General features: G+C 42.5%; 1 protein-coding gene across 1 annotated transcript; it reads left to right on the top strand.

Annotated features, from left to right (window-relative positions):
• Positions 1–34,688: 34,688 nt before the first annotated feature.
• Positions 34,689–60,450, top strand: LOC126483979 (uncharacterized). The gene is made up of 5 exons (XM_050107317.1): positions 34,689–34,700; positions 49,686–49,929; positions 58,946–59,311; positions 59,407–59,724; positions 59,846–60,450. The coding sequence occupies exons 1-5, from the start codon at positions 34,689–34,691 to the stop codon at positions 60,448–60,450; spliced, it is 1,545 nt and encodes a 514-aa protein (XP_049963274.1).
• Positions 60,451–72,089: the final 11,639 nt, after the last annotated feature.

Raw genomic sequence — 72,089 nt, 5'->3', positions numbered from 1 at the left:
CGCGCTAGCCATGCCGGCTCTTCAACAAACAGCGTCTCTTATTCGGCACAGGCCTACCGCTCGACTGTTCCGTCTCAACACTCTAAAACCATATCTCTCATAGAAAATAGACATACAGATATATTAAAACATTTATGTTCAGATCGATGGATTATTTTACTATATTGACGTTTACAACTAAATGTAATTAATGAAACAGAATAATAAAAGGTAAGTATTTTCATCGGTTCCCTAGAGGAATACCCTTACAACACCTCTTTCATTCCACGCGTGCGGACTTCACGTGTCTTGGCGATAGGGTATTCCACTGCATGTTCAGTAATACCGACCACGGTACGAGCCGTTCAGTCACATGCCAACAGGTGCTGTTCAGCCCTTGAGAGGATTTGACGTTGGATAACGCCCGAAGTGTGTGCAGGCTCCTATGCACCACGAAGTCATTCGCGAAAGATGTTACTGCATTAACTTAAACGTTAGTTCACTTCTCGCGTTAATTCTCTATAAAAATCATCCACTTGGTCAGGAAAGTGAGAAGTAGATGCACCGCAACGATATGCACCACAGACGATAAGAAGCTTCAAGTACAGCGGACGACGATGTTTTGGATCAACAGTCTTCTGACTGGTTTGATGAGGCCCGCCACGAATTCCTCTCCTGCGTCAACCTCTTCATCTCTTCTACAGAAAGTATAGTGATGACTCCCAGCATCACCTTGATCACGCAATCGCACAGGGGCCGGAATATGGTTTATTACAACACGGAAACCATTTGCATACGAATAAAACCAGTAAATACAGTTGGTGGTGTTACCCATAGGACATAGGAAAAAGGCAAATCTTGCCGAAAGCTCTGATTTTTATAATTAACGTGATCCTCCCATCGAGAACATTTAATACAAACTTCTATGCCGTTGCAGAACCGGCAACCGAATGCAATCAGTCATATTCTGAATGCATCCTGCAATGTTTATTGTTCCCCTCAACAAATGCGAAACGATAGAATTGTATGGGCATTGTAAACTTCTTCGCCCCCCCGCCCCTTCCCTCCCCCCCCCCCCCCCCCCCATAGCCGGACGAAGTGGCCGTGCGGTTAAAGGCGCTGCAGTCTGGAACCGCAAGACCGCTACGGTCCCAGGTTCGAATCCTGCCTCGGGCATGGATGTTTGTGATGTCTGTAGGTTAGTTGGTTTAACTAGTTCTAAGTTCTAGGGGACTAATGACCTCAGCAGTTGAGTCCCATAGTGCTCAGAGCCATTTGAACCGCCCTTTCCCTCGCCTCACACAAACACACCAAATAATATGCTCAGGAGCGGTCCTCCGATTCAGTGCCAGTTGGGCAGGGGACGTGTGAAAATATGGAAACCGCAAGAACACAACACGTGATACTGTGTAGGAAAACGGAAACTGCAAGGAGACAACGTATTACCACATGCAATACTGTGTATGCGAACCGTTAAATTCAAAACAGCTATCAGTCGTCTTGCAGTGTACAAATAGAGGTCTTGTGTGGTTTTCAATGGGACCATATACGATTCTTCCCGGAGAATAGTGGCAATTTCAGGAACGATGATGGAGATGGATAGCGACAACGCACAGTTCTGTCCAAATTACGCCACAAAGGCTCAACAGTATTGAGATCTGGTGTCTGGTGGCCAGGGAAGATGAGTCAGTTCATCCTCGACTTTACAAAACTAGTGCTGGACGACACGAGTTTGGTAAAAAGGGGCCTTGTCGTCTTGGTACATAGCATAACCACTGGGGAGCAAATATTGTATCTTCTAAAGCACCTGATCAATCAAAACGGTCAGGAACACGATCTTGGAAAGTAACTGTGGTGCCGGTGGAATACCACGATATAGCTGCCCCAATCATTACCCAATCCCCGTCATGTTTCACTCTTGTCAGTAAGCAGTCTGTGTTGTAGGCTTCGGATGGTGTATACCAAACGTAAAATAATCCAAAAGTTGGAAACTGTGTGAAATTATTCTCTTCCGTTGCTGAATAGTCCATGTTTATGACTTCGGCACCACATTTTCCTGTTACGGACATTTTCATCAGTGATATGTGGTTTTGTTAATCCATATTGCCCTGCAATTCCCACCCTACAGAGCTTTCTTCAGATTGGTTTGTTGCTGACAGAGCTCGCTAGTGCGAGATTCAGCTCCGCAATGACTTGCGCAGCTGTCGTCCTCTTATTTTTCGTCACAATCCTCTTCGTTGACCAGCTGTCACGATCGCGCACTAGGCACTTTCATGCGTTGTGACTTTGCGTACTAAGTTTTACCGCCTTCTCCGAATACATTGTGAATTTTCGATACGGTACCCCTCGAAACACGAAACACTTCCCCTATCTTGGTTATGGAAGCACTAATCATACGAAGACAAACAATTTGCCCAGCTACGAATTCAGTTAGCTCCGACATTATGCACTGGTAACTGCACATTATACTGTTCTGGCTACAAGTCTGGCGAATCGTACCTTTGCTGACACCACAACTTCCAGAAAACGGCTCCTGATGATGCTACCTAACGAGCACAGAGTGCTATGGTGCAACGATCAATTCACTTGCGAGAGCTGCCGCCAAATCCCTGCCCGGCCATCCAGATTTATGTTTTCCTTAAATCCTTTGAAATGAACAAAAGGAAATGGCCAATTACCTTCTCCAAGCCTCTAACGACCTCGTCACTGTCAGTATGTAAGGACTGCAGCCTTTCTCAACCCGGTGTGGATCTTGAAGGAACAGACCTCTTTTTCAGCTAGTCAAGTACAGTTATTATGGGCCTTTGATAACCCAGTGTGGATCTTGAAGGAACAGACCTCTTTTTCAGCTGGTCAAGTACGGTTATTATGGGCTCAACGATTTTGTGATTTATGTTTTCTGCTTCACCCCTACAGCAATCGTTTCAATATTTGCCACTGCCGCGCATTGGCAGGCCTTCTCGATGTCAAATGTGAAGTCAGAAACTGTAGCTAGTGTAGCGGCACCACCGGTTAGGACAGGGAAAGTTGGTATTGTGCGATATTCTGAGCACAAGTTACAGCCAGGTGCGGGCCAGATTGCAGTGGGTTACGCATACCAGCAGTTGCGAAAGCAAATAGAGGCCACAGGGGCATAGAACTGCTGGAGAGGGCACACACAGCAGTTTGCATGGCACAAGTTACAGGTAGAAGGGGGCCACTGGCCTACCTCACTGGTACGCTTGGTAAAACAGAGGCACACAGCCGAGTATAAATAGGTGCCGTTTTCTAACAAGATTCATTCAAGTGTGACAGCTCTTCTGGACAGCAGGGTGTGTCAAAATGGTTCAAAAGGCTCTGAGCACTATGGGATTTTACATCTTAGGTCATCAGTCTCCTAGAACTTAGAACTACTTAAACCTAACTAACCTAAGGACATCACACACATCCACGCCCGAGGCAGGATTCGAACCTGTGACCGTAGCAGTCCCATGGTTCCGAACTGCAGTGCCTAGAACTGCACGGCCGCCAGGGCCGGCAGGGTATGTCACACCACCAGCTACACGCAGCAGCAGATGGGGCGCCAGAGTTAAAGTCTACGGCAGGTTGCTGGTTCGAGCCCCTGAGGCCGACGTGGGGTCAGTAGCCAGCCAGCCACTCCACAGCTCGCTACCAAGAGCAGTCGTCCTGGCTTCCAACACACCCCGGAGGCATCCCGAGGCAAGGGCTGCAGATTCGCAAGCCAGATCATGGGCGCTTGTCGCCACGCCGGCGAGGAGAAGCAGCAGCTGGCCACCTGCAGCTCACAGAGTGGCGCCAAGTCAGCAGGGACGCAGACTGCTGAGTCGACTGCGGCGCATCCTGATGATGCCACAACTCCGCTGGTGTACAAGGCTGGCTCGACACAGCATTGCATTACACGGGCCGCTGGGGTGCTTCCTCTGTGTTGCGGGGCCCTGTGATGCAGAGCAAGAGGAACGAGGGCACTGTAGTGGAAACAAATCAATCATTTGGAAAGCTCGGATGAGTTTTAATATGGCACATTCTACATTCTGGCACCATCCATGACACTAGTGTAAACGGATCTATGGACAACAGACATGCTTACAACCCAGTCACCTGTCTCTTCAGCCAGTCTGGTAGTGGACCCCTCCCCCTCATTCCCCATCCTCTCCCCCCCCCCCCCCCCCACGCACAGTAAGTTCGTCCAGTGGATGATGTCTTGGCTCCGCCGAGCAGATCGGCTACATACAGTGCCTGAAACAATGGCTCCTCTGTAACGGAGACAGCCAATTCCATTTTCTGCCCTTCTCCAATGGGAGGCGTAGCTCTGCAGATAATAACTAGTTGTTGCGAGGACGTTAAAATCGTCTTCCTGCCTTCCTTAGGATTTTTCTTTTGTTTTTTATTGGGTTGCTGTACATACCATTCATCCAGTACCTTATTACGCACGTGAACCATCGATCAAATAATCTTGATCACACGTCAGACCTTTTAGATGATTTCTGGACAGAAGAAAAAGACCGGTACAAGTACTCTTGTTCTGGACTAGTGCTGCTTCATAATCTTCCGATTAGACGATTGTTATCTTGATGTAGAGGTCAAGCAATTCAAAGGTTTGGGTTATCGCCTGGAAATCAGTCCGTAGGTTGATACAGAAGCTCTCAGTTGGAACAGACACTCACGTCAGAAGCTCTTATAAAATCCGAGATGATTCTGTAACTTATTGTAGTTTTTGATATCAGAATAGTGGTGATGCTACTGAGAAACTGGCGTTACAAATTGCTTTGTCTTTTGTAATAAATGACTTGCTGGTAGTAAAATAGCTCAGTAGTAATTTAGTAGCGTAGTTGCCCTTTGTGTTTACCCTCTTTTTTCCCCGAGTGGTAACCATTTCGAGAATTTTCTCCGTTTTGTGAAAGCCAGTGAACGTCACAAATGATAGGTATTTTGCAATCTCCTGAGTGACGGAAAGTGTAGAACCTACGTGATGGACGTTCAACAGCTCACATTCCGTAATATTTTATGCTCAGTTAAGTCGTTACCCCAAGAAATATTGCCTAGTTTATCGGACGTGGACTCTTAACGGCGTTAGTAGCTCGACTTGACAGAAGTAAACACGTACCCCTGACGATAAAGGATTGCAAGTTAAAAGAAAAACATGTTGAGCGGATATGAGAGGTTTATGAAACGTGCTGCGATATCAGAGAATTCCGCAGAAAATATTATAAGCTACGTGTGATGTTTGAGTTTTTAAGGTTACAGTGGCCTTAGAACTGTTGTATGAGGCAGATCTGTAGAGGACAGCGAGCGAAATATATCGTAGTCTGTAGAGCGTAAACGGTGCAAGTGACCATGTGTCCTGTAGACATCAGGGCACACAATGTAATCAACTGATAGCTTGTAAAAGGTTAATGCTTTGTTCCTATGAAAGTGATCTGTCGCACAGGTCACCTACAGCGCGGGGCTATTGCCAGCTACGACAAAAATTCGCATGCGTTTGTCCTTTAACAACAGAATAATGAATGTACGGCAAACGTGGAAGAGAGGGAAACTACAGTGTGACGAAACGTGACGTCAACAGGGAATAGCATGCTTATTCCGAGCATACCAGTAACTGTTCAAAGAGCTTCATCTCTGACGGTGGAACACGGCTACAAGCAGCACAAAAGTTGGCCAGCACCTGTAGCTCCACGGGCTGCACACATTTATTACTTTAGACAGTATGTGTGTATCATACTAGATGATAGTATTAAGTGCCCTAAATTTCCTGAAATATTTCAGATGAACTGAATTTTGAGTACGTCAGCAGCATCTGTTTCATCCCAATAATAGGTTCGGTTGACACCATTTCAATCATACATGTAGTTCATCTGTAACCTGTAGGCACTCGCCTCGGGATCTTTGGCCGCCGGTCGTTTAGTGGCTTCCCGACGTTTCGTCAGCTCCATTATTGATGGTGGACAAACACTCGAGGGTGAACCATGGATAATGCTAGCCACTCGTGCTAGCGAAATATCACAGAAACAGCTAACCTGCCGGAAATCCCGATGCGACCGCCACCAGGCAACGCGGCAGGAAATGGCTGCAAGAGTCTAAACAACTTTTTTCGAGTTTTTATCACCATAACAACGCTATCCCACATATTAATGGAATGCAAGGAATTCTCTTAACTTATGGTCAACGTGACAGCCACCGTTCCTTTTTACCTACTCATTCATCCAATACGTCGCGTATTATACTTTTCTGAAAAAAACAGAGCGACTGATTATTCGAAACTAATGGTTCTCCAGTAGCCTAAACAGTTGTACTTGGCAATCTGACAGAAATTATCTCAAATGGCATTTGTCAAAACAGAGATATCTCGTTCCCTTTTCGATACCACCCGCTTCGTATGCTTTGGCATACGTGTTCTTTGAAATAGCTGTTACATTTAACCCTTTAAGGACGAGTTCAACAGATAGGTAACATTTTGAATACATTGCTGTGTCTGTAAAGCGAGAAGCATTACCTCGCAGTGGCTACACGTTTCAGATACGTATCGCCTCACATCACAAGTATAGGACGTGACGCCATGTTGTGACAATTTACTGAACCACTTGAGCAGTTGCACCTTCAGAGTTCTGTCTAGAGTAGATGTATTTGTTTCAGCTGCTTATACTTATCGTATTGATATTAAAAATGTATATGATTTGGATAATTTTGAGATATATCTGGACAAAAAATTATCATCGTTGAACTATTCAAACCATTTGTGAGAGATTTTTTCTAAAGTTACAAATTTCTCAACATAGGCATTCGCAAGAAAACTATTGTTTTTTATAGAAATTCAATCCTGCAACACTTTATGGATTAAAAGGTGTGCATGCACTCGTGTTCCAGGACGAACAGATGGAGAGAATGATGATAGTTACTTGTGTGCTTTCTTCACCGTTATTTAGAACTGTTTCTGCATTGGTACTTTTCATAAGATTCCAATCTCTGCTTTCCTGTAGCTTTCAGAACCAAGTTATCTCCAGATCAATGTTGGGAATAGCCAGTTGTGTATGAGAAGAGTGGCAGACGCAAGGGGAAATCCATCAATTTTCTGCAAGAACTGCAAAGTTCATTTGTACATCGAGAAGAAGGTGTTTTCTGGACTTCTACAAAGAACAAAAATACCACATTTTTATGTGTTTTCCCATGTCAGAAAAGTGTGTTTGTAATCATTCAGACGTCAAAATTTAAGTATACTTAAAACCCTACTGTAACAAAACACATTATATTACTCTAAAATATATTGTGTAAACATGACTTACTTGTACATAATATTTTCTCTTTATTGCTTAATAACTCTGTCCATAGAGGGTTAAATAATGTGCCAAACTAAGACTAAAACGCTTTCCGTGGCAACACTCTACCAACTGAACTGGACACGTCCTTATCTTGAAACTTCCTGGCAGATTAAAACTGTGTGCCCGACCGAGACTCGAACTCGTGACCTTTGCCTTTCGCGGGCAAGTGCTCTACCAACTGAGCTACCGAAGCACGACTCACGTCCGGTACTCACAGCTTTACTTCTGCCAGTACCTCGTCTCCTACCTTCCAAACTTTACAGAAGCTCTCCTGCGAACCTTGCAGAACTAGCACTCCTGAAAGAAAGGTTATTGCGGAGACATGGCTTAGCCACAGCCTGGGGGATGTTTCCAGAATGAGATTTTCACTCTGCAGCGGAGTGTGCGCTGATATGAAACTTCCTGGCAGATTAAAACTGTGTGCCCGACAGAGACTCGAACTCGGGACCTTTGCCTTTCGCGGGCAAGTGCTCTACCAACTGTCGGGCACACAGTTTTAATCTGCCAGGAACTTTCATATCAGCGCACACTCCGCTGCAGAGTGAAAATCTCATTCTGGACGTCCTTATCTTGTTCAGACGCTGTCGTGGAAACTGCAATACGAAGAGATGTCCCAGGCAATCTACTCCTCTAGTGTCATGGCTTCTTTACCATAGAGCTTTGACCCTTTTTGGCAGCTCACAGTCAACGATGTGGTGGCGTTCCACGACGTGCCTTACCAACTTACTGCTTGATGCATATGCCCCATTCTCGTTGGCCTCCCCAGTAACGTCCGACACCCCAGCGCTCTTCTATCACAATGTTTTTTTTTTCTGGGGCACATCAACCTTTCTTCCTCTTTGTCGTCTGAGCACTTGTTGTCAAGAAAGACGGTCCAAACACAGATGCAATTGGCCCGCGCCCCAAATGTGATGTACTCGCATTACAGATGACGCAATATATGGCGGTTGGTTAGCGTCCCCCTCTACGTGGTATATTACCGTCAATAGGAAATGACCAAATTGTTCTCGTCTCCACCAGGTTCACTTCGCTTACTCCCCGCTTTCAGTCGCGTGCGGAATGCTGGACCGGACGATCATCGTGTCTTTCGTGGCCCAGCAATAGACGTCTGGCGTCCAGCGAATTCTAGCATTCCTCGCACGAGCCACTTCTGACCGATTAACAACGCACACAGTGCCGTTCCCGGATGACGCGTACTAGCTGCAGATGAAGACTCACTCTACGAACTGGTTCGCGACCTTGAGTTCGATATTTCTTTATTCGCTTTCGAGAAGAGTATTTTCGGTTTTACGACTTGAGCGAAGGAACGACATTACGCTATTGTCAGTAATCTGAAATGCAGGCAATGTTTTTCCAACTTCCTTTACAGTGTTTCCTACGACCCGCCGCATAGTTGGAATGGCCCTGCAATGAACTGTTGATCTGATGCACTATTTTTGCTACAATGATCCCCAGCGGCATTCCCCTTTATTTCATGAAGACTTGCATGTACAATTAAACTATCGGTCGTGGCAATTCCATGAATGCAAAAAACTTTACAATTCCGTTTAGCACATTACAAGACTATTCGACGGTCAATCTCATGCACGTTCCGTATAAATTTACAACTTCTAGGCCCTTTGGACAAGCAATAACTATTGTGAAGCCTAGCCCTCGAGGACTTCGTTCTTGCAAGGTAATGTCTCAGTTGCACGTTTTACATTTCAGGTGTTGAGAAGTAACAGAGACAACGGAAAGAGCATTTATGATCCTATAGCTCAAGCCGTAATTCACATCAAAATTCTGGTCATTGTCTTTCAATTTTTTAGCTCAGGCGCTGACTCTTCCTAACTGTTTTCAGCCTCATATCTACGAGCCAGATAATACAAAGTAGCGATTTCGTTTAGCTTGGATCTAAGAGTCTGAAATCGTAACATTCGTTTGCATAATTTATCATGATCACGCATAAAATTAGTTATCTGAATAAACGTCTAAGATACCAGAAAATTAATACTGCCTGAACAAAGAGTTGAAAACAATTACAGATTACTATCAATCAAAAATCTGTCAAATGAAATTAAACGTTTGTCCGTTCCCTTGATATCTCAGGCTAGTTGAATATCATGAAATAAATACTTCAATTACTCTGATTTGTGTTTGGTTTCTGTAAATCCCTACAGGAGATTCCTTGAATGATATCCTCAACAATGGTATTGGCGGTTCTAACCTCAATCATTATCTAACTAAATGTGTGCTCGACTTGTGATAACCTGTGAGATACTGGGTCGCTACTGTCTATCATCTGGAATAAAAAATTTACAAACGAAACTCTTTCTTCTAACCGGGAGTGAAAACATGACTGGTCTTCCGAAGATGTATTACAGATCTAAAATAAAACTACAGTAGTTATATAGACACTCAAAATCTACATTTTTTTATACAATTCTTTTCATCTGTGTAACAAATAATACAAAAGCTTCAACGTGGGTTACGAAACTGTTTGTTCGCGACGCTCCAGAAAGAACAGGATACAGTGCATTCTAGTGTACAGAAACATGCTGAGAGATAGGGAGATGACGCGTCTCCCTGTTGTTCCTCTTTAGGCGGCGATGAACAGAGAATCATTTTTGGAGCCACACCTTTGCTGCTAATTAAAAGGAGGCACCAGGGGGCGGGTTGCAGGTCAAAGGCCGCCTCTCAAAAGGGGTCGGATAGGGTGAGCCGCCCACAGACGCCCAGCTTTTAGAAGGCCGTGGGCGGCTGCTAACTCTGCGAGAGCTCCGGGCAGTCCACGGTGCGCCGCCTGGGTATACTCGCCCGCGACATACGAGCGACTACCTGCTAACCGGCGCCTTGTGCTGTAACTGTAAGGTGAAAAAGATAAGCTTCTCTGCAGAAACAATAAAAACTAATTTTATTACTCCTATGTTTCTGATATGCTGTCCTGATTTAGAGCCACTTTCAGCTGAAACATCTCGAAAATTTCATCATATTACGATTTAACAGTTAATTTTATCTTTTAACACAGGCGTGTTAATGTTACTTGATTACTATATTGCCGTTCTCTCTTTCCTTATTTATTAATTTTAGTAAGAAATACTTGAGGGCGATGTCAAGCACACTTACTATACGTAGATTTGTACATAATTTATTGCAAAGTACCGGATGAGAATTTTACTCAGTTTGAATGTAAATGTGTATGACTAAACTTCTCTTTGGGGCAAACCGGTTTTTACAGCGACTTCTAGTAACTTCTTTACTTTTATTTTGTGCCCTATTTCGTTTGGCTACATGCTTTAAGTTGTGGTAATATGTTACTTTGTTCTATTATGCTTGACTTTTTTTATTTCCAATTAGTTTAAGATGATCTTTATGCAAGAATGAAACTGCTTAATAAAAATATTGTAGTGATCCAGATGACTCCTCAGAGATTCAGGAATCTACAATACTGAAATGGCGATGGGAAGGGCGTGTCTTGATAAGAACAGATGGCAAGTGGGGCAGTTTTATATCAGAAAGGACGCCCCTGAAGGAAATACGTGGATTTGATGTCAGAGAAGATGACTGTGAGTAAAACGAAAATGTCTGGAAATCATGGTGGCCAACGAAAGCTCAAAAACGAGATAAACACAGGAAAATGTAATGGATTTTCTGATAGGGTAATTATGGTACTAGAGTGTTTTATCATTTATATCACAGTAGTACAACTAATGTTAAAATCGAGATTACCAATGGTTTACTTTAGGTGTTCAGTGGAGTTGCTCAATCCACTTTTATACGCAACATTGCGACAACTGGCCCAGTTGTATGCATCAGGTGGTGCGATTTGTCCTGCTGTGCATACTCGCTGCCTGGAATCCGGTTAAATTGTGAAGTGTTATTGGTGTTGCGCCGCTATTTGTAGCCGACTCAAGACTCTTGGCGCACGCTAAGCTGTTTCACGCTCATTTGTTTTTCAGATCCTGCACTGTTATTCAAATGTTGTGTGAATTCCTAAGGGATCAAACTGCTTAGGTCATCGGTCCATAGACTTGCACACTACTTAAACTAACTTAAACTAACCTATACTAAGAGCAACACACACACACACACCCATGCCCGAGGGAGGCCTCGAACATCCGGCGGGAGGGGCCGCGTAGTCCGTGACTACACTTTTATTCCGTGGAGCGCACATTCCCTCAACGTTTTACAGTGTAGGTAGTAGGTTAGATGGCAGGCGAGCTGTTAATAGATTGAGTGCAATAACCCAAACCATGCTTACATTGAAACCTTCATCCTGGTTCAATAGGTTTTTCGACTTCTTTATTTCGATAGACTCCTCAATTACGCAATGCCATAAACTTGGCGTTTGCCCAAAAATATTAGCCTCACCGTATTACATCCACCAAAACATCGTATTAACACATCATGATTACGCGCTGCGTAAGCCTGTCTCTAGTACGAAATAGAATTAGTGACACACGACGAACGCTAGACATCACTTCAAAAGATCTTCATCATCTTCAGATGTAAATGTCAGTTACGCTCTCTTCAAATCCTCACCGTATTACATCCACCAAAACGTCGTATTAACAAATCATGATTACGCGCTGCGTAAGCCTGTCTCGAGTACGAAATAGAATTAGTAACACACGACGAACGCTAGACATCACTTCAAAAAAAATGGTTCAAATGGCTCTGAGCACCATGGGACTCAACATCTTAGGTCATAAGTCCCCTAGAACCTAACTAACACACCCATACCCGAGGCAGGATTCGAACCTGCGACCATAGCAGTCCCGCGGTTCCGGACTGCAGCGCCAGAACCGCACGGCCACCGCGGCCGGCTCACTTCAAAAGATCATCATCTTCAGATGTAAATGTCAGTTACGCTCTCTTCAAATTCTCGTGAATAGCTTGAGAATAAGATACAGTCGCAAGTCGAATATAGTTACTTGAACGTCTGCAAGCCAGAGACAGACTTCGACCGCTTACACTGAAAACCAAAGCAAAAAGCAGGGAGCCTTATAATAATTAATGTCACTTGTAAGCATTTGGACAAGGCTTACGATACGTCGTTATTAAGATCTCGTGGCCATCCCACTTACAAGAGCTGGAATACGTTGATAGGGTGCGTGCTCCACGGAATAACAGGACGGACTCTGGAAAACAAATGAACATCAAAGTGCGCAGAGATTCGAACTCGGCTGCAAAAAGCAGCGTGACACCAATAAACAATACTTCACAATTAAGTCACCGGCATGAGTAGCGTCTTCGTAAATTTTCACTCAATTTACTTTAGAACGCAAACTTCGAGGTAAGAACAAGAATCCACCTAAAACTACTGTCATACAGTGTGTTTTCTCCAAAGGATTGAATTGCTTTCCCCACTTCTATGATGAATGTCACCCGGCAGACTAAGGACTTACCACGACAAAGAATATTAAACGTAGGCCTTAGTTTGAAAAACAAAGTGCACAGATTGTATTCTACGGAAGTGAATAGTGACCTGGGGTAAACCGGAAAAGAAGTGAATCGAAGCTTTTGAGATGTGGTGCTATAGACGAATGTTGAAAATTAGGTGGACTGATAAGGTAAGGAATGAGTAGGTTCTACCCGGAATCGGAGAGGAAAGGAATATGTGGAAAACACTGATAAGGAGAAGGGACAGGATGATAGGACATCTGCTAAGACATGAGGGAATGACTTCCATGGTGCTAGAGGGAGCTGTAGAGGGCAAAAACTGTAGAGGAAGACAGAGATTGGAATACGTCAAGCAAATAATTGAGGACGTAGGTTGCAAGTGCTACTCTGAGATGAAGAGGTTAGCACAGGAAAGGAATTCGTGGCGGGCCGCATCAAACCAGTCAACAGACTGATGACAAAAAAAAAATTGCAATCGATAAAAACGGAAACATTATTGGATCAGTTTGTCCTTCTGCCTGTCTGTCCCTCTGTCTATCTGGCTGTTAGACCCATTTCCCTCAGGAACGGGTAGAGCTGTCAAGCTGAAATTCATGTCAAATACTAAGATCTATGGTTCCCTGTCGGTGTTCTATGTCAATGCAATCAGAAGATACGGCCATTGTTTGATACTCACACACACTCATCAAAAGCTATAGTATACTTCCCGCTGACCTAGAACCATGGGGTATTTGGAAAAAAGTAAGGTTTCATAGTACAAGTAAAGGAAAAAATACGAAAATTGTTAATTTTCAATTATAGACCATAAAAGCAATTTTTTACCGTTACAAACTGACATTTGCAGTCACAGTCCGTCAACATCTCAGAAAATACTGTAGGATTTTGATCTAGTTTTCAGTAATAGGTAGAGTGATTCGCGAGAAAGCTTTGTAGGTATGATTTCCAAATATTTCGTGCAAATTGGCTGAGCTAAGATGAAGTCTCCTTCCATTGTGAAAACGATGGCTTTCCATCTAGTGTGTTTAAAATTAGTTGCGACTTTCGACGTTTGGATAACCGGAGGGGATGTGACGCTGTTGCCCAGATAACGACGAACCGGCATTCGCTACCATGTCTCCAGAAGCTGGGTTGGTAAAGCGCCTCTGCTGCCAGAACGTGGACAAACAATACCACGTGTTGTTACGCATTAGATGCACCTACAGTCACCTCTTATTGCAAAGTGGTATTTTCTGGCATTGAAGTGTTCTGCAGTAGTCAGGTATTGTGAAAAAGTATGCTGTGTGCCGTTGTATTAATAATAACAATGCAGCACATCTGAACACGATATTCGCAGTAAAAGTTGTAGTCAAGAACACGTTCATCTGCTGTGAAGATACGTTCTGCTGCAAAATATTCCTCCAAATTCGACAAGAAGATATGTTCTGCTGCAAAATATTCCTCCAAATTCGACAATAGTAATGCACAGTGCGCCACACCGCTCCATTGTGATGGATAAAACTCCAATAAAGCAGTGGAGGAAAGTGCATATTTTGCTCTGGGTACAAAGAAATGTTCCATTAGATAAAGTTGAACCTTGCTTGTGTAAGGCAGAATTAATGGAACTTCTAATGCTGAACTAGCCAAAAACTTCACCCTACCAGTCGACGAACTGGCTAACGCTGAACGGCATAGTTTAATCAGCCGACCTCCGCATCATGCTCATTTAAATCCGACTGAGAATATATGGGCTCAGGTGAAAAAGAAATTTACGCACAGTGAGATTAAAATGCTAACAAAAGAAGCCACAGTTAACGTTACACCATAGAATTGGTCTCGAGTTGTCAGCCATACCAAGAAGGTAGTTGAAGAGATATGGATTCATGAAGGACTGTGACGAGTTTTGAGTAATACGTAACTTCTGTTGTTGCCACGCTAAAATCTGCTTCTTTTGCTTAAACATATCAGAGTTTACAAATTTTCATCTCTCTAACATTCTAATGCAGTTCAAACGGATAGAATCCTAAAACAGTATGTTATTAAACTAGCAACTGAGGGCAAGACAAGTCAGTAGTTATGAGAAAGCCTATTCTCAGTATAAAATAAAAGTGTAACTTCTTCACTTATATTGCTGAAAAATACACAGAAATTCTCATTTCAGCAGCTATTGATTGTTGTTGTGGTCTTCAGTCCTGAGACTGGTTTGATTGCAGCTCTCCAAGCTACTCTACCCTGTGCAAGCTTTTTCATCTCCCAGTACCTACTGCAACCTACATCCTTCTGAATCTGCTTAGTGTATTCATCTCTTGGTCTCCCTCTACGATTTTTACCCTCCACGCTGCCCTCCAATACTAAATTGGTGATCCCTTGATGCCTCAGAACATGTCCTACCAACCGATCCCTTCTTCTGGTCAAGTTGTGCCACAAACTTCTCTTCTCCCCAATCCTATTCAATACTTCCTCATTAGTTATGTGATCTACCCATCTAATCTTCAGCATTCTTCTGTAGCACCACATTTCGAAATCTTCTATTCTCTTCTTGTCCAAACTATTTATCGTCCATGTTTCACTTCCATACATGGCTACACTCCATACGAATACTTTCAGAAATGACTTTCTGACAAATCAATACTGGATGTTAACAAATTTCTCTTCTTCAGAAACGCTTTCCTTGCCATTGCCAGTCTACGTTTTATATCCTCTCTACTTCGACCATCATCAGTTATTTTGCTCCCCAAATAGCAAAACTCCTTTACTACTTTAAGTGCCTCATTTCCTAATCTAATTCCCTCAGCATCACCCGACTTAATTAGACTACTTTCCATTATCCTTGTTTTGCTTTTGTTGATGTTCATCTTATATCCTCCTTTCAAGAGACTGTCCATTCCATTCAACTGCTCTTCCAAGTCCTTTGCTGTCTCTGACAGATTACAATGTCATCGGCGAACCTCAGTTTTTATTTCTTCTCCATGAATTTTAATACCTACTCCGAATTTTTCTTTTGTTTCTTTTACTGCTTGCTCAATATACAGATTGAACAACATCGGGGAGAGGCTACAACCCTGTCTTACTCCCTTCCCAACCACTGCTTCCCTTTCATGTCCCTCGACTCTTATAACTGCCATCTGGTTTCTGTACAAATTGTAAATAGCCTTTCGCTCCCTGTATTTTACCCCTGCCACCTTTAGAATTTGAAAGAGAGTATTCCAGTCAACATTGTCAAAAGCTTTCTCTAAGTCTACAAATGCTAGAAACGTAGGTTTGCCTTTCCTTAATCTTTCTTCTAAGATAAGTCGTAAGGTCAGTATTGCCTCACGTGTTCCAGTGTTTCTACGGAATCCAAACTGATCTTCCCCGAGGTTGGCTTCTACTAGTCTTTCCATTCGTCTGTAAAGAATTCGTGTTAGTATTTTGCAGCTGTGACTTATTAAGCTGATAGTTCGGTAATTTTCACATCTGTCAACACCTGCTTTCTTTGGCATTGGAATTATTATATTCTTCTTGAAGTCTGAGGGTATTTCGCCTGTTTCATACATCTTGCTCACCAGATGGTAGAGTTTTGTCAGGACTGGCTCTTCCACGGCCGTCAGTAGTTCCAATGGAATATTGTCTACTCCGGGGGCCTTGTTTCGACTCAGGTCTTTCAGTACTCCGTCAAATTCTTCACGCAGTATCATATCTCCCATTTCATCTTCATCTACATCCTCTTCCATTTCCATAACATTGTCCTCAAGTACATCGCCCTTGTATAGACCCTCTATATAATTCTTCCACCTTTCTGCTTTCCCTTCTTTGCTTAGAACTGGGTTTCCATCTGAGCTCTTGATATTTATACAAGTCGTTCTCTTATCTCCAAACATCTCTTTAATTTTCCTGTAGGCGGTATCTATCTTACCCCTAGTGAGATAGGCCTCTACATCCTTACATTTGTCCTCTAGCCATCCCTGCTTAGCCATTTTGCACTTCCTGTCGATCTCATTTTTGAGACGTTTGTATTCCTTTTTGCCTGTTTCACTTACTGCATTTTTATATTTTCTCCTTTCATCAATTAAATTAAATATTTCTTCTGTTACCCAAGGATTTCTACTAGCCCTCGTCTTTTTACCTACTTGATCCTCTGCTGCCTTCACTACTTCATCCCTCAAAGCTACCCATTCTTCTTCTACTGTATTTATTTCCCCCATTCCTGTCAATTGCTCCCTTATGCTCTCCCTGAATCTCTGTACATCCTCTGGTTCTTTTAGTTTATCCAGGTCCCATCTCCTTAAATTCCCACCTTTTTGCAGTTTCTTCAGTTTTAATCTACAGGTCATAACCAATAGATTGTGGTCAGAGTCCACATCTGCCCCTGGAAATGTCTTACAATTTAAAACCTGGTTCCTAAATCTCTGTCTTACCATTATATAATCTATCTGATACCTTCTAGTATCTCCAGGGTTCTTCCATGTATACAACCTTCTTTCATGATTCTTAAACCAAGTGTTAGTTATGATTATGTTGTGCTCTGTGCAAAATTCTACCAGGCGGCTTCCTCTTTCATTTCTGTCCCCCAATCCATATTCACCTACTATGTTTCCTTCTCTCCCTTTTCCTACACTCGAATTCCAGTCACCCATGACTATTAAATTTTCGTCTCCCTTCACAATCTGAATAATTTCTTTTAATTCATCATACATTTCTTCAATTTCTTCGTCATCTGCAGAGCTAGTTGGCATATAAACTTGTACTACTGTAGTAGGTGTGGGCTTCGTATCTATCTTGGCCACAATAATGCGTTCACTATGCTGTTTGTAGTAGCTTACCCGCATTCCTATTTTCCTATTCATTATTAAACCTACTCCTGCATTACCCCTATTTGATTTTGTGTTTATAACCCTGTAGTCACCTGACCAGAAGTCTTGTTCCTCCTGCCACCGAACTTCACTAATTCCTACTATATCTAACTTCAACCTATCCATTTCCCTTTTTAAATTTTCTAACCTACCTGCCCGATTAAGGGATCTGACATTCCACGCTCCGATCCGCAGAACGCCAGTTTTCTTTCTCCTGATAACGACATCCTCCTGAGTAGTCCCCGCCCGGAGATCCGAATGGGGGACTATTTTACCTCCGGAATATTTTACCCAAGAGGACGCCATCATCATGTAATCATACAGTAAAGCTGCATGCCCTCGGGAAAAATTACGGCTGTAGTTTCCCCTTGCTTTCAGCCGTTCGCAGTACCAGCACAGCAAGGCCGTTTTGGTTATTGTTACAAGGCCAGATCAGTCAATCATCCAGACTGTTGCCCTTGCAACTACTGAAAAGGCTGCTGCCCCTCTTCAGGAACCACACGTTTGTCTGGCCTCTCAACAGATACCCCTCCGTTGTGGTTGCACCTACGGTACGGCTATCTGTATCGCTGAGGCACGCAAGCCTCCCCACCAACGGCAAGGTCCATGGTTCATGGGGGGGCAGCTATTGATAGCCCTTAAATTAAATTCTTTCATTTGAAAAAACTATAATAGCTTGAATTCGCAGTAGATAGCGAAGTTCTACACTTTACTAATAAGGTAAAATACTCTCCTCTTTGCGTGCTATCATTCGCCTTAAACTTGTTTTGACACCTAAGAACATTTGTGAGATAAGAGGGATTTATGAATATTTCATTCTGGCTTTTTCAACAGCGCTTGCGTTGATGACGGAGCCCTTTACATACATTCCGTTTTCTCAACATTGGAGACAGACAGTGATATACTTATTAGTTTAAAGAATAATTCAACATGTTATCTAAATGAAATACGTAGCAACGTATGACCTAACACGCATCAAACACAAATTCATAGCGACCCCTATTTTTCACTGAAATTTTAAGTAGTTTACCAAATATCGAAATATCACAACTATGACCATTAACGAAATGACAGGCAGTTCATCATGAAGTTGGCGAAGGAAGGTATAAGATGGGAGGGAATTAGAGTTTGTTGCCAAACAGTTTCTTTAAAACCGTTTGGGGAAAAATGCAGATCGGCCGGCTTGTGCGGCTTGCTGTTCACACAGTGAAGCGAATGTCCCAGGTTCCACGCCGAGTAAGCCTGGCACCTGCTGACACATTCAGCACAGACTTCCCTCCACTCGCTCCGTACTGACCTGTCAAAAGTCGCAATTAATTTTAAACGCACTGTAGCAATGACAGGCGTGCCACCTGACTACTGCCCGCGCTAACAGCGCAGGTCCCTTACGAACTGTTCGTTCTACTTACAAAGATTCCCTGACAGTCTATGCCTACGCTATATATAGCATCTGTACTGTTTAAGGGGGACAGGACGTCAAGCGGGCCGACTTGGAGCAGGAGAGGCACCACAGGACATTTTAATTTCCACTGTTTATCCTTTTACAAATAAACTCATAAAACTTTGTCAGCATGACCAGGAAGGATTCAGAATTCACACTCATAGCAGTGGAAGTTCGAAAACATAACGTAATAATTTTCTTTACATGTGAAATTTCATCATTTTTTCACTTACTAATGGCAGCATTTGTTGCTATGGGTACACTTTTCTTCAGAAGCAAGAGAGATTCTTCGATGAATTTTGCACAGCATACAAACTATACTTAAAGGTGTATGAAACTCTAGAATTTTCCAAATCTATTAAAAAAGTGGTAAAAATTGAGGCAATTAACTAAACAATTTGCGTTTTTTTTAAATATAACAGTTCATTCGTTTTTTTCATAAATTAAATAAATTCTAGAGTTTCATACACCTGTGAGTATGGTATGTATGCTGTGCAAAATTCATTGAAGAATCTCTCTAACTTATGAAGAAAAGTGGACATTTAGCAACAAATGCAGCCATTAGTAAGTGAAAAAATGATGAAATTTCGAACGTAAAAAAAAATTATTTTGTTAAGTTCTCGAACATCCACTGCAATGGGTGTGAATCCTGAATCCTTCCTGGTGATGCTGACAAAGTTTTATGAATTTATTTGTAAAAGTATAGACGCTGGAAATTAAAATGTCCTGAGATGCCTCTCCTGCTCTAAGTCGGCCCGTTTGACGTCCTACCCCACTTAAGGAAAAATGATATTTGTTATTGATGCAGGACTGCATTTCTGTTGTTCGGTATGAGGTACCGGTTACCCATAAAATATACATTGAAGCATTCCACTAAACAGATATTTCTGTAGCAAAACAGCCCTATGACCGACTGTATTGTTTACCTCTCTGTACTCTTTCGCCAGCCGGTGTGGCCGTGCGGTTCTAGGCGCTTCAGTCTGGAGCCGCGTGACCGCTACGGTCACAGGTTAGAATCCTGCCTCGGGCATGGATGTGTGTAATATCCTTAGGTTAGTTAGGTTTAAGTAGTTCTAAGTTCTAGGGGACTGATGACCACAGATGTTAAGTCCCATAGTGCTCAGAGCCATTTGAACCTTCGAGCACGAATCCGACTGGCACTTGCGCTTTTTTTCCTTTTAAAAAAGTGTGAGCTGATACTCAGTTCCGTAATAGGAGGTAGGTCATTCCAGAGTCGGATTCCTGCTGCTGAAAAGGACCGAGAATTCAGTTGAATGATGGATTAAGCTGGGAAACACTGACAAGAAGAAGGGACAGAGTGAATGGACATATCTCAAGACGCGTACGGTACTAGAGTGAGCTGTATAGGGTAAAAACTGAAAAGGGTGGACGATATTGTAATATATCACACATCTAACTGTGCAAATCGGGTGTAAGTGCTACACTGAGGTGCAGAGGTTGGCACCTTTGATGGGCCGCAACCTGTCGCAAGACTGAAGACACAAAACAGGAAAGAGGCAGAGGCGCAGAGGCGCAGAGGCGCAGAGGCGCAGAGGCGTAGAGGCGCAGAGGCAGCTAAACTTGTTCAGATAAGGTACAATTGGGTTGTCTTCAACGCATATTGCAGATAGATGGGCGGCAGTGTTTCGCTTATCCTTGCAACTTTCATCACATTCAGCAAATAACTCAACGAGTCTTCGTCATTTTTGTATTTGCGACACAGGATTTCGGTGGAAGAGGGGATTGTCTGGGGGTTTTGCAAGCATGGACGAATAAGCAAGTAGTTCCATCATCAGAAAAATGGTTCAAATAGCTCTGAGCACTATGGGACTTAACTTCTGAGGTCATCAGTCCCCTAGAACTTAGAACTACTTAAAACTAACTAACCAAAGGACATCACACACACCCATGCCCGAGGCAGGATTTGAACCTGCGACCGTAGCGGTAGCGCGATTCCAGACTGTAGCGCCTAGAACTGCTCGGTCACCCTGGCCGGCCCATCATCAGCACACAAACATAAAGAAACAAGGCTAGTACTTGCACTCTGTCTTCGAAATTAGTTAACATCTTACATAATAATATGAATTTCATAAGATAATTCCATAAATAGCAACCTCCACATCGGTAAAGCGCAGTTTCGGTCTGAAAATGTGTAATACATGAGTGAATAACCGTACGGTAGTGGGTGAGTATAAGATAGGGAAGGAATAATCTTGTGTGCCCGTATTTTTTGCTTTTCTGTTGGCTACCGCAACTTAGCCACGTGTCTGCAATAGTATTAATGTGATAATTAGTTAATATTTCTTGTGCTCCCCCCCTCCCCCCATAACTATTTGATTTGCTGGCAATGTTGTGCGTTACATAAAATATACGGGTTAAACTATTGTATCTAGAAATGCCCATTGATGGAATAAAACCTCGCAAAATTTTCCGGCCATATGATAGTAAATGTCCCTCCCCCCAGCTCAGTAACGTGGTGTTGTTCCTGAACGCAAGATTAAATCAAAATAGGCAGTCATAGTCAAATGCACCAGTTGGTACCCCTTCTTCAGCTTACGTTTTAATGAAAACTGAAATATTTAGGCAGATACTCTTCCTCCCTTGTAGTGTCTTTGCTGAACTTGTTCTGTGTGACCTATATCAATTAAACGTAATAAGCATGGGTTTAGGTTTAATTGTATGCCTGCATAAAATTACATTGAAGCCAGATCTCCGCTCCCCTCTCCCTTTCCATAATTACGTGGTGAAAGCGAATCTGGTTAACAAGAGAGACCAGTTGTGATGATGTATATTGCAACAGACACACGGCTAGCTGTGGAAATGCCATCAGTAGTGAATAAATGTTAATGAATCTATAGCTCCGACTGATTATTTTCTCCCTTAATCATGAAGAATAGGTGAAAGTCAGTCACTATCACAGTCGAATGCTGAGTCGACAAATGAAAGTAAATAAAGGCTCTATACTGCCTATTAAGCTCTGCATAGGTGCCTTCTGTAGTGGTTCTAAAAATGTTGCGTTATCCGTTGCGTTAAAATGTTTGCCGCTTGGTTAAACCCTCCCGCTAGAAATTATTAATACCCAACAGTAGCTCGAAGGGGCCTGTAATTTCGAGGACCACACGAATTTGTTAAACCATTACTATAGACGGTAGCTTGCAGGAGCTGTAAGACATGATAAACGACGGTAATCTTTCTACCAGGTCGAGTTCTAATGATAACTGTACCACCGCTAGTAGAAGGTTACGTTGCAATTCTAATACTAGATCCTCTACCTCTTGCCTATAGAATACTGTTTATCACGTCATCGGACAAGTCTTCCTCCTCAAACAGGCTGCAATGTACTATTTGCACCTGTCTGCTCCCTCCTCTTCATTTATCAGTGGAATTCTCATTGCACTCCTACATTTTACAAAATACACTACTGGCCATTAAAATTGCTACACTAAGATGACGTGCTACAGACGCGAAATTTAACCGATACGAAGAAGATGCTGTGATATGCAAATGATTAGCTTTTCAGAGCATTCACACAAGGTTGGCGCCAGTGGCGACACCTACAACGTGCTGACATGAGGAAAGTTTCCAATCGATTTCTCATACACAAACAGCAGTTGAACGACGTTGCCTGGTGAAACGTTGTTGTGATGCCTCGTGTAAGGAGGAGAAATACGTACCATCACGTTTCCGACTTTGATAAAGGTCGGATTGTAGCCTATCGCGATTGCGATTCATCGTATCGCGACATTGCTGCTCGCGTTGGTCGAGATCCAATGACTGTTAGCAGACTATGGAATCGGTGGGTTCATGTGAGAACGCCGTGCTGGATCCCAACGGCCTCGTATCTCTAGCAGTCGAGATGACAGGCATCTTATCCGCATGGCTGTAACGGATCGTGCAGCCACGTCTCGATCCCTGAGTCAACAGATGGGGACGTTTGCAAGACAACAACCATCTACACGAACAGTTCGACGACGTTTGCAGCAGCATGGACCACCAGCTCGGAGACCATGGCTACGGTTACCCTTGACGCTGCATCACAGACAGGAGCGGCTGCGATGGTGTACTCAACGACGAACCTGGGTGCACGAATGGCAAAACGTCGTTTTTTCGGATGAATCCAAGTTCTGTTTACAGCTTCATGATGGTCGCATCCGTGTTTGACGACGTCGCGGTGAACGCACATTGGAAGCGTGTATTCGTCATCGCCATATTGGCGTATCACCCGGCGTGATGGTGTGGGGTGCCATTGGTTACACGTCTCGGTCACCTCTTTTTCGCACTGACGGCACTTTGAACAGTGGACGTTACATTTCAGACGTGTTACGACCCATGGCTCTACCCTTCATTCGATCCCTGCGAAACCCTACGTTTCAGCAGGATAATGCACGACCGCATGTTGCAGGTCCTGTACGGGCCTTTCTGGATACAGAAAATGTTCGACTGCTTCCCATGGCCAGCACATTCTCCAGATCTCTCACCAACTGAAAATGTCTGGTCAATGATGGCCGAGCAACTGGCTTGTCATAATACGCCAGTCACTACTCTTGATGAACTGTGGTATCGTGTTGAAGCTGCACGGGCAGCTGTAGCTGTGCGTGCCATCCAAGCTCTGTTTGACTCAATGCCCAGGCGTATCAAAGTCGTTATTACGGCCAGAGCTGGTTGTTCTGGGTACTGATTTCTCAGGATCTATGCACCCAAATTGCGTGAAAACGTAATCACATGTCAGTTCTAGTATAATATATTTGTCCAATGAATGCCCGTTTATCATCTGCAGTTCTTCTTGGTGTAGTAATTTTAATGGCCAGTAGTATATGTATTTTTCGTCATTTTTGTGGCGCTTGCGTTGTTCTTTGCAAAGAATCGTGTAGGAGGGAAGCAACTTGGCGGTGCTATCTCGACCGGTGTATCTCGTGCGGGCCCTGTTCCCGGTCCCCCGCTGGGACCGTCGCAGTAGCCGTGTTGTGGCAGCGCTGCGAGCCCACTGGGAGCCGCGGCACATTTGTCTCGGCGGACGGCGGGCGGCCGACAGCCACTTCCGCGTCCGCCCTCTGCGGAGCCCGCTATGGGCACCACTGGGGAAGCGGCCGGCTCATCTCGCATTCAGCGGGGCGCTCCTCTCCATACTCCGACAATTGCTATACACAAGAAAACATGATAAAAGCGTCAGCCTTACGTCGAGTAGAAAGAGGTGACTTTTCTTGTTTCAGGCAATAAGCCTTTCTCTGACCGCTGGTATCTAACGCGCCTTAAGCGCTAACGCAGTGGCGGAAAAAAACACAACACCTAGAAGGAGTTGTTCGACATAAACGAAAGTTGGTAGGCGTGTCTTTACATCTGAATTATTATGTCTTTTCATATTTCGCGCCAGTCGCATAAAAGTGGCGCTAGTAATGCCACTATGAGGATGCAAATCAGGTTTGCTTTAAATACACGCCGGCCGCGGTGGTCTCGCGGTTCTAGACGCGCAGTCCGGCACCGTGCGACTGCTACGGTCGCAGGTTCGAATTCTGCCTCGGGCATGGACGTGTGTGATGTCCTTAGGTTAGTTAGGTTTAAGTAGTTCTAAGTTCTAGGGGACTTATGACCACAGCAGTTGAGTCCCATAGTGCTCAGAGCCATTTTTTAAATACATGCTACACCGGTCGTGAGCGTTAGTTACCTTTCAGACTGGACGTGGTGAGTTGTTATTGGTTAAGAGCGACCTTATCAACGCCTCACTGAGTTCGAAGAGGTCTGTAATAGAGCTACGAGAAGCTGGAATTTCCTTCTGCGATATTGCAGAAAAACTTGGCAGGACTGTAGTCACTGAACGTGACTGCCATCATAGGCCTCCGGACGGCCAAGTGAATCTAACGAGATGGAAAACCATCGGTGTGCTGCGTTTGGTTCAGGCACATCGTACTGCATCTGCGGAAGCGATATGAGGAGCAGTTCACAGTGACACAACTACGTATTACAAATCAGCTACTTAAAGGACAGCTCCGAGTCAGACCCCCTGTAGCATGCATTCCACTGACCGCAAACTACCAACGTTTACCACTTCAGTGGTGTCAAGCCAGGGCTCGTTGAAGGGCAGGGTTGTGTTTTTCTGATGAAAACTGGTTCTGATTCGGCGCAGTTGATGGCTGTGTCAACGCACAGGAGGAGGCCTGCGACCAACATGTCTGCGCGCTCGATACACTGGACCTACACCTGGCGTTATGGTTATTCCACGTACGCTGACTGTAGATTTGTACGTCACCCTGGTGATTCGACCCGTTGTGCTGCCATTAATAAACAGCATTCCAGACCGTGTTTTCCAATAGGATAACGCTCGCCCACATACCGCTGTTATAACCCAACAAGTTCTACGGAGGGTCGACATGTTGCTTTGGCCAGATCGATCACCAGATCTGTCTCCAATCCACCACATATGGAACATCGTCGGACAACAACTCCAGCGTCGTCCACAAGCAACATTAACCGCCCTAGTGTTGACCGACCAAGTTCAACAGGCATGGAACTCTGTCCAAAAAATGACATCCGTCACCTGTACAGCACAGTGCATGCACGTCTGGATGCATGCATTCAACATTCTGGCGGTTACACAGGATATTTCGGGTGTACATTAAACTGTCACCTTGCAATGTTAATCACTTAAATATGTTACCTGTGAAATGCATTCTCGAAATCTCATTATTCTACATAAATTATTTTTTGATGTTGTGATTTTTTCTCCATCAGTCCCCCAGAGGAAAGCGTGGGAGATAGTCTTTCGCAGTCATTTAATGTGGAAGAGAGTTAAGTGGAGATAGAAGCAGAGGCGGCCTAGTCTATCTGTCGTTGCAAAGCGAGTACGACCTTGCGCCCCCCCCCCCCAATCCCCCCAGCTGATGTTGAAGTAGGTCGACTAGCCAAATCATGTGATATAAATTTTTAAACTTCATAAAACAAAAAATTAATAGAATCTTCATTTATTATTACACGTGTAACACTAAAACAATACAATTATCCATTCCGTTCTAAAAACTACAAAAATGTTTACGAACAACATCTACACTTCAAGTTTTGTTATTTTCAAGAGCCTAACATTGTCACCAAATCCATTTAAACTGAAAGGAAAGGGCAATTGAACATGCGAATTGTATGACACCCCTTTCTGAAAATTATTTTTTATTTGTACAGTTTTGTTTAACGATTCTGGACCAATGAGACACTATGTTAACATTTACATTATTTGCAAAAACAAACGAGGGAGCAGCTTTCGTTTTTATCGGGGACAGCTACGACATGTGTAGCTCTTCGCTTTAGTCTTTTGCCATCCTGATCTTATCACGCAGGCATCGTTCTCTGTATCTCTGAATAATTTATAACTTAAGAAGCCAACTCTCATTCAAAATGTGTGAGGCGTGCTGCAGCTCGCGTTGCTGCTGTTTGTAGGTTTCCGCCCTCTGTTGAAGGCCAGACAGTATCGTTTAGTTGGCATGGTTGCAGTCGTTTGTCTTCTTGTCGTGTTGACTGGGGCCACTCGGTTTCACAAGCGTTACCTGTCCGCTAGTGGCAGCAGCGTCGGTTATCTAGTAGTAACTGTTGCCCTATCTTTGGGGCGACGTCGTTGTTTTTCCGGGTCGTGTGAGTGGCCATTTCGGTTGGGGACTTGGAGGAGTCAGGTCCGCGCAGTGCCAGAACACGCCGGGACCGCTTGCGGCACGCATGGACTGCCGGATGGAAGGGCTGTGGTCACGAGGGTGCACGACCTCGTCGTGAACCGGATCCAGCAAGCCTTAAGGTGAGTGCATTTCAATCCAAGTAGAGAAACCTCCACCATTGGGATATCTCGCGTTTCTCCACTGACTTGGATTCCTGTTGCTGCTCATAGTGTCGCCGAGGCGAAGAGCAGAGAGTGGAGTGCTTGGGGAAGGCGGATCTGATTATCTTTCCTCGACTTCTTATTACTATTTACTGCGGTCTTATAAATGGTTTCTAATGGCTGCATGCACTTCGGGACTTAACATCTGAGGTCATCAGTCCCCTAGACCTAGAACTACTTAAAACTTACTAACCTAAGGACATCACACACATCCATGCCCGAGGCAAGATTCAAACCTGCAACCGTAGCAGCAGCGCGGTTCTGGTCTGAAGCGCCTAGAAAGGCTCGGCCACAGCGGCCGGCTACTGCGTTCTACTTGTTACAATTTGTTAACCTGGTGGTAGTCAACTGGCAGCAGAGCGTGGTTACGATTGTAATATCACCATTTCAGTTACTGTTTGTTTGATTTGTTAAAGTCTGTTAGCGTTGTACAATTTCTGCCTTTGGTATTGTGTTCTTTTTTAGGTGATCAACTCTGTAATGGCTGTCAGGCAGTGCCCTGGGATCGGCCTATTGAGGAAGGACCACCTCATTTATGAACTGGTGATGAGACGCCAGCCAATTGAGGGTAGTGTTCCGGACTTAGCAGCCCACTCACATGCTACTGTCCTTCAGCCAGTTGATGTCACGCCTGATGTTGTGGATGAGACAAAGGCAGTCATTGAGTTTTTCTTTAAGGCTGTTAGGAGTCTTGAGGACAACATCGGCTTTTTTGAGGGCACTCAACCTAGTGGCAGTCAGTTAGACAGGGTGCGGGCACAGTTGATACATTCATCGAACCAAATATCTGATTTAAGGGCATTCAAGTTAGAGGATCGTGATAAGGAATCAACCGCTGAATAGGAGTCCTTGGTTAATAAATTGCGGTATAAGGACACATAAGCAGGATTTGTTATCTTCCAGGCGGTTCGCTAGAGAGCCCGGGAATAACGCCCTTATGTCCTCCAAGGGGTTAGCTGGGGCGTTTTCTACATTGCCTAATCTCCTAGTGCATCGGTTTCGAGACATCACAGAATTACCTAGAGACCGACTCGAGCAAATTGAAAGGTTGTTATGGTTGTTGGTTCGCTTTGAACAACACGCTGATAAGTTTGGTGTTTCGCATCAGGTAATTTTGTCTCTATTGTATCCTTTAACTAGAGGCGAATTGAGGACTCTGGTATCCAGGGCCATGGCAGAAGGGTTTTCACTGCAGCAGTTGAGGGAGCTTGGGATCAGCGAAAGATTGACCACGGGAGTTCGTAAACAGCTACAGTGTCGCTATGTGGCCGGCCGGTGTGCTCGAGCGGTTCTAGACGTTTCAGTCCGGAACCGCGGGACCGCTACGGTCGCAGGTTCGAATCCTGCCTCGGGCATGGCTGCGTGTGATGTCCTTAGGTTAGTTAGGTTTTAAGTAGTTCTAAGTTCTAGGGGACTTGATGACCTCAGATGTTAAGTCCCATAGTGCTCAGAGCCATTTGAACCACTTTTTGTCGCTATGTTTAGCAAATGCAGCAAGATAGGGAGGAGTTGCATCAATACGTGGAAAGAGTTAAGACGGCTTGTTTGGCCCCGTTAGTCGACTTTCCGGAACGGGAGTTAGTTTCAATTGTCCTGAGGGGAATGCGAGCGGTGGATAAGTCACGAACTTCGTGCCGCCGTTGTAGCGATATCCGCGTTGCCGCTCTCGAACAATAGACCCCCGTGAAGTTAAAGTTCAGCCCATGGGCTGAGGGGAACTCGTGCGGTCGAACGGGGCATTTAGTTCGCACTTGCGTTCAACCGCGGACACCCAGAGTCAGTAAACGACGCCCAACTGGGCAGCGACCCCGGGGTCAAGCCTTTAAACCCTTGCGTGCCCGTGTTGCTGCGCGAGCATCACCCCCACTGCCTAATATTCGTTCTCGAGTAGGTGGCGAACCTATTTGTGCCTTTTTGGATTCTGATAGCTCCTTTTCATTGCTGAGCTTGGAATGGTTTCTTGAATTTGGTCATCTTGCGAGACTTAGGCTGGTCCCTTCTTCGATGCAGAGATGTCGAGTTGCCAACAGGCAGGTGTTGTTTCTGTACGGTTGTGTCCGAGGGAGTATCTCAGTTTGGGACTCAAGAGAAGCCAGGTCCACGCAGTGCGAGAACATGCCAGGACCGCTGGCGGCATGTACGGATTACCGGATGGAAGGGCTGTGGTCACGAGGGTGCACGACTTCGTCGTAAACCATATGCAGCAAGCCTTAAGATGAGTGCATTTCAATCCAAGTAGAGAAACCTCCACCATTGTTATATCCCACTATTCTCCAGTGACTTGGGTTCGCGTTGCTGCTCGTAGTGTCGCCAAGGCGAAGAGCAGCGAGTGGATTGCTTAGGGAAGGTGAATCTGATTGAATGCTTTATTAGTATGATAGTCCACATACTTACGCTAACTGCCATTGTATTAACAGTTTAATTTTTCAGCCTTTCGTGTGACAGATACAACATTTGGACCAGGCACTGATCCTCCACTGGCGTGACCTTGTCACAAATTTTCAATATATATTTGTCGCTTATTGTACACCTGAACCTGCAGTCATTCGAAGGAGAAGTCCGAGAACTTTAACTAGTTATACAGCTTAGAGATATTACCAGATAGTGATATGCAGTTTACATCTCAAAAATTTAATCGGTCCACGTCTTTATTTGCGCTGCTCCCAACACGAATCTGGGTCAAAGATCGCCCATCGTTAAACAGCTTCGGCACTTAATAAGTGAGCGGAGGTGGAAGCCAAATCACAGCTGGTGCAGTTCACAATTAAGTGTGAGAATTTTTGACGGGGTGGGGGGCATTAGACCAGTCAGAAGAGAGCTGACACCAAAAAACAGTGTCCTAGTCTCAGAATCCTTAAGACAGATATACAGCGGTGGTACCTTAATGGCCGCACAGTCTTCATGGAATACAGGTTCTCTACATCTACGTTGTCTCTCTTTCACTATTTTCTGTTTACGTTCCCTGAGAACTTCTGTTGCATTTTGGTGTGTATTAGATATAGACATTACGCTCCCAGCAACGCGTGTCTGAATTATACATGCGTGTTTGTTTCCATGTCTGCTTGATAAGGACTCCGTACATTGGAACTGAGAGGCACCCACATGCCTTGCTCATACTGTGGCATCAAGCAGTCAGGCCTGCAAGATGAGTGGTCTGCCAAGCGAGTGGTCTCATTCTTATTTATCGAGTAACATGAACTCTAGTACTCACAATTAAGTTGCAAGTTATTCTCCTGTTAGAATATTACGCAACAGAAACGGAAACGCACATCTGACTATTAGTAATTTACACAGCTCTGACAGTTCACTACGCACTGGCAGTACCACATTTTCTTTCTTATTTAACGGCTTTGATCAACACGTGGCCATCGCACTGAGTATGAATGGCGCACACATTATAAATTCTGGATATCATGACAACATACTATTTGAAGGAAAAGGCCAACAATCTTTTTCTTTTCACTATCTTTGTTATTCCGATAAATTCTATAACCTAAGCACACCAGTACATTTTCTACAACAATTGCACGTGAGAAACTCCGCCCAGTGGGCATGGCTTTACATTGGTGATTCTCTATCTTATGGTCTCGTAATTATCTAACACTACAGTGCACTTTCTGGATAGGATGGTGGATCTTTTGCTATATCTCACACTTCGACTCTCACACCCCATTACGAAAATATCCTCCAGACCGAGCGGTACAAAAAGGAACATGCATAACCCACTGCCTCTGAACCTATCTTGCTACCCTCCCACGCAAACCACACATACTTATATTACATGAAAAACATCACACTGGCAACATACAATACAACACAAAGAATAGTCACAATGTTATAATCACATCACTTTCAGCTTTCCCACTTCGACTAATATTCATCCCAGTTTCACACGACACTGCCCCACTTCGTAACTTTCCTTTCCTACTACGAACTCTGGAGGATATATGCACGTCTTCCTGTGCAATGCAAGCCAAGTGGCGTTGCTGGATAGACGGCTGACTCACCTTGCTTCTCTCTCAGAGTATTATAGTTTGAATCAAGTGTCACTCGGAAACATAACACGCAAAGTAATATTAAGAACATATTCATCACACACGCGAGTCCTCAACTGATACCATGGACGAGTACTTCTCTTTATCCTTTGTCTCACACACAGATTGAGACTCAAACAGTACTCACCACGTGGAAGTACTCGTCTCTAATTTCAAGTCCTGCACACGCCATTTCTTAAATATTTCCAACTTACAGTACACACGCCAGTAATTCAGCTTAACTTAAGCACTCGGAAGTATTTCAACTTATTGCTACACGTGGTTTCATTGTGACCGTTGGTCACTTCCGAAGATTACTACGATCCCCTTAATATTACCTGCCTGACATTTAATTCTCCCCACAAAAGTTCCTGAAATAGAGAAATTATTATTCCAAACTACACTTAAGTATTCCACATGCATACCATTCTATCCACTCTTTTCTCTTCATGGAGCATACCTAAGACAGGTCTTACCAACACAAGATCCAGCGCCAGAATGCTGAAACATGACCGATCTCGCACCTCCGCCAAGGTGGGGGAGCACCATGCTACCGTATTGGTCAGCCACATTTCAGGCGCTCAAAGCTCAGGTAAATTTCATCTCTTTGGTTCCACCAAAGGTGATCAAAGGACCGTCTGAAAGATGATCATATGTTCACATTCACTATCTGCGGTTAGCAGACGACCATACATTCATTCATTTCGCAGATCTCACCAAACTGGATATAGGGATTTATTTTGTGGGAGTGCACATGTGATCAACTAAATAAATAAATTGTCCTTCTTTCCTACACTGGTATCCAGCTTCGGTGTATTAAGTGAAAATGAGTTATTAATACAAAAATTATGTTGTTATGAGAGGAATAACGAAGAATGTTGTACCTATTTTCAATGTCGGGCGGTACTGTACCCTTTCAAAACAACAGTTTGTAATTAATTGCACTGGCATCTTATCTCCAATTTCCTTCACAGACTCATTGAATTTTTCCAAAACCCTTCCAACAAACCTATATCTCCCATTCACCTTTGTGTGATCGCAAATCAGGGAGCGTGTCAGAATGAACTATGTTGATCGTAGTCAGTGAATAGTTCAGTTTGTAACGGGTTGCGATCAAATCCAGAGAAGGAGAGCTACGTACAAACCCACCCTGGTAGCCGTGCGTGTTAACGTGGCCGCTGCCGGGAGATGTGCCAACTACGGATCGAATCCGCACGGTGGGTTAAATACGACGATCCGGTGTGCTGGCCAGCATGGATGTGGTTTTTAGGCGGTTTCCCACGTCCCACTAGATGAATACCTGGCTGGTGCCCAAGTACCGTCTGAGTTATATTATTCGCAAAAAGTTTAGAAAAGCTTTTGCTCTCTTTCACATGATTAGCAACACTCGCACAAAGATGCGGTACACATATTCAGTCACGGGGGCTATCGGAATGCCGAGAGGAAGGGCATCCGGTCACACATTAAATTAACCATGCCAAATCCGTTCATAACCATACCGATCCTGCATTGGTGTGGGACAAAAGCTCACGAAAAACAAGGCATAGAAATACGTACCAGTGCGTCAATGCTGCACTGCGACCCACATAAACAAAGATCTCTAAAAAGACAAAGTCTAAGACTGATCGAATTGCGAATGGACCTCATAGGGTATTGTTAAAACACTGATTTTGGTCCTAGAACGTGTCCTTACGCTGCTAGTTTCAGTGGTCTAACAGTTTACTGCTAACGTTCTTGCGCTCCACCAGAGGGTAACAACGGCAGAGCTCCTATGTAGCCTCACAGATAAGGGCGGACAGAAACATTTTTAGGGGTGGAAGTAACTGTTTTCTGGATTCAGGTGTCCCCTACATTCGAGGCGACTCTCAGTAATTCATCGTGTTTGGCAGATACATAATTTCACAGCGTCACGTTTCTTTTGTGTCATTCCTCGTTCACGATATTTTCCAGAAAAGCTCATCAGTCTCGGTGAGAAAACAGTTCCTTTGTCGTAATGCTATCAGTTCGATTTATTTTCTTCTCAGGCTTCGCGCACGAAGAATACAGGTAAATTATAACTCCTCAATAGGAGCCGTTATATTATCCGAGCAAGAATCATGTTAAGTATAAATACAAACAAAAAATTTAATGAACTGCACGTAAATAACATACTCAGTCACCACAGTGAGCACCAAGACGTGCCTCTTAGCGGTATCTAAGTGAATGAGTTGTTCAAGTAAAGTAGGCAGTTGCGATAGTTTCACGATCTTATGATCCACATTGCCGCCAAATACAGATGTCTCATTTGCACCATCAGTACAAAGAGGGAAGATAACGAAGCCGTTGCTGAGGGACTTCTCCCCTGCAACTATGGAAAACCATGTCAGCATTACAAGTCGATCTGTGATACCACGATGGGTTAATATGTGTGAGTGTATTAGTAAGTCCTAAATTCCAACCACACACAACATCCAAAATAATTTTTTATCCAAGCAAATAACGTTACAGTAAAAGGAGTAGATATAGTAGATGTAAGCAAAGAGCAATGATAGAACCTACTGCTACCTGTAGAACTGGACTGACACAAGAGTGTCAAAACTAAAACTAGAAACTAAGCATTGGATAGTGTAGGCTTCCACTGCCAACGACAAGACTGAATGTATATCACGAACTTCCCATTCTACCAATACCAGAATGGGGACTGTCTTTCCTTTCTTCCTCTCTTCTTTCTTTCGTTTTATTCTTCAATTGAACTTCGATAGTTTTATGGAACCATTATTTTTTTCTTCATAGGACTGTGTATACGTTAGGTGCTTAAGTTTTGACAATTGTTCATCAGCACACCTTCACTACACATGTAATGTCTTTTCCTACTGTCAACTTGAAATTCTGTATTATTGTACTTGAGTGATTACAGGATCAGTTAATGAGCTACGGAAATGAAAGCAGACTGAAAATTTTCTTTTAGCCTGAGTCAAGTCGACAACGCACATGCTGTCAGCGAGCATAGTTCCCGAGTGCTCTCAGACAGGGTGGCTTGAATTGTCACGGGAGGACCTTTTGCTTGGTACGAAATGCGGGAGACGGCTCAAAGCACAACAGCTGAAAAACAGGGTAGGAAACCAAGACGAATGGAAGGAAGAAAAGAGAAGCCAGCTACACGCTGCAAGATGCACAGCCGTAAAATGCTCTTGACGAAGACCACACTAAGGCTGGTGCTCAAGGCAGTCCGTGGTAGGTGAACAATGCCTGTAACGAACGATCCTCCGGACACACGGACACTGTAAAACCCTTGTTCAACGTACGAACTCAAAATTTCCGTGAAGGGAAGTTCTGTCCCACTCAGTGCAAGGCATCTTCAGCACACTTAAATTTCTCTTTATTTGAATTCTTGCCGCTTATGTACAGAATTGAGTTTTCAGCAAACTCGCGCTGCATATACTGTACTTTTGGCTCTTAGCCTAATCAGGCAATCAGCGCATGACGACTCTTAAAAACCTGTTCTGGCGGAGACAAACAATTAACTCCAAATGCGACGTACTAAAATCTAAACTACTATCAGCCTAACGTAAAAAACGTGTTACTATATGCTCAGTAGAATGCTACAGGTCGCTCCCGGTACCCAGTCTTACATTACGTCTAAATCTATAACAACCATTTAAACATAGTTTCCCCTTCGATCTTGTAAAGATATGTACTGGCGTTTGTCAAGTACACGTAACTTTTATTTAATTTAGATTCACAGAACGCCAGGCAAAAGTAGAATGACAGACCTCAGACATTTTCCTGATTTTTCCCAACGACGTCGCTAAAATTGCCAGCATCCATCGATATAAGGATAACCACGTCTGTTTCCTAGAGAGTAGGTCGACATCTGGTCCTGTCTTCTTTGTTTGAAACATGGCTTACCAGGTACTGCATCAGATGGCAATAGAGCTAAAAGCGACTCTCCCTCCTTATGATTACATCTAACTTCAAGCTGTCTTTGTTGCAGTCTTCAGTTTGGATACTAGTCTGATGCGGCTGTCTACATTAATCAGTCTTGTGCAAGCCTCTTCTCTGGATAATTACTCACATCACATTCGTTTCAACTTGCTTAGTGCAAAAAAATGGCTCTGAGCACTATGGGACTTAACATCTATGGTCATCAGTCCCCTAGAACTTAGAACTACTTAAACCTAACTAACCTAAGGACATCACACAACACTCAGCCATCACGAGGCAGAGAAAATCCCTGACCCCGCCGGGAATCGAACCCGGGAACCCGGGCGTGGGAAGCGACAACGCTACCGCACGACCACGAGATGCGGGCTTGCTTAATGCAGTCAAGCCTTGGTTTCCCTCTGCAATGTTTACCCCCCCCCCCCCCGGTACCCTTCATTGTCATACTGACTTTTCCTTGTGCCTTCTTTTAGTCCAGTTGTGCCATATATTTCTCTCCGAATTCGATTTAGCACCTCCACGTTAGATGTTCGATCTCCCTATCTAACTTGCAACATTCTTCTGTAGCAGCACGTTTAAAAAGCTTCTTTTCTCTTCTCTGATCGCCCACAGTTCACTTCCGTACAAGATTGTACTCCACATTAATACCTTCAGAAACGACATCCTACCATTTAAATATATATTCAGTGTTAACAAATTTATATTTTTCAGTCACGCTTCTTTTTTATTGCTACTCTGCATGTTATATCCTCTCTATTCCAGTCATCATTAGTTATTTTACTGTCCACTTAGCAAAACTCCTTTACTGCTTTTGGTATCTCATTTCCTTATCTAATTCCCTGCTTCGCTTGACATAATTCGACTAGGTTCCATTAGCCTTGATCCACTTTTGGTCATGTTCATCTTATACCATGTTCTCAAGACACTATCCATTCCTTTCTACTGTTCTTCCAATGCTAAGCCGTCTCCCACAGAGTTACAATGTCATCAGCAAACCTAAATTTTTAGGACAGGGTACAATCTTGTCCTGTTCCCTTCTCAACTCCTGCTTCATTTACATGTTCTTCAACTTTTCCCTTACAACTGCAGTACCGATTCTGTACAAGTTGTATGCAGGTTTCACTCCCTGTAATTTATCCTTCCTACCCTCAGACTTTCAAACAGTATATTCCGGTCAGCACTGCCAAAAGCTTTCTGTGTATCCACAAATGCTATAAAAATAGGTTTGCCTTTCTTCAACCTTTTCTCTAATGAACGTCGTAGACTCCGTATTGCATGGCATGTTCTTACATTTTTCCGGAAATGAAACCGATCTCCGGCTTCCGTCATGTTTTTCTTTCATCTGCAAATAATATTTTCCAGTATTTTGCCGCCATGGCTTATTAAACTGATGGTTCGATAGTATTCGTACATGTCATCGCCTGCATTCTTTGGCACAGGAGTTATTACATTATTCACTAAGTCTGAGAGTATTTCGCCTGTTTCATTTAGCTTGGCGCCAGATGGAACGTGTGTGTCATGGCTGGCTTTCTTAATTGTCTCATTTATTCTATAGAATCATCTACAACAGGAACTATATTTCAATTTAGGTCTTTCAGTGCACTGTCAAAATATTCTCCCAACATCAAAGCACCGAGCGAGGTGGCGCAGTGGTTAGCACACTGGACTCGCATTCGGGAGGACGACGGTTCAATCCCGTCTCCGGCCATCCTGATTTAGGTTTTCCGTGATTTCCCTAAATCGTTTCAGGCAAATGCCGGGATGGTTCCTTTGAAAGGGCACGGCCGATTTCCTTCCCAATCCTTCCCTAACCCGAGCTTGCGCTCCGTCTCTAATGACCTCGTTGTCGACGGGACGTTAAACACTAACCACCACCACCACCCAACATCAAATATCCTTTCTGATATTCATCTACTCCCTCTTCCCTTTCTGTAACATTGTCTCCAAGTCCATTTCATTTGTGTACCTCTTCTATATAGTCCTTCCATCTCTCAAATGGTTCAAATGGCTCTACGCACTATGAGACTCAACATCAGGTCATCAGTCCCCTAGACTTAGAACTACGTAAACCTAACTAACCTAAGGACATCACACACATCAATGCCCGAGGCAGGATTCGAACCTGCGACCGTAGCAGCCGCGTGGTTCCGGACTGAAGCGCCTAGAACCGCTCGGCCACCGCGACCGGTTCCATCTTTCAGCTTTCCGTTCTTTGTTTGGTAAGGGCTTGTCATCCAAGCTATTAATTTGCATGCAGATGCTTCTCTCTTTTCCGAAGGTCTAACACTACGAATGTAAGGAAACTGTTGTCCGAAGGTGGCACCTTCCCAGTATTGTCATTTACAGTATACAGGCACTACAATGTAGGAATGAAACTTCATTCATGTGCTCATTTCTTATTTTCCAGTGTCGTACTTGGAGGTCTAGAGATAAAGCACATGCCTGGAATCCGAGAGGTAGTGGGATCGAATACCGGTAGGAGCACTGAAATTATCAGTCTGCCTTTAAATTAATTTTCACCTGTCAACGAGGCGGAGAGTCGGACGAACAACAAGTGATTCGGATTTCATGTTAACCTGTAGGTCCCATTTCTATTGCTGGATAACTACTGTTAGTTAGGAAAACACAAGTAGCTGATGTGACGTCCAGTTGGAAGACTTGCTCTCGGCCACATCCAATTAAATAATTTTCTGGTAAGCTATGATTGTACAAAAGCGTTTTCACATGTTTTGCAAACCATAAAACGACGATTTTTTCTGATGGCGATGTGTAGCCAAAAGATGAGACGTTTATTAAAGGACATCTTCTATACAAACCATAAGCTGCACTAGAAACGTTTATTTGCCAAGCTCGTTTTTAGGATTTATAGCTCGTCATTAATGGCATCTGATGCAGAGGAACAAAGAACTGTATGTTCATCGATTTCTACAAAACGGTACCTGTATAAACAATAGCGGAAATAGAAGTCTACTTACGTTATGTGCCTCTATAGCAGTGACATCCACGTCAGATAATACTATAAGATAGGAAATATGTCCTATCACATAATATTCAGGTTGTCACGTATGTTACTGCTGTCAAATCTTAGGCAGTGACATTTCTTGAACTCGTCTGACATAACTGTGGTATAGTGTAAACTTGTATTACCTGCCTTTCGTTATTTGTAAGATAATATTTATATACGTCTGTGACACACATTCATATATGTAAATTACTATCCTTCAACTGTTGGTATACGAAGATAGGACATTAAAGAAAGGTATAAAATTGCAAAATAATTCAACATATCACGTCAAATTAGACAAGGGCATAGGATCAAAACCTAAATTACTCGGTTACAACTAAGTTGAAATTCTGCACATATATCTCACTCCGTAACACTGTCTATTGATTAAACATGTTTTCTGGTTGTTTTGTTATATGGGTGTATATTTCAATTACATCTAGAACGTTTAATAATCTGCCTTTTCCTGCTTTATGAAGAATGGAGATACCTTTGTTAACGTCATTAACATAACCCTTGTGTTTCTTAAATCAGCACTTAACGCTAAAGGATTGGCTTCGCTAACATTAATACATTCTCTAAATCTCGTTTTGGAGTTTCTCCCTGTTTGCTCAACATAAAATTTGTCACATGCACTACATGTTGTTTTAGAGACACGTGACATGTTATATCTTTGGTCCTTATCTGTATTGTGTATAAGACGTGATCTTACATTTTTCTCTCTCCTAAAGCCAGTTTGCACCCTAGTTTTTCGAAACAAATGGCTCATTTTGCCGGAAAAGTAACCCCACTATGGTAAGTTGATAAACTTTTCTTCTACTTGCTCGCTCTTTTCTAATGTGATCTGGTTTCTGTACTTACATCCTTATTTTACGTAAAATTTCGTAACTAGTTTTGGGTCATATCCATTGTGAGATGGTACCTTCACCAGTGTATATAAGTTATCATTAATATTCGCCTCGTCTAAATGGTATTTGATTAATCTATCATTCACTGAGCGGAAATACGTCTCTTTATGTGACTGAGGATGGCAAGAACTGCTGTCAATTACGCAGTCAGATGTAGTAGGTTTCTGGAATATATTGAAAAGTTGGGCATCTCCTTCTCCTTTAGGCGTCAGGTCCATAAATTTAATACTCCCACTTTCTTCATGTTCCATGGTGAAGGCGATGTTCTTCCGTAATTGATTAAATCGTTGATAACATGTATTAGCCATCAAACTTTCTTAGTCAGGTCATCGAAATTTTCAAAAAATTTGTTATCGATATGATTTAAAAATATATTTGCAAGTGCTCCGCAGAGGCAATTTGCCCTAGCTACGCCTTCTTTTTGTTCATATATGCGACCGTTGAAGGTAAAATAGCTCTGAGACGGAACTTTACAATTATGGGGCCATATCCCTGACAAATTGAGTCGTTTGTTTCGAGAAACTGGGCTGAAAATTGACATCAAAACAGAGAACAATGTAAAATCATATCTTATACACAATACATTCTGAATACAGATAAAATCGAAACATATAACACATCACAGCTGTATAAAATAACCTGTAGTGCATGTGATAAATATTATGTTGGGCAAACAGGGAGAAACTTCAAAACAAGACTTAAACCAATCCCTCAGCATTTAGTGCTAATTTAAGGGGACATGCTCGTGAAAATGACCAAAAATTTGAAAAAAAAAATTATTGGTCTATAGAAAAGAGCATTTCATGCTGATTTCAAAGATGTATAGCTTATGGGCATTATTATTTTCCACTCGTTCTAAAATTGAGGTTGCACAGTCAATTTGAAGTGCGTCAGAATACGTGATGCATTATTTTGTTCTTGCGTTTTTTCCGTCGTTAGTTACGTATTATTAATACAGCTACATTCTAGAAGGCACTGACTATCAGAACCAAAAGTACAGGCATGTCCAGAAGGCTGTGGTTCGAATGTAAACAAAGATCTGAGAGTATATGATTTCGGAATTTCACATGCGTGTGGTTTTGTAGTTATTGTGTGTTGTTTTGTTTCTGCGAAAGTTTCACGGCAACCAGTTCCAATCACAACCGAATATCACACATCAGCTGCTTCAAAAGCCACCTGCAGAAATTGTCTCTGCAGGCAGTGCTTCTAGACGTAAACGTTCGCTTTCTGAATGTAGTAAGAACAAGGCTAGTAGTATTGTGAGCAGCAATAACGACGGAAATGTTATTGTGAACCTCATTGTGATGTCAAGACTTTTGAAGAGTGCTGTGAAATGTAAGTACTGCAATTGTGAAGATAGTATTGACGTTTCAGAGGACATTTCAGCAAGGATGGGACTTTAAATTCGGTTAGTGATTGCCTGTAACTCGTGTAAGATGCACAGTGATACTATGACATCGCCAGTAAATGAAAGGCGTCATTACAGTGTAAATATTCAGCTTGCTTATGCAATGCGATGTACTGGAAGGGGAAGGAGAGCTGCCCCATACATTTTGTGCAGTGATAGATTTACCTCCACCTCCACTTAGGTTTGACAAATACAGTAAATTAATACATAATGCTTTATGTGGTGTAAGTGAACTTTCAATGAAAAGAGCAGCAGAAGAAGCAGTAGCCTTGTCTCAGAATACAGACATTGTAGCAGCATTTGATGTATGTTGGCAGAAGAGAGGTCGTACTTCTCTGAATGGGGTTGTAACTGCCACATTTATTGAAACTGGTGAGATACTAGATCATGAATGTCTAACAAAGCACTGCCAGGTTTGTTCAAGTGAATTTATTGGCACCCCTGTTTGTGTAAAGAATGTTGATGGCCCAAGTGGAAACATGGAAACGAAAGAAGTTCTTAACATTTGTATAAGATCAGAGGTCAGTCGTGGTGTGAGATATGTAGGCTACTTTGGGGATGGAGACTAAAGAACACACTACTGTTGTTAATGACAGACCATATGGGGCCACTATGATAGAAAAGCTTGAAAGTGCTGGGCATGTACAAAAAAGAATGGGAGCTCAGCTGAGAAAATTATGTAAAGACTTCAGTGGAAAAAAACTGTCAGACGGAAAACACATAGGTGGTCCAGGTCGTCTGACAAAAAGTGAAATTGATTTTTTGAATCAATATTATGGGCTAGCAATAAGGAGAAATGTAGGAGATTTGGAGAACATGAGACGAGCGGTCTGGTTTCACAGAGTGTCAACAAACGAAACCCCACAGCAAGGTTTGCGTCCAAAAGGGGAAGATTCGTGGTGCAATTACAGGTTGAGCAATGCTGCAGGCATGTAATATACCCACAAGCATTCCTTACCACTTGCTGTAATGGCTACAATTAGGCCTATATATAGGGATCTGGAAAATAAAAATCTACTTAGGAAATGTATGCACGGTCTCTTTCAGGATGCAAATGAAAACTGCATATGAGAGAGAATACTCAAAACTGTATTTGTTGGGCTGACAGTGCTGAAGATTGGTGTAATGGATGTAATAACAACATTCAGTGATGGTTCAATTTCAAGGATCACTGTTAGGAAGACATTGAATATCCAGACGGGAAGGAATAAGGCCTCAGCTCTAACTGCTATTGGTAAGCGGCAGGTAACCGAAGCAGAGACAGCAACACAAGCTGCTACCAAGGAGTCAAAAATAACGAAAAGAATGAAGAGAAAGGGTGTGGAGGGTAAGGGAACAGGAGGACAACTGGAGTATGCAGCTGGAACGTTCTAAACGAGCATAGTGGTAAGTTAATAAATCTGTAAACCTTCTTTTGCGATTTACCGGAAACTTGAATTTTCATCGTTCAGGTACACTTTTCTCCTAAATGACTGAAGTTAAACTCACAAAAACTGGTACAGATATTTAGACTGATTTCCTCTACCTCCCTTGCCTAATATTTCCTGAGAAATTTTTAACTTGATGATGTCTGTGATATTTGAGCTACATTTTTAAATATTTTTGTTGTGCTAAAATAAATTACTTGTCTTTTTCACAGATCAGCATTATGGAAGGAAATTTGAGGCATAAAACACTTATGTGAATGTTGTCTGTATTTTGACTCTTTTTCCAAGCTGTGCAGTCAGTGGCTTCAAGGAAAATGGTACCGCAGTGAAATAGTGTTCCGTTTTATATACTATTATAAATACTGTTGTCAGTATCAAAATATAATAAATATCTCAATGATTTTTTGGGAAATGCTTTGACTAATGACCTTAATTGTGTGCAAGAATTTTCAGCTATCTCTCATTATATATCAGTTGCACTATGAGGGTGAAAATAATGCTAAAAATGCAGCCCGTTCAGGGGCGTGTCTCCTCCAGAAAATATAAGTATTCTGCTAATGAGGTTAACAAAGGTATCTCCATTCTCCATACATCAGAAAAAGGCAGATTGTTAAACGTTCTAGGAGTACTTGAAACATACGCCCATAAAACAAAACAACCAGACAACTTACTTAACGGGCAGACCTCCAGATACCAACAAGCGGAAGATTGTAATTTACATATATGAATGTAGGTAACAGACGTATGTAAATATGATCTTAGAAGTAACAACAGACAGGTAATGCAGATTCTTTGACCTGTAAATTCCATGTTTACACTATAAGACAGTTATGTAAAACGAGATCAAGAATTGTCACTGTCTAAGATTCGACAGCAGTAACATAGATGGCAACCTGCATAGTATGAGCTAAGAAATACATTTCGTATCCTATCGCATTATCTGACATACATGTCACTGATATAGTGGTACAAAACGTAAATAGACTTCTATTTCTGCTGCTATATATACAGGTGTCATTTTGGAGAAATCGATTAACATACAGTTGTTTGTTCCTCTGTAGCAGATGTCATTAATGATGGATCATAAATCCTAAAAGCTGTTTTGGCAAATCAACGTTTCTAGTGCATCTTATATTGTGTATACAAGGTTTCCTTTGTTGAATATCTGAATGTTTCGGAGCATCAAGCGTTCAAGATTTTTAGATAATTAGGACGTCACATAGGGAAACTAGCAGACTTTAACAAAATTTAACACATTTGTTTAATTCACATTACCTCTACTTCTGGAAAATGTGAATCAGTTCAAGTACCTGGGAAGTTCTATGACAAAGGATGCCCACTGCACCAACGAAATCCGAGCAAGAACCTCCATAGCCAAAATTGCTTTCAACAAGAAGAGGACTGTGCTGACCAGCAGGTTGAGTTTGGCATTTAGGAAAAAATTGATAAAGTGCTACATTTGGAGCATTGCACTGTATGGAGCAGAGATGGACAGTGAGAAAGAAGGAGAAAAAATATTTAGAGACCTTTGAAATGTGGTGCTGGAGGAGAATAGAAAAGATCAAGTGGACAGATCGTATAAGAAATGACGATGTACTGCAAAGAGTAGGAGAGAAGAGAAGTATTCTGCGTACCATTCTTCAGAGAAAGGAGAACTGGATTGGACATTTACTTAGACACATACGGACTCATACATGATGTCATCGAAGGGAAACTCAGAGGAAACGCAGGACGAGGAAGAAGAAGAATTCAACATCTGGACGACATGAAAGATGGAAGGAGATACAACAAACTGAAGGAAGAAGCTGAAGACAGGGAACAGTGGAATCAGAAATTCTCCGTACGAAGACATGGACCTGCCATTAGGCAGAATACTACATAATATATAACCTCTACTTTCGTTGCTAAATCTGTATTTTCGTTATCTACATGCCCTAAGTTTCAACATGTGCAGCTATAGGTGAAGGTACTCTCCCTCATTCACTCCGTGGGAGATAAAGGAAAGAAAGAAAGATTCGTATGACTTGATTGGCTGGGAGGCCCCCGACGGGTACAGTCAGGCACCTAATAGGAAACAATGTTCTTCCTCCATGAGCAGTGGCCTCTTTCCCGTGAGAGTTGTATCGTATGTGTACCTGCAGATCACTCTAACGTGTGTTTCTATGGAGCAGTGTCACGCGTTATGTTCAAATATGCTAACTGTAGGGATGGCGTATGCCGGCGGAAAGCTTATTCCTCTATCAGCATCAGTGCAGCGCCGAGCTGAGCGTCCCCATCGAAAGAATGAATTACCGTGTATAGTCTCACATTTCCTCACTCCAGCAGATACTGCGGAGAGGTTTTGGAATTATATCCAGGACACTGGTGCAAAGTCAGGTGATCAGCGTACTCTTAACGTCATCAACTTTCGTCCCCTTACCGGTCAGTTCACCACCGTCGGGACTCAAACCGGTTGTCTGCCAGTCGAGCGCCGTCGCGAAGGCGAGCGTTACCGACCGCACCTGCTGATCTGAGATTCCTTGCGAATGAACAGAAATCTTTCAGCACACTGGTGTTGGATGTCGTCTTCTGTTCTCATTTGCATTAAGTTAACTCCTTTCTCAAAATTATTGTTTTCGGTAATATTTTTATTCCTCATTATTTTACTAAGAAGCACAATGCTTTCTTAGCACGTTCACGCCAGCTAACTGTTGCCTGTTGTTACTGACGTAGGAAGGCAGCCGGAATGAACGAGTGGAACGTTAATATTAATTAAACAATAAAATCCCCCCCCCCCTGACCGTCATACATTTTCGCTATAAAAGCGACAAATATTGCAATTAACGAGCTTTTCAAAGCAGGCAATGACAATCAAATTTTATTAAACATCCAAAAATTTTGTGATGCTTTACAGCGAATGGCCGCTTTTTAATTACAGAATTTCAATTGATCCATCGAAACAGCATAACATTCGCCGTTTTTTTTTTTCAAAACTGATGATAAATCATGAGCTCTAACCAGCGGTGGATACAGAAAAACCTCAAGGAGGGGGCGCTAAAGATATCTTGAGCTACCTTTACTTTTACCGTAACAAAAAATAATCAAGTCACATATAAAGTTTAAGAAAGTTTTATTTAAACTGATTATACACATGTACAAGACAATGCTATCTTATGATATAAAAAAGTTACAATTGTGGTTCTCTTCCTTAAATGATGAATTCTTCTCGAAAGTCACCATTACCGGAGATATATGAATCAATAGTTTCGCGACTTTTCTCGAACAAATGCCAGACAGAATGGCCGCAAGTTTTCTCGTAGGTATGTGTTAGCTAATACACTAAGCAGATTCAGAAGGATGTAGGTTGCAGTAAGTACTGGGAGATGAAGAAGCTTGCACAGGATAGAGTAGCATGGAGAGCTGCATCAAACCAGTCTCAGGACTGAAGACCACCACAACAACAACATGTGTTAGCTATCTATGTGTGTGTGTGGGGGGGGGGGGGGAGGGGGGGGCGCCGCCCCGCGTGCCCTCCGCGTGCCCCACCATATGTATCCGCCACTGTTTGTAACCGAAACCCAAACAAGTGAGACATTATCAAGCATTATATACACACTGTGAGGAGTGTAGCTGTGTGTATGAATCACTGTGTTGATTCCTTCTGCTATATTGCGCTTGGATGATCATAGGAATGAAAGGAAGGGTGAGGGTAAAAGTACGTATCGCCACAGAGCCTACTCTGTTCGTACAATATCAATGAAAGCGCTACGGTTAACGATCCGATCACTAGCAAGGATATCGTGGGCGCAAGTGAGACACTGTAGAGGGGTTGCACAATTAACCTTGCAAGTTACTGGTACACAGTGCTCTCCCAAAAAATTCGAACCAGCTACATCCGAAACGACCACTAGCTCTCAGCCTTAGATTAACGAACGGGAGTACAGAAAGGAGCTGTTTCTTTAAATGGCCGCTCGAGAAGTTACACTTCATTTTCTGTCAGCCATTACAGAATGTTGCAGGCTTCCGTAAATAATCTAGTTAATTTCGACAATTCTGATAAGACAGTACTCTCCCTTCCACCTTCTATTTCACTGAAGCAGATCTTTCAGTTCTCAGCCATATATACAAATAAAATACTAGCGTTTGATTTTGTCCTTGAAATCTTTTGCCGCCATAAACATTCTCTTTCCACGCAGGACCGTCTTCTATCAATCACCTTTGGCCATGTCAACAAGTACAGTATTTTGATCACATGTGATACAGTAAACTGTGACCTTCTGCCCATGCCTCCATGAAATGTTTAGTTAGTTAGTACTTTAACTAGAACACTCATTGTCCAAACACAAAATTTATAAGTTATTAAAATCAAAATGCCCTCAGGTATAATCTTCCAATACTTTTCTTTCGGTTGGCTCTTCTTTTCTGTATCTGAAGAAATATTCATTGTTCATTTTCGTGAAGTTTTGATAAGCAAAGCATAAAGCTAAACAAAAACATTGTGTCCCGTTGTACATAGAAACAAACTTATACAATAATGTGACACCATCAAGATGGCTGACACTGATGCAACCAACCTAGACATTGGTACTTACATCTATGAGAAATGGTATTGAGAGCGACATTAGTACTTTTTCAAATTGCAAAGGATTATTTTTGAAAAATTTTACCAGCGAATATATAGGCTATAGGGAATGAAGAAATGGTACCAACAAACTTTTAGAGGTTGTAGATGGTGTCTTGAAGAACAAGTTGAGAACAGGAACGAGTGTGCAGAAACATTAAGCAACGATGCTAAAAGCGCTGGAGTTGCAAGATTCTCTGCATACTGCTAGGTTACCCCTTCGGCAACAAACATGAGCGGTAATGCTGACATCTCTGCCATTTGTGCGCAACGGTCACTACAGCGTTGTATCAGCGGTAGGAGCTCTCGACGCTATCTGACGTCCTGAAATGCTGTCACCACCGCTGCGAGATGTTCCGCTTGCTGTCCGCCAGCGCACAAAAGCATGTTGGCTGATGAAGCCACCCTGTAGACCCCCTCCGAGCTTGTCCGTATCGTTTTGTTACACGCTGTATACTGTTGAGGTACAGCTGGAATACGAATCTTGTTAAGTCGCTTCTAGAACCTGTCACTATAGCACAATCTACATCTACATCTACATCTACATCTACATACATACTCCGCAATCCACAATACGGTGCGTGGCGGAGGGTACCTCGTACCACAACTAGCATCTTCTCTCCCTGTTCCGCTCCCAAAGAGAACGAGGGAAAAATGACTGCCTATATGCCCTAATCTCTCTTATCTTATCTTTGTGTTCTTTCGGCGAAATATAAGTTGGCGGCAGTAAAATTGTATTGCAGTCACTTTAAATCCTGGTTCTCTAAATTTCCTCAGTAGCGATTCACGCCTCCTTTTCTCCAGAGACTCCCACCCGAGTTCCTGAAGCATTTCCGTAACACTCGCGTGATGATCAAACCTACCAGTAACAAATCTAGCAGTCCGCCTCTGAATTGCTTCTATGTCCTCCCTCAATTAGAGATGGGCTAAACTGTTCTTTTCAGAGATTGGATCAGAACTGTTCACTCCCTGAAATGAACTAGCTCTTTTTCATGACTCACCACTCATTCACAACAGAAAATAAATGGAAGGCACTTTGCCCTTTAAACTTGGTTTATTCCAGTACTATACCTGTATTTTGATCTTATTTGATCCTATTTTGAAGTAACACAGATAATGAGTAAGAATTTTGTATTGTTTATTGAAATTTCCACGATATAACAAAGTTTTTGATTATTGATTTATTTTGCACTATCATGGTTTTTTGGGTGATCGGAAAATGTTGTAACTTGAGATTTACATTAACAATATATTTGGCTATAATGTATTAAAATTTCATTAACCTCGTACAAATACATCGCAAGCCATATATTTTTAAAGTGAACGTTTCCTTCCAAAGACGCCTAAAATCGCAAAATCCGTACTACAATAAGAAAAAAATATATAAATTTGACTGTAAGACCAAAGTGTTGCATATAGCCTTCCGCAGAATAAAACAAGGAAAATATTGGTGTATCACTTTTGCTATATGTTTATCGGTTCGCTCGTAATTAAAGTGTAAATTCGAGTGACCATAATAAAAAATCCTATAGTAAGAGGAGCCGTCAGGAACCTAATCTGATCAGTTTAAACAAATAAAAATAAAATAAAAACAAATGATGTATACATAACATAATTATGTAATATACATAGCGATATTAGTGCGAAGAACAATATCCAGTAGAGACGAACTCCGATGCAGAGGCGCTGAGTCAAGCAGGTGGAGCCGCGAGCTGTATTACTGCGTGAGCTAAGACCGCAGAGAGCAGAGTGACACCTGAGTTGCTTTGCTCAACGCTCTGGCTAGACTCGAGAACGGTGGGGTGAGCGTTGAACGGGCGAGTTCCGAGGGTGGGGGCAGCGGTGAGCGGCCACCAGTCACCCGCTCCGAGACAAATCGTCCGCTCTCTTGCGAGCAGGTTGTTGCAAGTAGTTCTTATGTTCTCCGCTAGGAGGCTCTCTGTCCTGTTGCTCGCATCAACCGCCCAGAGGGCAGGACGTGCGACTGAAACGATCGCCGACGGAGTGCTATGCGAAGTTAAGGTGCGCCAGACACCGCACGCTGCAGAGGAAGCACAGAGGGGGCACGGCATATGTGAAACACAAAATCCAATGGGGCACTGCACAATGCAGGCAGCCAAGGCAGAAGCAGGGCAGAGGCCGGCGCCGGCTGTGTTGTGTGGCGTGCTGTGTGCTCTGACCGGCAGTGGCCCCGCTGACCTGCTCCGACTCTCTCTCTCTCTCTCTCTCTCTCTCTCTCTCTGCTGTGGGAAACGTTTGGAGCTACCGTTCTTTTTTTCTGAATCACTGATTGTTCACTCCTTTGAAAGATTCAACTCTATGAATTAGTTCAGGAGCGGATCCCCCATCTCTACCCTCAATCCGACCTGAAAGGGATCCCAAACCCTCGAGCAGTACTCAAGAATAGGTCGTATTAGTGTTTTATAAGCGGTCTCTTTTACAGATGAACCACATCTTCCCAAAATTCTACCAATGAACCGAAGACGACTATCCGCCTTCCCCACAACTGCCATTACACGCTTGTCCCACTTCATATCGCTCTGCAATGTTACGCCCAAATATTTAATCGACGTGACTGTGTCAAGCGCTACACTACTAATGGAATATTCAAACATTACGGGATTCGTTTTCCTATTCATCTGCATGAATTTGCATTTATCTATATTTAGAGTTAGCTGCCATTCTTTACACCAATTACAAATCCTGTCCAAGTCATCTTGTATCCTCCTACAGTCACTCAACGACGACACCTTCCCGTAAACCACAGCATCATCAGCAAACAGCCGCACATTGCTATCCACCCTACCCAAAACATCATTTATGTAGATAGAAAACAACAGCGGACCTACCACACTTCCCTGGGGCACTCCAGATGATACCCTCACCTCCGATGAACACTCACCATCGAGGACAACGTACTGGGTTCTATTACTTAAGAAGTCTTCGAGTCACTCACATATTTGGGAACCAATCCTATATCCTCGTACCTTAGTTAGGAGTCTGCAGTGGGGCACCGAGACAAACCGAGTTCCCCTTAGGCACACAGAGCGACCCTACTCAAATGGCTGAAACAGTTCAGCAGGAGTGTGTATTCGTTAGTGAGACATGGTTGTACCCTGGAACGAATGTTTGAAACACTATTTACCTATAGTCTCGGCAACGATACAGCCTGCAGAGTCAGAACAGAGCCTGCACACACAGGTATCCTGAGCGCCATATGATCTCCATGACAGTGACAAATGTGTCAGTGACACTTTAACGCACGTTATTGTAACCTGGTGCCAGTGAAGACAGTCGTTGAGGGTGGTGCATAGCCTCGAAGAGTGGCCACGCGGTTTAGGGCGCCTTGTCACGGATTGCGCAGCCCCTCCCACCGGAGGCTCGAGTCCTCGCTCGGGCATGGGTGTGTGTGTTGTTCTTAGCATAAGTTAGCTTAAGTAGTGTGTAAGTCTAGGGACCGATGACCTCAGCAGTTTGGTCCCTTAGGATTTCACACACATTTGAACATTTGGTGGTGCATATTTTTTTCCGGCAATGTATATAAATATATTCGTACAAATGTGTAGATGTAGTGGATACGAGAGTTTATCGCCTACTTTTTGCTGCAGGTTTGCTGTTTACCTAACCCGCGGGGCAAGGAAGGAAGGGCAGCAGCGGCGGGAAGAGGAGGCGACCCCGTCGCCCGCGTGATGAGCGCGAACTACTGCCGGCGCCCGCCCCTCTGCCTGCGGCCTCCTCCTGAATCTTGCGCCCTGTTCCTGTCCGGGGCACTCACAGCAGGAGACCACAGCTGGGACGCCCGTGCCTGCTGTGCAGTGCCGCTGCTGGGCCGGCTTACAGATGGCTGCCCGAGTGCGACGTGGCACAGCCATAACCTCTCTTTCGTTCTGGTGTATCACAGCCTAAAACTCTTTCATGTGTCGAATGTTTCAGTTTGTGTATGTGTCTGTTTATAAGTATAATTTCTTGTACATGTAACCATAACTGTGCGTATATCTATTTCACTTAACTTATTTCACTTAAATCTTGAAACAGATTTTAATACCGATTAGTTATTTATTACAGAAATCGGTAGATGCAATGTCACTTTTCATAAAGATTGTACGATTGTACATATGTGTAATACATATATAAAATACATGTGACACCTGTATAAATACATCGTTTGATAAGAATTTTGTTAAATAGTGCAAAATTTTTATTATTTTCTTTTTATGGAACACCATTGCTTACATCAGAGGGAAACTGAAAATCAGTATTTCCATTAACAACTCGTCTCTATTTTTTAAATTTATCATACAATAAATCGGTACCCACATTGTAAACAATACATTACAACGAGGGTGCAGTCTTCAGTACTACTCTGCGTGTCTCCAACTTCAGGACGTGTTCTTCTCGTGTTAGGTCAACAAGAGTAGAAAGATTCATAAAACGACGCTTCCTAATTTGTAATATTTTGCAAAAATAATTAATCCTTAACCTGACAGCACTGACTCAGTAATCATGTGGCACTCTTTCGAGGTTCCTACGATGTCAGAAACCATCTTACAGTCGAAGATATATCAATAACATTACTCTCGGTTTTTCAGATCAGAAAGAAATGTTAATGTGTATTAGAAAACAGCACGGCCATCCATGATAAGGTCGCAGAATTAGTCTTGCTTAGCAAAAAGTAATACTCTTAACACCCACTTATTATTAGGAACAGAAAGCTAGTCTAAACTGAAAGTGAACAACGGCGAAATATTAAATCCAGTTTGAAACATATATCACACAGACAGGCTGGGGACCACTGTTTGTGGTGTATTTATTGCTGTAAATAAATTTCAATTGTGAGATTATTCAGGATTCCGAATATGAAAGTGCTAAGTGATGAGTTGCCCCAAAATATTATGCTACAAGATGTTGATGATGGCTTAAAATATTGATCTGATGGCACCACCTAACTACATTAATTGTTAGTACGAACTTCAAGTATGTTGGAAAGTCATTCACGTATTTAAATTGAGTGCACCCGAAACTGAACCCTATGAGATTCCAACTGTCGGTTCTCTCCACTCGCGGATCACTTCTCCCCTTCAATAATCATTTAACTCGTTCAGAATTCCTTTTGTTAAATATGAAGCAGAACAGTTGTTTATAACACCTAATTTCACAAACTTAAGCTTTCCTGAAAGAAGTTTGTGATCTATACAATCGTAAAAAAATACATTGATCTGTACAGCTCTTAAAACGTGATGACTAAATGTGCCAATTGCATCCTCAGATAAGCAACCGTGGTGAAACCTAAGCTGTGATATATTAAGTAAATTGTTTCTACTCGAGTCTCAGTGAACGATAAAGTGGAGAGCCAGTACGGCAGAACAAGAGGGCAATCAGACAGGCGTCGGCTGTACAGATGGAGCGGCAGGTTCGCGTAGCGAGGAGCGGAGGCAGTCCAGTGGACTCTGGGCCTGAGCTGCAGCCACTTAACCTGAGACACCAGTCCTTGTTCCGGGCAAACGGTGAGTGCTGCCTGGGGTCTTGGGTCAAGGAAAGTCGTTTTGCCAATACCCAAACAGAGGTTAACCATGGTATGTGCTCTCGGATGGCGGTGCATAAGAACAGTGTCGTACTGAGTTTATTGGGTGGTTATAATTAAAGTGCAGCTACTCATAGACATCCAGTGTAGGCTGTAATTATTATGTGGTAGCGGATATTTGTAGATATTCCAATGTATTAATGTTAGTTCCAATTTTGGCCATTAGGTGCAAACCTGGCGCTGTAAGTTGAAGAAAGACGTACAGAAATGAAACTTCCTGGCAGATTAAAACAGTGTGCTGGACGGAGACTCGACATCGGGAGTTAGCGTCTCGGTCCGGCACATATTTTTAATCTGCCAGAAAGTTTCATATCAGCGCACACTCCGCTGCAAAGTGAAAATTACATTCTGGAAACATCCCCCAGGCTGTGGCTAAGTCATGCCTCCAAAATATCCTTTCTTCCAGGAGTGCTAGTCTTGCTAGTTTCGCAAGAGAACTTCTGTGAAGCTTGGAAGGTAGGAGACGAGGTTCTGGCAGAAGTAAAGCTGCGCGGACGGATCCTGGATCGTGACTGGGTAGCCCAGTCGGTAGAGCACTTGCCCGTGAAGGGTGTGGCACACAAGTTAAATCTGCCACGAAGTTTTATAGCAGAGCACACTCCAGTGCAGAGAGAAAATTTCATTCTCGTCACGTATAGCAATATTTCCATATGTAATGAATTAGTAATAGAATGTGGGCAGAAAATGTCAAAAAACTGAGAAAGCCGTGATGCTAATTTCATTATTAATAGCCGCTTACACGGACTGTTCAATGCGAGTACCAGAGACGTCGGTGAGATGCTGTATAGCGTTAGGATTGCACTTGGTGGGCTAAATTGCAACAAAGTTTTTGCAGCGTAAATCGATTTCGCATTAACGTATTAGCACATCTACCAAGTTTCGCTGCCATTCGTCAATTATAGCCCACACTGGACCTCCGTGAGTAGCTGCACTTTAATTATAATAGCCCATTACTTGGAAGGAGCACCAACGTCCATACGCCTGCGCCTGGCTGTGTGTCAGTTTAATGACAATAGTTGTGCTACTGTCTTAACGGCAGGGCCGCTGCAAGATTTAGTGGTGTTAATGGAAATATATTTCAATAGCAGAGGATTCTGTACGACATCTTATTGTCAGTTGTGCTGATTTGGCTTCTAACTGCTAATTGCTGGCCTTGTCTGATTTATTTTGTTCAGTGGCCAGCAATGTGTAGCCTGGTTCTGTGTATAATTATCTAATTACTATAATGTATCGTTGATTAGTTGTGCTTGGGGCTGTGGTGTATCAGCTCTAGTTGGTTAATTTTGGATACTGTACACCGAGTTAGAACCTTTCTACTTTATTCTTCTCGTTAGTCCTTCCAGCTTTTATAGTTATTAGTCGTAGGGTTGTCTATTGTTTTGTATTGCCTTTGGTATTGTAAAGATCAAACTACTTGGAAGAGCAGGAATTTTATTGCTTGGCTACGCTAGATATTAAGTTAATGCGTATCTGTGCATTCAATGCCGATCATTTTCCTTCCATTTTACTTTTACTCATGCATCCTCATTTATTGAATTATGTCGCTAATAAACGTTTTTAAAACAGTCAGGTCCACATAAAGTTGTGCCGTTTTTCAAAGCAATGAAAAAATGGTTCAAATGGCTCTGAGCACTATGGGACTTAACTTTTAATGTCATCAATCCCCTAGAACTTAGAACTACTTAAACCTAACTAACCTAAGGACATCACACACATCCATGCCCGAGGCAGGATTCGAACCTGAGACCGTAGCGGTCGTGCGGTTCCAGGCTGTAGCGCCTTTAACCGCTCGGCCACACCGGCCGGCTAAATGCAGTAAAAACAACAATAAATGAATACGACCGAAAGTAAATAATAACTACTATTAAGTGTGGACTCAACAACGTCAACACTGATATAATACACATTTTATAGAAACTGCTTTTATTTTTAAAGAAAGCTGATGTTGAGAAAAGTTTATCACAAGAGAGAAAGAAATTAAAATTGAAACTAGATGAAATGTTTTAAGTCTTTACAGCGAGAGCGTTCGGCATTGCAGCTTATCTTTCCGAGGTTCGTGTGTTCTGATGTTGGTGGTCATCGCTACTGGAGACGTTATTGAAGTATCTCCATCAGTCATGAAATTGTAACTGATACATCTTCTTGCTTACAAAATGATTCTCCTAGCGGTAATATTGTCTTCCGTTGCCTTCCTTTAGTCACGCTGGTCAGAAGTAATCGTTGATGCGTAGATCCAGTTTCGCATGTGCGCAATCTCAACGTTCCGTACACACACGTTTGTTTCAAACGTCCCGTACATGGTTTTAAAACAATATACAAAGCATTTTTACGAAGATGAAGTTCATTTGTTGTTTTGACAATGAGGATCGTGAAATCACAGTTCTGACGAAAAACTCTACCTCACGTAACAAACAGTTTAAAACTGACCACCTCTACAGTTAATGTTTTTAGTTTCTGCAATTCAGTTACGTACAAAATAGCCGGCCGGAGTGGTTCTCGGCGCTACAATCTGCAACCGCACGACCGGTACGGACGCAGGCTCGAATCCTGCCTCGGGCATGGATGTGTGTGATGTCCTTAGGTTAGTTAGGTTTAAGTAGTTCTAAGTTCTAGGGGACTGATGACCTCAGAAGTTAAGTCACATAGTGCTCAGAGCCATTTTTGAACGTACAAAACAGTTAAGTTCTAACCACCACAATCACAGTCCCTTTCCGTACGCAATGTCGCTGCTGTTTATAGTACTCAAACTTACAGACTCACAGTCTGACTTTTGTTTCACAACGTTCATATCGAAATTTAGTTTGTACCACGATCGAAAAATACATGCGTTCATAAATTTTCGTATGTTTCTGCATAGCACAAGTACCCAACTCATGCTCGTACGCCACGACGCTGCACACCCACTCCATGCCACTTTCCGATTGCCAGCTATCGATATCGCTCTCGCAGCACCGTTCATACAACGGTGCTGCGTATTACATTTGATTTCAGATAGCGCCTTTCACAAAACCATTACAAAGAAGATCGAACATACATTACATTTTTGCATACTCGATTACAAGACATTCATGTAACAATATTAATAAATCAAAAGAGTTAAGTTTCATACGAAAGAGCAAAACAACCAATATTCTAAACTGACGAAGATATGCGTAAAGAGCGAATGAAGCAGAAGGAAAAGAAGAGAAAAAAATTGTCTCTGATGATTAGCAATATCTTCACAACAGGCAAACATTCATCCATGACTCTTCATTTCGCTCTCGTGAGCCAAATATAGACTTCAGAAAACCAAAGATAATTCCATTGCACATCAGCAGCATGTAGTCAACCCAGTCCCTCAGTCCTTACAAAAGCTTGTTACTGGACAATGTTAACATCGATAAGGTGACGAGAATTTCCTCGTATTTGTAAGCAATAACAACGCGTTTCGCGTCCATTTACAAATAATTAGTGGCTTCCAATAATTCCTAAGAAACTTCCCAGTTATAGAGAAGCTTCAGCGGCACAGGAAATAACATGAGAAGGTTACAGACCAAGAAGAATTTAATATAATCCTACTCAGACGCTGGCAGTGAGGAAGGAAGATTTTCGTTTAACATCCCGTAGAAGACAATGTCATTTGAGATAGAAACGCAAGTTCTTATTTGAGAAGGATGGGGAAGGAAATTGACGGAGCCCTTGTAAAGGAACTATCCCGATATTTGCCTTAAGCGAATTAGGGGAATCACGAAAAACCTTAACCTCGATGGCTGGACGGGAACTTGAACCGCTGTTCTCCCAAAAGCGACTCGAGCGTGCTGCAGCTGCACGACCTCGCTCGATGGCGCTACCAGACTACGCACACTCACGAAAATTCTCAGTTGTGAAGCCCTGTTGAAGATTGCAGCTATCTATGTGGCCTGGGCGTTGCAAATCTCTGGCATTATACGCGTACGCATTCTCTCACGCTACCGCTGCGTATTCCAGCTCTGGGCCAAACAGCGGCCTGCACAGATCGATTCCTTGACTCGTTTTTTGCATGGACGTGCGACACAAGGTACGTACTTCTCTCGAAGTTCATCCACCTGAATGACAGTTCTATTGCAATCATAGGTAAAGACATAGGGAAATGTTGCAGATCAGATGGTGATTAAGATTTAAACATGTCATTGCCAAATCAGAAGAAACAATACTGTACGTTTAACATGAAGAGATAGCCAAGAGACGTGAAATCTGGATTCGCAGGACAGAGCGGATCAGGTTATAGTTGTGGAAAGGGGCCAAAATCAGTTACTGTCAGTTGCACAAAACATACAAACTTTATTTTTTAAAACACTTAATCACTAATTCCCATAAAAGCATTCAAAACAATATGGCTGAAGGCCCGAACATAAGTTATTAAAACTGCCTTAAGGAATACACACGGCTGAAGGCCTTAGTTACAAAGTTTTTCGTAAAACCTCGGCTGAAGGCCACAGACTGGAGATACAAGAACTGAGGGCTTAAGTCCTGAATAACAAGAATTTCAGATAGAGAAGAAAATTTTAGAAGGTTTTAAAACAAGTGACTTTTTAAATTTTGATTTCTGACGGCTGATGGCCTTATCTTAAAATATTTCACGTGAAGTTCGGCTGAAGGCCACATATTTAACACAGAACAACAGGCTTAAGGCCTAGATAATAATGACTTCCAATGGGCAAAATCCCCTTTACAAAAAATAGTTTAAGCAAGAATCTTCCAAGATTCAATTTAAAACGGCTGAAGGCCTTAGCGTAACTTTGAAATGAAATGAAATGATCGTATGGCATTGTTGGCTGGGATGCCCCATGCAGGGGGAGTTCGGCCGCCGTATTGTAAGACCTTTTAGTGGACGCCACTTCGGCGGCTTGCGGGTCAATGATGATGGACACACAACATCGAGTCCCCTGCCGGGAATCGAACCCGAGCCCGAGCGTGGTATACGGGAACGCTACTGCTATGCTACGGAGGAGGACTTAACATCAAAACAAACTAAATTCATAGACTGCTGTAGGCCTCGCACAGTATTTGAGACTAAAAGAAAATCACAATCACAAACAACAGAACAGTGGTTGCTCAGAAGTGCTCCAAGGGTCGGTCTGAGGAGGTAACTAACGTAAGGTTAGGTGAGATAGGCAGCCGAGAATAAGTTTAAGTAATCAGATGGCAACCCGACCCAGGGACGGCTGAAGGACTGACGAACAACCTAATCAATCCCGCTACACCGACCAACGGCACGACAACGGAGAATATCAGTCGAGGACGAAGATACCAGCAGCACTACGTCTTCAAAATTGGCATCTAAAAACAGCCAAGGCACAATAATCACTCAAAAATATGAACACCAAGGGCTGTCAAACGACACACGGCACGGACAGCATCAACTCAGCGAGGAAAAACACACTGCGGAACACTACGCTAATACCCTCGCCGCGGAGACTTCCTCTCTGCACTGTCCCGATCAACTGACTGCCTACTCCAGTATGCAGACAGCATTAACGGAACAGCTCAGTCGAAATTACACAAACTAGACACAGTTCCACGATAACACTTCCACAAGAACTCGAACAATCGTAAAAGTAATCACTGCGGAACGACCAGAACGAATAACAAATCGACACACACAGAGAACCCGACTCGGTCGGCGACCAAATATACGACAAGCAACAAAAGGCATGAACCGACCGAACGACGAACCAAGGTCGTCCCCACTCAAGTCACGTGTTTCACCAACAGTCGGGCGTCTTGGCTGTCCGGAGCTCACTGCAGCTCCATCCCGACTCAATTCCATATCCATTCGGGACTCTGAGACACTGCGACACTGCGACCCGGGCACACTGGCTCGGACCCAACCATGCAGAGGGAACACTTGCCCATTGGCCACCCGATATCTCTGCACGAGGAAGGAGCCGACCCACGTCCGACAAGATGACCAACTGACGAGGCCCAGAAACGGTCAAAAGACCAAAGACACATCGCCCGATGAGACGACCGACCGAACCACCAACCAACGGTCGTCCCTGCTCAAGTCTCCTTCCATCGGACAGTGCGTGTGTGTCGCCAGCGATCGGAAGAGTACTGACTGTGCAGACCTCACTGGAGCTCCATCCCGACTGAACTCCCGACACACGACGACCCGGAAATACTAGCAGTCGCTCCAAAGATAATACGACAGTGCTCTTATCGATAAGCTTTGCTGCTGTCACTCACTGGCAGGCAAGCCAGTAACTTAGTGATGCCAGTAAATGGAATAAGAAACGAGGCGACAGAACGCCTAAAGACGACAAGCAATAAACGGCATGAACACGAGCAACGCACGGCTCAAGACGGACTGTGCTAAATTGGCACTGCATTTATTGATTGCTGGTAAACATAAAGCTCAAAAGAAATTTCCAAAACCGCTTTAGACCGTTTCAAATGGGATTCAGCTGACTTGGTACGCCGTTTTGTTACCGCTGATAAGATGTGTGTCCGTTATTTCCGGCCACAAGCTATAAAGAACACCCAAGGTGCTGTGGAGAGCAGGGTGTACAACACACTGCCCAGTGACATAATGTGACCCGCTATCAGAACTCTGAATAACCCCCTTTCGGAGCGCGGACCACTGTGTGACGTGCAAAAAGAGTGTCAGTCATGTTCTGGAAGGTACCAACATGGATGTGAAGCCATGTCGACTCAAGTGCCATGGTTCGGTTGAGGATCCACACTGCGAACAGCCCGCTCGAGGAAGTCCCACAGATCGTCGATTGGGTTTAAATCCAAGGCTTTTGGCGGACAGGGGAAAACGGTAAACTCATCCTGGTGCGCTTCGAACCACATACGTGTGGGTGTGACTTGCCTGGCTGACTTTGCTGAGCTATATATAGGTTCATCTTGGTTTATGACGCTGTTGCTGCTGCTGGTTGGGAACCCCAGTCGTCTCCAGAGCCACGGGTACTTATAGGGCAGGCCATAGTAAGAACTGCGACTTCTTCTGCCTGTCCATTCCTAACGTGCTCTAAATGCTCCCGGGTTAACGAATTTGGTGCGCATACACTAGCACGATCATAGTTGCGGGAGCGCCCAGCAAACACGGGAGTGGCTCCCGACAGTACGCACTTGGCTGTTTTGACGTTTACTGACCGGAAGTTGGTTTCACGTGACGAGGCATCCTTTTCGAAGACGCCATTCATGTTGATGTTTGCCTTGTGCTCCATTTAACTGCTTTCGTTGTTTGTTGCTGCTTCTTGTTATTTCGTTGCTGCTGTTCCGTTTTGTTATTGTTTCTTGTTATTGTTTCGTTTGTTTTAGCAAACATGAGTGATTCCCAAGAAACGCTCTATAAGTGTGAGGAATGCAGTTCAGAGTTTAAAATGCGAAAGAACCTCTACGCCCATATGAGGAAAGTTCATGAACTTGATATCCATGTGTCTAAAAAAGGAAAAGGCAGTGAATTGTGTCCCCAGTGCGGAATTGCATTTATGAGATGCAGTTCATTAAAACATCATCAAATAACTGTGCATGACATGAAGTCGGAGGAAAACAGTCGGAAATGCCGCATTATTTGCCCACAGTGCTCTCTCTCGTTTCTCACCTATGACACACTGAGAACACATATTCAAGAGAACCATGACGTTAGTTTTGAGTGCCAGGAGATAGAATTTGGTTGTCTTGCAGGTTTGTTTTTTATATTTATTGTGTTAGTCACGTTTTAGAAAATTTTGTTGATCCCAAGTACATGACTTAAAAATACTGCCTTAACATTTTTTCAGACTTTGAAGAGTGGAAAATTTCTTACGAAAAAGTAAACCATGTTCGTTATGTAATGAATTGTTCGGAGCAGGAGCGACTAGAAAAACGTGTTCGATATTACCACTGCCATTGCTCTTTCAATTTCAATTCTAAAGGAACAGGTGCCAGGTGTGTCAAAAGTATGGGCACGAATAAAATAGGCAGTACTTGTCCATCCAACATGCAAGTGACAATAACAGAGGACAAATGCTGCTTAAAATTTTTTCCAAAACATATGGGACACACCCAAGATGTTGGAAGAACATTTCTGCATGGGAACGAGAGGGCAGAGTTGGCAGGTAAAATGGATTATGTTACACTTATGTACATGAAACATGAAATTATCAAATTTATTTGTGTGAACAGACGTAGGGTCTATCAATGTGCTTCATTTTTATTTCCTTTTTTTTCTTTTTTCAGGACGGCTGTCACAGGGTGTTCCTGTTGGACGAGTCTTACAAGATGTCCGAAGTGCACCAATCGCTGCAAGTGTGGAGAGAATCCATCTCCTTGAGAAAAAAGATTTGCATAATATAAAAAGGGATTTTGATATTGGTTATGCAACGAAGAAGCATGAAAATGATGCAGTGAGTGTGAAATTGTGGGTTGAAGAAATGAAGAGACAAAGTGACAACCCAGTACTGTATTTCAAGCAGCAAAAACAAGTGGATCCTAATTTTCAAGATGAAGACTTCATTCTTATTATAATGACAGACTTTCAGGCCAAACAACTTCTAAAGTATGAAGAAGATAAAATATGTGTGGATGGCACTCATGGCATGACTGCATACGATTTTCAACTTTTTACTATAGTCGTTGTTGATAGATATGGTGCTGGAATGCCAGTTGCATTTTGCTTTTCAAATAGGGGAGACATGTGCTTACTGTCTTTTTATTTCAAATGTGTGAGAGAAAGGGTGGGCACTGTAAAGACCAATGTGTTTATGTCTGACGATGCACCAGCATTTTATAATGCATGGTCAGCAGTAATGGGACCTGTGCCAAACCAGTTGCTGTGTTCTTAGCATATACAACGGAACTGGTCTCAGAATTTAAGGAGAATTTCTGGGGGTAGTGAGAAAAAATCAGCAGTGTTTAGTTCACTAAAGCGACTTCAGACTGAACTGGATATAGATGTTTTTAGTTGTGGTCTGGAGAAAGTGGTGGAAGACTTATTGAATGATCCGGATACTGCAGAATTTGGCAGGTACTTTCTTAAGATGTACTGCCAGCGAGTGGAAAAGTGGGTGTATTGTTTTAGGCACCGATTGGGCATTAATACAAACAATTACTTGGAGTCCCTACATAAAGTTATTGAATACAGTTATCTAGAAGGGAAAAAGTGCAGAAGGCTGGATAAGTCATTAAATGCTTTGTTATGTTTAGTGAGAAACAAAGTATATGAGGGCTTAGTGAAGCTCTCAAAACGTAAACAGTGCTCTAGGGCGTCAAGAGTGAAAGCAAGCCACAACGATAGCTCAGCTATAACAAATGGGATGATTTTATCCAGGGGTGAAGGGTTGTGGGAAGTGCTTTCTTCCACTGGTTGTGAAGTGTATGTTGTTGTGAAAAATTCAGAACTGATATGCGAAAGAAAATGTTCACTTAAGTGCAACACCTGCAACATATGTGTACATTCGTATAAATGCAGCTGTTTAGACAACATTTTAAATTTTAATATATGTAAGCATATACATGCATGTGCCAAATCATTGTCTGGTGCTGTCCAGGAGAGTGAACAGTGTTCCTTGCCCTCTAGTGCAGACAATGAATATATGTCAGCATTGCTTTCTGGCAATTCAGAAAAATCTGCTGACACATTTGAACAGGATGTGATGTCTCACTGTGAAACTATAGTTGCACTCAGCAAAGGAACACAGTGTGGACAGGAGACTAAGGCCAAAGTATTGAAGGATCTGAAGAAGATCATTGGTAATCTTAATAAAGATATTTCTTTCTCAGAAGAATACACAGTAAATGTGAATGCCAAGATTGAATCTCAGGCTAGAATTTTTTCCACAAAGCAGAGAAGGATTTTGTGAGGGGTGATTAAGTGTTAAAAAAAAGTAAACTCCAGTTTGGAATATCAACAATATTAGGAAAAAAATAGTTTGCCACTCACTGTAAAGGTGACATGTTGAGTTGCAGACAGGCACAATGTAAAGACTGTTACACATTTAGTTTTTGGCCAAAGCCTTCTCCAGAAAACAAAACACAAACAGATTAACACTAGCAAGCACACATGACCAATATCTCCCACTGCAGATAGTGGAGATGTGTGCAGGGAGTGTGCTTGAGTGTGTAAATCTTTTTGTGTTTTCTTTTCTGAAGAAGTCTTTGGCCAAAAGCTAAATGTGTAACAGTCTTTACATTGTGCCTGTTTGCAACTCAACATGTCACCTTTACAGCGAATAGCAAACTATCCTTTTCCTAATATTGTTAATGCACATAAAGGTGGTCTTGTACATTACGTCAATTTGTGTGTGTGTGTGTGTGTGTGTGTGTGTGTGTGTGTGTGTGTGTGTGTGTGTGTGTATGTGTATGTGTGTGTGTTTGTGAGTGAGAGAGAGATTCCATGTAGTTGAAGGTGAATAAAAATTTAAATTTACTTGTGCATTTTTTGAGTTTTGTTAATCATGGTATACTAAAATAATGCTGTCCCACCATCTTGGCTCATTCAAACTGTATTCTATAATTCAGTGATATCTAATTGTGTAAATAAAACTGAATTGCACAATGAAACATTATAATTGGTCTGTATCAGTGTTTGGTAAAGGATTTGAGTTAACAAAAGACAACAAAGAAAGTAATGGAATTTGTCATGATTTTACTACTGTGTTTGAGCACAAAAATCAAGGATTTAGTGTCGCACTACAGCAAGTCTTAGTTTCTATGTAAAAGAAAACTGGCAGAAATTCTCAAAAGTGCTTAAATGTCATGTCTGTTATGACAAAATACTTTACCACACACAGAGTTTGCCTGTGTTGCGACATTTTTTGGTCTTCTGTGGATAGCTATAATCAAATTTGGTTTTGATGGTCTGAAATAACTCTTTAAATGCATTAATTACAGCCATTTCATGTAATCCCACCTGTGAGTCTACTGCAGTTAGCGCTGTTTGAAAAGAGTTTAATGTTTCCTTGTTAATGATCATTTTTGTGAATACATAATTAGAATGCTAGGAAACAGCTGGTTGATTATTAGTTCTCTTTGTATAAAGTCCCATGACTAGTGCTCTGTTGGCAGACGTCATTGGGTCAACTAAAGTCATCTCATAGTCCCATGTATTTAGATTTGGGATAACAGTGTCAAGGCAGGCATCACCTCTGGTTGGTAAATGACATGCTACAAATAGTCCATAAATTGTTAATAGATTCATAAATTTTCCTCCTTAGAACTCTCCTTGCAAAAGTGTACATTGAAATGAACACCCAGTGCAATTTCTGATTTCAAGTGCATAAAACAGCACAGCCAAGATTCTATTTAGATGAGAAAATTTTCAGAGTTGCCATCTGGAGAATGGTATACTAGACAACAATTATTATAATAAGATTTAATAAGTCCGAAGCAGCCAACTCAAAATCTCGGTCCACACAGTAGCTTTTTAAATCAATTTCTTTAACACTAGATTTTCTGTTGGTATATTTAGATACATCACCGAAGGAAGCAGGTGTTCTGCACCATGCACTTATTGAATTTAGGCATTCAATTCAGTTATACTACCCTGCTTCTTGTGCTGATAACCAATGTTTACATACACAGTAAAATTGGCTTCACTTCTATAAAAAGTGATAACACATTAAGTTTAGTTCTAAGATACAGGCATTATGGGAGTAACTTTCTGAGCACTATGTGACCCATTTACACTTAATTCTTCTTTCTGTTTGTCACAGAAAAGATTATTTCACAGGAATATTGGCGACACTATGGAATAAAAAACGATACATCACAATATTTTTGGGCCATGTAGCATTATCCATTACATTATATCTAAGATCAGGGTAAACACTTTCAAGATTTTCACCCCTTTTTTTTGCTGGAAGCTAAAGACGTTTTCTAGAGTTGTACAAATTATGACTCTGTTCAGGTCTAGCCATGATCTTTTTTCACCATACAGCATTCCTTATGCAGGTTTTCAACAGGGCTGGAACTATACTATGGCTACTTAAAAGCCGCTTTCGTCGTCCAAAATATTAAAAATACTTCATATTCCCCGGTTTGGTCCCCCTACATGTGAATGCGAAATAAGCCGAGGTAGCAGACTTATGAGCAGTATAGCCTTGTGTTAACCTTTTAACCACATTTATTTTCCATATTTTACACACATTTCGTTATAACAACTAAGATCCACTGAAAGAAAGGGGAAAAAAAACCTGACACTAATCGGCAGAAAATTTCGGCGAATCTGTACGCACATATATCAATTACGTAAATTTCAGTATGGGCCTACTGCGGAAATTTTACACTATTCTGTTTATTGAACATGAAGGACTAAATCATAAGATGGAAATTACTTCGTGCTTAACTAATTCCTTCAGTATTCACGTGTGCAACTCAGTGATCTCCATACTGATGCAACTGCACTGCATGAAAACCGTCCTCGCAGCAAAGTGTTTACTGAAGGGACAGTCACGTGACTTCCGGCAGCCAAACGTAAAAAAAGCCAAGTGCGTACTGTCGGGAGACACTCCCCAGCAAACACTTCCGCACTCTTTCACTACTCAAGCTTCTCTGCCCCCTCCCTGCTCGCAGCGCTACAGAGACTCTCCATATGCAAAGATAAACAACGACACAGCTACTACCGTTTCGTCGTTTCTATCCATACACTTAAAGTACCCCTGGCTATTACCCAGCAATTTACAGTATTTACATTATAATTACAATCAATTATATACACTCAGAAATAAATACACTATTACGTCCATCGCGTATTAAATATTGTTTCTGTAATAAAGCTTAGAGATTCAGAATTAGAAGTACAGTACAAGCTATCAAAGGACATTACGGCAAAAAATTTATGATAGTGCAGAAAGTATTTTATCTGCATTTTCGATGTTACATGTGCCCCACATTCCATGAGCTTTTCCTGAAGGGAAACAGTCAGAGAATGTCTGAAGAAATACAAACGGAAATGTAGATGAAAAATGCATTTAGTTTTGTCTATATAAATTTTCTTAATCACTCATTAAGCTTCTCATTAATTACCATAATTATGTCTTGGCAAGAAACAGCATGACAACACTGCATCATTATAGCTCACAACATCATAGTATACCATAACATAGCTTTTTTAATTACATCTTTCAAAAAATCATTACGTTTGGAATGGTTCATTTGTCACGAAAATTTCATGTCAGTACTGTACAAGAATACGTAAGTGACATGATTAGATGTATGCAAAAGGATAAGAAACAAGATAAGAAATCACTAATTACAAAATTTACTTTACCCAGTTTTTCATAAATATCATAATCATTAACAGATTCCATTTCACATTATGAGAGTCTATGTGTTTCAAGCAAGCGTGCAGATAAAATTGAAATGTTTACAACAAAGCTTTACATGTGCGTATTTGCAAATGACGCCGCAGTGCTCTCAGAGCCCGTAGCGAATCAGCCCAGACATGGCATTGTTGCATGTGACACAGCGGCACACTTGATCTATTTGTTTGTGGAGTGGAATTCCCGAACGTCCACTTGCCTTGCATTCTTTGAACACTCCCTCCCGAGTAATCGCAAGCAGTCCTTATATTTCTATCATAGTGGATAACTAAACACTGGCCATATTCACAAGCATATAAATGCCTGAATATTAACATTGCCTGAGTGCATCGGTATTCACTTACATAATACATGATATAAAAGAATTTCCTTACGACATACTACTTACGAATTTAAAAATTATATATATATATATATATATATATATATATATATATATATATACCAGAATTACATTTAACACATTAGTCCTGGCTTGGGTTTTTCTTTCATTTCAGTTACTTTCAGAACATTTACTTTGTAAGAAAAATTTTTCGGTTATACTTTCTCCAAATTCGTTGATGACTGGACTGATACAATTTCAATTCAACAATGTTAAGTGCATTTAACAGCTTGCCAGAATTAGGAAAAGCTAAACAGTAAGCTTTAATGTGAAGTATACTGACAGTTATCAATGTTCCATTATAAATGAGTTTAAATTCTGAAATTTCATTATCAGTCTCGCTCGATTTCTCGTTCGCTTTAACGAGAACGAGGTCGCCAGCTGCAAATTTACCAAACTGCATTTTCGCGTCATGACACGGTATTGGCGCCTCGGCTTTCTTTTTCATTATCTCTCGTAAGCGTTTTTTGCCACCTCGATGTCAACAGTAACTCGCAGAGGGAAATGAATAATTTCTTCCACCAATCTCTTAGACATAAGATCTATAGCATTTCCTCTGGAGTGAATCCTGTAGATTAGTGTGTCAAAGTATTCAAAATCTTTTATACATTTGCCCCATGCCCTGTGAGTGTGGTGACAATATGTTCGGCAAAGTCGCCCCAGATCACGCCTCTATCATTCCGCTGGATTTCTGGCTGGGCAGTAGGCCGAAATTTATATCTCTTCAACCCCACTTTCCAACCTTCATTCCATAATTTGCAAGTAAACGGTGCCCCATTATCGGACAAAACCACTTTTGGTTTGCCGATATGCACAAAATAATCATTTGCAAATTTATTATAAACCGCTTTATCTGTTGCCTTCCTAATCACATACAACTTAACTAGCTGACCCGGCGAACTCTGTTCCGCCTTAAAGCCAATAAATTATCAGATTTTGGATGTTAAGTTCAATTTTTTATTAGGAAATACAAATAAAAAAATTAAGTATTTTAATGATTCTTTATTCTTTGTTTTTTGGTGCATAGCTTCCACTCTTCAATTAAGCACCTTGTGATACATGACATTTTTTGTTTTATTATCAGGCACAATAACAAACAACGCATATGGTCTTCCAACCCGTGAACATGCCACATATAATTGACCATGTGAAAAACATGGATATTCCAGATTTAAACCACAAACTTTCAAGGATTGGCCTTGTGATTTGTTAATGGTAATGGCGAATTCAAGACGGATCGGAAATTGATGCCTTTTAAAGTCAAACGGCATATCAGTTGGGATCATCGGGATCCTCGGAATGAGAACTTCCTCACCTTCGAATTTTCCTTTTGAGTAACGTCGCGTAAATAATATTGTTCTTCACTTTACTTACCACCAAACGTGTACCGTTGCACAGTTTTGGTGGGTTTATGTTTCGAAGCATGATTACTATGGAGCGAACCTTTAGGCATAAATTGTGCAGTGGTAAGCCAGGCACATCCAAGGAGTTTAAAAATTCAATTGGATAGTTGGTGGCTTCATCTTCAATAGATGTGAATGAATGGCCGGCCGCGGTGGTCTCGCGGTTCTAGGCGCGCAGTCCGGAACCGCGCGATTGCTATGGTCGCAGGTTCGAATCCTGCCTCGGGCATGGATGTGTGTGATGTCCTTAGGTTAGTTAGGTTTAAGAAGTTCTAAGTTCTAGGGGACTGATGACCTAAGAAGTTAAGTCCCATAGTGCTCAGAGCCATTTGACCCATTTGAATGAATGAATTTTACCAATAATCTCAATCTGAATTATGTAGTTCAGGTCATCTACATCTTTAGTCTTAGCCGCTAAAATTGCTCGCTCAGTCAACCATTCATTACTTCTGTAGTTAGTAATGATGTTTGGGAATACTTTGTTGATAAGCTCGTCTTTCGATGAGACAAAGTTACAGAAATTATGAGGAAATGAAATCAATCCGCTCGATTCTTCGACAGGTACTCGACCATTAGTCAGCAATTGCTCAGAGAAATCTTCAGCAGATGTATCACTAAGCAATGCAACTCTCATGTTTGTTGTCAGCTGAAGTTTCTTCACATAGCGCCATAGATTCGATGATTTGAGGAAAGCATTTATTTCGTCTGCAGCCGTTGATCTTGGAAGTACTAGCAGTGTTTGGCGGAAATCGCCAGACAGTAATTAATTTAATTAATGATATATACTGATACTTAACCATAGACGTTTAGCTGTCATTTGCGTTTTATTATTCCATGTCAGATACGTTTTTGTTATACCACGTTTTGTAGTAACGTTTAGCTGACATTTGTGTTTTGTTATTCCATGCCAGATGTGTTTTTGTTATACCACGTTTTATAGCGGTCGAACGGGGTAAAAAGTATCCCATGTCTGTCTCCTGGTTCTAAGCTACCTCTCCACCAATTTTCAGCCAAATCGGTCCAGCCGTTCTTGCGTTACAAATAGTGTAACTAACACAACTTTCTTTTATATATATAGATGAACTTAGAAAAGGCTTCCAGCAGTACTATCATGTAGGCGAAATTGGCTGAGGTCTATGGCATGGGGCCACAGAGGTTCATACACACTAACTCTAGTACATAGTCATATCTTATGCTATGCATAGGATCACGATTTGTGCAGTTGGTCACTTTCACCCTCTGACACTCATCGCAAGTCTTTATCCTATCTGTTACTCTCTTTAACACATTGTTAAAATTCACAACTTCAGCCATTTTCCCTGTACATTTCTTTGGTCCACAATGACAAGAGACTAAGTGATAATAGTCAACTATTTCGATGATATACTTGGTGGGCCAACAAACCCGCCAAGTCTCCAAGTGTCGCTATCCTTCTCTTTGCGCATATACAGGATATTGTTATACATTGTGTAATACTTTCTGAACTTTTCTCCGTCTTTATTCGTTTCGTCATACTTAGTCTTCATTATTTTCAAGCATTCGTCCTCGCTTTGATGACGACGCATATTTTTACAAATACTCTCTGTCTTATTTCGTTCTTCTGCGTCTTATCTGTTGCTTTTTTTTTTCATTTTCGTTTTGGACGTCCGTAATTTCTATCCGACTGCTCAGCGGTTGTTGAAGACGTTTTGACTACAGCAATGAAACCTTTTTATCAATTTCTTCCATTAATGTACGTTATATTACCAACAATTCGGTAACTGTGAATTCACGTAAATTTTCTTCGGAAAGATGGCTATCATCTTCCCAATATCTTGGAGAAATGTGTTCTGTTTCTGCTTCCACTTCTTCTCCTGAACTCATGCAATCCATACCGTTTTCATGTGACTGTATGACGTCAGCCTTAACCTCGTAGATGTTGTAATCTGCGTGGTTGTAATCTACATGGTTTAGTCGTATCCGATGATCATCAGCAAACTTGTCTTGCCCCTCTTCAGAAATTTCGCATCGGTTTTCTTTAGGACCAGCGTCGTTGGTGTTGGCTACTTCAGTTACTGGAACGTTTGAACACGTCTGCCTCTTAGGAACAGAACCTCCGTTTTTCACAAACGCTGATTTCATATGTGCTGAGAAGCGTCAACTATTGCCCGCTCTCCCCATTAGCACACCTCTCATCCAATCCTCTGTAATTCTTCAGTTCTTCGTACAATCGACCAAACTGACCTAGCCGCACTTCCTCGTGTTTCGGCTTCTTTAATTCCGCTGGTGAATCACACTGTAGTGGAGCCTCCGTACTGTTGTTGTTTTAACAGCGGCCGCCTCTTCCTTAATGACCAGACTCCATTTTCATTGTTATTACAGGCAGTGATCGCTTTATCACCTGCAATTTCAAATTAACTTATTGTTTCCGCAGTTGTGTTCTCGCTCTGTTTTCTTGCACATTTTCCTATCAGCGATTTATCCATTCGAATCTGTCTTAGCGGCGTAGCTCGCGGTGGGCCCCATACTAGACAGGCAGTCCACTGCTGAATTGACTGAAAGTGCCAGATAGGTGATTCAGTGAAAATGAATGGAAAACCTCAAATTTCAGAAGGTTAGTGAGTGTTACCATACTTTTGAGTGGGTTGTTACTTCTTATCTTTTGATTTAGCATTGCTCTCAGAATGTGTTGTCAGCAATCATATAAGCTGCGTGCAGGTTTCAGGCACCATGCAATAGGAGCATATCACAAGGCAACCCAGGCATCACTTCCCTCCCAATAGCGCTCCCACCACTCTCACCAATCTGACCGTAAGCTGTCCACTAGCTCACTGCTCCCCAAGACTCTCAGGGATCGAATCACAAGGTAGCTCACTAGCTCACTGCTCCCCACCACTCTCAGGGATCGGATCACAAGGTAGCTCACTAGTTCACTGCTCCCCACCACACTCAGGGATTGGAACACAAGGTAGCTCACTGCTCCCCACTACTCTCAGGGATCGGATCATACGGTAACTCACAGTTCCCCACCACTCTCAGGGATCAGACACAAGGTAGCTTACTAGCTCACTGCTCCCCACCACTCTCAGGGATTCGAACACAAGGTAGCTCACTAGCTCACTGCTCCCCACCACTCTCAGGGATCGGATCACAAGGTAGCTCACTAGCTCACTGCTCCCCACCACTCTCAGGGATCGAATCACAAGGTAGCTCACTGCTCCCCACCACTCTCAGGGATCGGATCACAAGGTAGCTCACTAGCTCACTGCTCCCCACCACTCTCAGGGATCGAATCACAAGGTAGCTCACTGCTCCCCACCACTCTCAGGGATCGGATCACAAGGTAGCTCACTAGCTCACTGCTCCCCACCACTCTCAGGGATCGAATCACAAGGTAGCTCACTGCTCCCCACCACTCTCAGGGATTGGATCACAAGGTAGCTCACTAGCTCACTGCTCCCCACCACTCTCAGGGATCAGATCACAAGGTAGCTCTCTAGCTCACTGCTCCCCACCACTCTCAGGGATTGGAACACAAGGTAGCTCACTAGCTCACTGCTCCCCACCACTCTCAGGGATTGGAACACAAGGCAGCTCACTAGCTCACTGCTCCCCACCGCTCTCAGGGATTGGAACACAAGGTAGCTCACTAGCTCACTAGCTCACTGCTCCCCACCACTCTCAGGGATTGGATCACAAGGTAGCTCACTAGCTCACTGCTCCCCACCACTCTCAGGGATCGGATCACAAGGTAGCTCTCTAGCTCACTGCTCCCCACCACTCTCAGGGATTGGAACACAAGGTAGCCACTAGCTCACTGCTCCCCACCACTCTCAGGGATTGGAACACAAGGTAGCTCACTAGCTCACTGCTCCCCACCACTCTCAGGGATTGGAACACAAGGCAGCTCACTAGCTCACTTCTCCCCACCACTCTCAGCGATCAGATCACAAGGTAGCTCACTAGCTCACTTCTCTCCACCACTCTTATGAATTGGACTATAAGGTAGCTCACTGCTCCTCACCACTCATACAGATGAGATTGCATGGTGTAGATCATATGGCGACTGGAGCTGTCACTTTCTTCTCTGTGTTCTTGTCACAGTGATACAGCTTACATCACACTTTCCTGACTGAACACTTCTCCATCTAACTTCAGCTTTTTATTAAAAAAAAGAATGGTATGTGTAACACTTAATCATTTTAATATATATGATAGTCCATGTTCACAGGTTGTCTCATGAGGAATGGTTAATATTCAAGAATACGGCAGGAATGGTCATTTGAAGTAAAAACCTTAATATGGACATATGCTGTATTCCAAAGTGTTTCTGAGATGAAACACACTTAAAGTTAGTTTTGTACATTCTTCTGGAAAAATCCTGAATCTGTGGCTTGTAACAAAAAGTGTCACAATACAAAATTAAACTATATTAAATTCCCTATAAAAAGGTCCTATTCATTTTTTTCTGTAGGACATGTAGTTTGCATGAAGAGAGTGAGAAATTAATGTAAACCTCTTGAAGTGTGCATGCGCTGAGATGTAAGTAGGTTTTATAAGCCAGTCTGAGGTAGTTTCCCAACTTGATAGCCCATGTGTCCTCTATCAAATTATTCCTCCCAACTTCATCTACACTATTGTGGTATATAGTAAATAATAACAATGTACCGACTAATAAAGAAATAACTAACTGTATACATTAAATATTCTGTCTCAGAAACCATTCTGAATATTGCATTTGTCCTCATGAAGTTTTTCGCTTCAAATGATCGTTCCATCATCTCTCAGTATTGACCATTCGTCCTGGGACAACCTTAATGTTGTGTTTAATTTTTCAATTGTTCATTTAACCTGGACAGATTATGCCTTCAGAACCCCTCATACATCAGACCAGAGTCTTATATGTAACTACAGAATTTATTAAAATAACATTTACTTTAAAAATCATAATATGTTTAATATGTTGTCTCTTCTTTTTCTCTCTGCATATGTTAGGCATTTGGCTGTTACGCCCTCTTGGTTGAAACAATTGATTTTCCTCGGTCTTCCTGAATATTTTCTGCCCACTGGGTGATAATATCATCAAGAATGTACCCAGCTACTCTTCTTAGGATCGGATCTCTAGTGCTTGTATTCTGATGGGAACAGGTGTTAATTGTGTTGTCCTAGCAAGAGCTTCAAGGTCTAGGGAGCAGTAGTGGGTCAACAATAAGCTTGATCATTTGGACTGTGACGCCGTCGTACAGTAAGGATTTTTCGACGACGTTGTCACCTCAAGACAGAATTTTTCGCTACTACCGTCATTTACCTCCATGAAATAATCAGTAAGTCTACGTTTTATTTACCTCTGATGCAATATCAGGTACACTGATACACTTAAAATCTTTGTGTGTCGTCGG

The sequence above is a fragment of the Schistocerca serialis genome, chromosome 1 (genome assembly GCF_023864345.2).
Source record: "Schistocerca serialis cubense isolate TAMUIC-IGC-003099 chromosome 1, iqSchSeri2.2, whole genome shotgun sequence".
In the NCBI taxonomy this organism is placed as follows: Eukaryota; Metazoa; Arthropoda; class Insecta; order Orthoptera; family Acrididae; genus Schistocerca; species Schistocerca serialis.
This window is presented reverse-complemented; position numbering and strand designations above follow the sequence as displayed.

Coding starts and splice junctions, on each gene's coding strand:
- LOC126483979 (XM_050107317.1), top strand. Junction 49,930..58,945: donor GCTTACAGATGGCTGCCCGA/GTGCGACGTGGC, acceptor CGTTTGTTTTAG/CAAACATGAGTGATTCCCAA. Junction 59,725..59,845: donor CGAGAGGGCAGAGTTGGCAG/GTAAAATGGATT, acceptor TTCTTTTTTCAG/GACGGCTGTCACAGGGTGTT.